General features: G+C 43.9%; 4 protein-coding genes across 9 annotated transcripts; 3 read left to right on the plus strand and 1 right to left on the minus strand.

Annotated features, from left to right (window-relative positions):
• The first annotated feature begins 750 nt into the window (after nucleotides 1-750).
• LOC111981762 (nuclear pore complex protein Nup98-Nup96) lies at nucleotides 751-23,455 on the plus strand. 6 transcript variants are annotated; one of them, XM_024013185.2, is made up of 33 exons: nucleotides 751-930; nucleotides 2,044-2,150; nucleotides 2,321-2,419; nucleotides 3,096-3,143; nucleotides 3,699-3,884; nucleotides 5,688-5,830; nucleotides 6,091-6,198; nucleotides 6,724-6,910; nucleotides 6,999-7,177; nucleotides 7,276-7,419; nucleotides 7,512-7,647; nucleotides 7,774-7,866; nucleotides 8,056-8,196; nucleotides 8,409-8,730; nucleotides 8,931-9,050; nucleotides 9,139-9,298; nucleotides 9,441-9,642; nucleotides 9,734-9,872; nucleotides 10,116-10,293; nucleotides 10,376-10,531; nucleotides 12,369-12,596; nucleotides 12,707-12,836; nucleotides 13,173-13,438; nucleotides 13,733-13,914; nucleotides 14,061-14,293; nucleotides 14,480-14,740; nucleotides 16,016-16,173; nucleotides 17,813-18,096; nucleotides 18,243-18,464; nucleotides 18,801-19,042; nucleotides 19,137-19,291; nucleotides 19,587-19,698; nucleotides 21,952-23,455. In XM_024013185.2, the coding sequence occupies exons 2-33, from the start codon at nucleotides 2,072-2,074 to the stop codon at nucleotides 22,137-22,139; spliced, it is 5,481 nt and encodes a 1,826-aa protein (XP_023868953.1). In that variant the 5' UTR covers nucleotides 751-930; nucleotides 2,044-2,071; the 3' UTR covers nucleotides 22,140-23,455. The 6 variants fall into 6 exon arrangements, with proteins under 6 accessions (XP_023868953.1, XP_023868957.1, XP_023868954.1 ...); XM_024013189.2 differs by having other exon boundaries at nucleotides 8,125-8,196; XM_024013186.2 differs by having other exon boundaries at nucleotides 7,515-7,647.
• A 7,559-nt stretch (nucleotides 23,456-31,014) lies between these two features.
• Nucleotides 31,015-38,071, plus strand: LOC111980407 (neuronal acetylcholine receptor subunit alpha-10). The gene is made up of 5 exons (XM_024011134.3): nucleotides 31,015-31,096; nucleotides 31,263-31,417; nucleotides 32,958-33,204; nucleotides 33,569-33,854; nucleotides 34,683-38,071. Exons 1-5 carry the CDS (start codon nucleotides 31,094-31,096, stop codon nucleotides 35,537-35,539), a joined length of 1,548 nt encoding a protein of 515 aa, XP_023866902.2. The 5' UTR covers nucleotides 31,015-31,093; the 3' UTR covers nucleotides 35,540-38,071.
• A 15,392-nt stretch (nucleotides 38,072-53,463) lies between these two features.
• LOC111979986 (olfactory receptor 13C5-like) lies at nucleotides 53,464-54,611 on the plus strand. The gene is given in 3 exon segments (XM_070449742.1): nucleotides 53,464-53,596; nucleotides 54,083-54,406; nucleotides 54,409-54,611. Coding segments are annotated over 3 exon segments (660 nt in total).
• Nucleotides 54,612-60,442: 5,831 nt separating this feature from the next.
• LOC111981591 (olfactory receptor 5B17-like) lies at nucleotides 60,443-61,563 on the minus strand. The gene has a single exon (XM_024012935.2). It carries the CDS (start codon nucleotides 61,561-61,563, stop codon nucleotides 60,625-60,627), a length of 939 nt encoding a protein of 312 aa, XP_023868703.1. The 3' UTR covers nucleotides 60,443-60,624.
• Nucleotides 61,564-72,089: the final 10,526 nt, after the last annotated feature.

Raw genomic sequence — 72,089 nt, forward strand, 5'->3', positions numbered from 1 at the left:
GGCATGCACAGAGCCCTGACCTAAACCACATCGAACTCCTTTGGGATGAATTGGAACGCTGACTGCGAGCCTTATCGCCCAACATCAGTGTCTGACCTCACTAATGCTCTTGTGGCTGAATGCAAGCAAGTCCCTGCAGCAATGTTCCAACATCTAGTGGAAAGCCTTCCCAGAAGAGTTGAGGCTGTTATAGCAGTAAAGGGGGGACAAACTCCATATTAATGCCCATGATTTTGGAATGAAATGTTCGACTGGCAGGTGTCCTCATACTTTTGATAATATCGTGTACATCAAGTGCCTTCGGAAAGTATTCATACCCCTGACTTATTACACATGTTGTTATGTTACAACCTGAATTCAAAATTTATTAAATAGATTTGTTTTCTCAGCCATCTACACATAATATCCCATAATGACAAAGTGAAAACATGTGTTTTTGGAAATGTTTGCAAATGTATTGGAAGTGAAATACAGAAATATCTCATTTACATAAGTATTCACACACGAGGCAATACATGTTAGAATCACCTTTGGCAACGATTAAATCTGTCAGTCTTTCTGGGTTAGTCTCTAAGAGCTTTGCACACCTAGATTGTACAATATTTGCCCATTATTATTTTCAAAATTATTCAAGCTCTGTCAAATTGGTTGTTGATCATTGCTAGACTATCGTTTTCAAGTCTTGCCATAGATTTTCTAGGACCGATAAAACGTTGGTGCGCGTCGACATATTCAGAACGTAGCCGCCGTGCGTCGTGACGCAATTTGGCCTCGTTACTGCAGTTTCCCTCCTCGTTGTGCAACGAAAAGCCGCAGTTTCGGAAAAAGAACATTACAATCTATTCCAGTTTAGAGACTTCGACCTTATTTACACTCATATTGTGACTGGATCACAAGACACGTATTGTATTGAACATAATCTTATTTACGGTGAGTTTTAACATTGTCCTTACATCCCTTTTTCAACTGGGTTACATATCAAGCTAGTTAGCACAACATCACAACTAGCTAGCTAACATTAGCTAGCAATGTGTTATTTAACAGCTAGCTAGCAACTTTGGTCGGTTAAAGTTGTCAATATATCTAACTATAGTGTAGACTTAAACGACCTAGATACATTTGTTGGATATCAAAGATTGTTATCATGCCAGAGAGAGTTGGCTAACAGGAGCTAGGTAATTAGTGAGCTAGCTAACTGTTAGCCACCGTTAACAGATTTGCGGTTCTGACTCACCAGCGACATTTGCGGATGTTTATAACTAACGTTAGCTAGCAGGTTAAACTGGTCATATCTGGTTTTATCTTGTGCGACATTGGTGTGATCATTTTCTTAATGTTTTGAGGTGGGAATTTAACTGGCTAAATACTGTTTTAATATCAGGCTGTGTAACTAGTTGCTAGCGCACTACTTAACTAACGATTTCTGCCAGGCCTTGGCTTAGCGTGTTGAGAGAACACATTCTGGCGCCTATCTGGCTTTCAAACGTAATCTTTAGTTAACAAGCCAACCGAGCGGTGAGCGCTATTTGTTAGCGAAATCTAGCTAAAGTAGTTCAACTGTTTCTACATGGACTCTTGGCCTTTGTTCTAAACAATATATATATATCAATGAACTGAGGGACTGGCAGGTAGTGAATGTGCGGACGGTGGTTAACTAATGTTACAGTAGCTGAGTAAGCTAGCTAACTAGGTAGGTTCTCATGACAGGAATTATATTGGAACTAACGTTAGTCCTGTCTTCTGGAACTTCGCACCACCAGAACTAATTTACTATACACTGCTTCTCTCAATTCCATTTCTCAACTAACGTCAATCCGTTTTTGTGTTGCTATGTGTGTTATTATAACTGCCATATAGGCCAGGTTACGGGAATACCTAAAACATATGTACTGTGTCTCATTAATTTGTCATACATAGATCTTGGTAACTTAGAACATTTACGTGATTACTGTAATTGTATTCAGTTACTGTCATGTATGTTTGTCAGTTATTTTTGTCTGCTGAAATAAGCTGAAGTTTGTCATTTTGTGAAATGCTGAGCAGACATATGCAGTCCTGCTAGCAGGAGAAGATGTTCAACAAGTCATTTGGTGCTCCTTTCGGGGGAGGGACCGGAGGATTTGGAACTTCATCCACGTTTGGACAACAAAGTAAGTAACAACAGTGGGCGCAAGTGTAATTTTAATGTATGCCCTGACAAGTTGAGTACCTTTATGGTTTCTTGCTTGTCTCATCAATGTCTTCGCCTCAGTATTCACTCTCAAGTAAAGTTAAATTGTTCCGGATTATAAAAGGTATGGTGTTGACCCTGTGTTTGCAGACACTGGCTTTGGGGCGACGACAGGTGGCTTCGGGGCCTCAGCATTTGGGGCGACCAACAACACTGGAGGACTCTTTGGGGCGACGCAAAATAAGCCAGGTTTGCCACATCTCCCTGATCCTGACTATAACACATGTTAATAACTCAGTACCTGCCTAATCCTGTCGAATATCAGATCTGTTCTTCTAATTAACATCCTGTAGTACAGGGGCCATAGCTGCTTTCCTGAATACTTTTTTCACTATAATTGGCTGAGGCCCTATAGCAGTATGGTTTCTGCAACTATCTTCTGGGTTTAGGACCAGGCCAGTGTTCTCCATTGCAGTGGTTTAGGGGTTAACTCTGCTGACCGTTCAGGACGACCGTGTTCTTCATTTGAATGAATAGCCACATAAGAAAGGTGTCTGTGGCATAAGGTCTTTTGTATAACTTTTGCATAACCTACAGATTACATTATGAAATTTCCCTCTGTCATTTTAACCACAAAGATTCAGGGGGATTTCCATGTGTCAATATGATAGCACTGATAAAGTACGACGTTGAACATGTTTAAGACTAGCTTTTGTACTGTGACGTCTGCCTGAACAGTGAACCTGCATGATCACACTGCCACTCGCAGTAGACAGAGAGCTGACTATGTGCTCTATACATTAATCTATTATGCAATATACAATGGTGAGTGTTTTTTTTGTGCCCACCATGATACTGCTACTGACATGTGGTGGTTGAATATGTGTGTCTAACCCCACCCTGTAATGCTTTACTCTCTCAAAAGTGGTGACAGCCAATCCTCAACAAATCCACACTGGTGCAGGTAGAGGAGGTAAGCATGGGTTGACGCGCGCGCACACACACGACCCGCTGTTAAACAGGCGGCTGTGCACACACAAAGTCTGCGCACCCACAGTCCCTGTTATACTCTTGGTTCCGTACATACAAAGTATATACAGTATGTAGTATTTGGTTTGGAGCAAAGCCACAGTCTGCATTCTGCTCTTAAAGGGAGTGTGATCATGTAGACAGGTGGCACTGTGTATGGCCCTATTGTCTGTAATATGTGAGAGTTTGTGGGTTATTTGTGCTGAGTGAGAGGAAAGAAAAAGGTGGGAGAAGGGGGATGAAGCGCTGCATGTTATGAGACCACCTCTCCTTGTGATGAGTGAAATGATTAGGGGCTCCCATAAACTAGTTCAGGTGGACCTAATCTGGCTGGCTTAGTCAGATCATGGATGCACAACTCCAGTTCTAGAGGATCCTCAGTGAACATGAAACCAAACCATTAGCCCGGGTCCTACAAGAATTTGAGTTGAGCACTCCTACAGCTGGCCATAGGGACCTGTGTGTGAGCTGGTTTGAGGTGGTGTGTGTCCCTCCCCAGGTGGCCTGTTTGGTTCCAGTACGTTCAGCCAGCCCGTAACGTCGTCCACCAGTAGCGGCTTTGGGTTTGGCACGGCCAGCGGCACATCCACTAGCCTGTTCGGCAGCACCAACACGGGCGGCGGCGGAGGACTCTTCTCCCAGCAGAGCAATGCTTTCGGAGCCGCCAAACCAGCCTCCTTTGGCAGTCAGTGTCTATTTTTACTGTCTAGCATTAAGGTTGTTCAAACAGGTTTACCATAGAATTAGTTGTACTATAATGCATTCCCATTCAAAGGAATGTTCCGTGACCAGTGGGACAGTAGTCATATTGGGTGTACTATGTAGTCCCAGTCGGTATTCATGTATTAATAAGGAATTCTCCTCGACCACACCCACGAATTGAGGGAAACCAACTTTCTTTCCTATTGAGCTTCATTGTAAAAGAGGGAAATGACAACGCTTCTGTCAGTGGTGGAAAAAGTACTCAATTGTCATACTTGAGTAAAAGTAAAGATACCTTTAAAAGAAAATTACTCAAGTAAAAGTGAGTCACTCAGTAAAATACTACTTGAGTAAAAATATTTGGTTTTAAATATACTTAAGTATCAAAAGTAAATGGAATTGCTAAAATGTACTTAAGTATCAAAAGTAAAAGTATAAACCATTTAAATTATTTCCTTATATTCTGCAAACCAGACGGCGCTATTTTCTTATTTACGGATAGCCAGGGGCATATTCCATCACTCAGACATAATTTACAAATGAAGCATTTGTGTTTAGTGAATCTGCCAGATCAGAGGCAGTAGGCATAACCAGGGATGGTCTCTTGATAAGTGTGTGAATTGGACCATTTTCCTGTCAAAATGTAACGAGTACTTATGGGTGTCAGGGAAAATGTATGGAGTAAAAAGTCAMTTTTCTTTGGGAATGTAGTGAAGTAAAAGTTGGCAAAGATATAAATAGTTAAGTACAGATTACCCCAAAAAATTACTTAAGTATTTTTACTTAAGTACTGTACACCACTGGCTACTGTGTTGTTCAATGTACATGTAGCCAGGCCAAAAATACAGACCTGTGGCTCGCAATGCTCCCACATAGGGAAATGGAGCCTGCAAGAAGAGCCCTGTGGCTTCAGGCTATTCGGTGTGGGAGAGTGGAAAATGTGGGGATGCTGTGTTCAAGTAGGCTACATGTAGAGCTATATGTGGAAAACATTTCTTTACATGTAAGATATTTAACTTGTTTAGTACAGTTCGATTTTAACTCCACTCACTACTTGTAGCTGTATAGTCCGTTTGTGTTGTTGGTTTTGGCAGGCTTCATGTTCCGGTCGGTAGCGAGCTAACGCTCACTCGCTCAAGTGGCTGCTAGCATCATCGTGAAAAGGGGCACGAGCGAAGCCCTAAAATATTATGGTTTTTTTAACACTAGGGACCAGGCAATGTTGAAAAGTAATTGACTAAAACAAGCAGACAACAATAAAATTGCGTTTGAAAAAGGTCACGTTTTTGCTGTGAGTCCATGGGGTAACCACAGGTGATTTTAACCCGCACGGCGGGCAGGGTCGTGACGTTCTATCTAATACCGACTGGGTCTATGGAGTGTAAGCTTAGAATTCTGTGCCTTTCTCAGAGTTCCATACATGCAACAATGGCAAATAGAACTKGTTTTGAAAATTGATTATTTTGTGGTGGCACTCTTATGGCCACTCCAGTGCCTTCTATTTAGCCTGTAAAATTGTAGTAGATAGAGGGCTCTGGTCCATTGTAGTAATTGTGTGACAGCTGGTGTTCAATGAAATACAATGAGATCATGATGTGTAATACCTTACATTTATTTTCTTTGAATATTTGTTTTTCTTTTGATTAGATGCATTTGATGTTGTATATTGCTCATATTTCAGATGTTTTTTAGATCACTCATGAGGGSCAGGAGTTATCTTGGTCAGGTCACATGGTCCTACATTATCGATGTCTGGCTAGATCGTTAAGATAATTTTTTTGTCTAGCGTTTGGCACGAGCACGGCCAGCACCGGGGGGCTGTTTGGGGCGACCAACTCCAACCCCTTCGGAGGGGCGTCTGCCTCCCTGTTCGGAGCTTCAGGGTTCACCCAGCAAGCCGCTCAGCCAGGCACCACTGTCAAGTTCAACGTGAGTTTGGCCTGACCTAGGCTAGGCCATTACACCTGGGCCAAACTACTGTACTAGGAGTCTGTCTAGTGTCGTGTATGGAATGTTATTTCATCTAAAAAAGGTCTTACTTACTGCTGTATGTCATGCTACTCTTTACTGTAATCCTCAAGAAATTCATAGGTCAGTTTTCTCTAATGTATACGAGTTATCAGTTTATCCTGCTACAATACAGTAAATGAGTTTGTATTCCAATGAATGTCCTCTTCTGTCCTCCTCAGCCTGCAACAGGAAGTGACACCATGGTGAAAGGGGGTGTGACCACGAGCATTAACACCAAGCACCAGTGCATCACGGCCATGAAGGAGTATGAGAACAAATCACTGGAGGTGGGTCATTATTATGCAGTTACTTTCAGCTGCCCTCTGTCTTTTAGATCAGTTCAAATGAAAGGGAAAGAGACAAGGAGAGGAATCCACTTGAAAGTATTGAATCAAAATCAAGTTGAATTTGTCACATGCGCAGAATACAACAGGTGTAGATTTGACTGAAATGCTTGCTTACAAGATCTTCCCAACAATGCAAAAAAAWATATATATATTGGTAACACGAGGAATAAAATACACAAGAATTAAGCTATATACAGGGGGTACAAGGTATTTCAGGTAGATATGAACATTAAGGCAGGGTAACGTGACTAGGCATCATGATAGAAAATAATAGGAGTCAAATATAGAACAGAGTAGTCGCAGCATACGAGTGTAAAAGTGTGTTTTTGTTGTCTGTATGCGTATGTGGTGAATTTATGGGTTTTGTGAGTGTCAGTGTAGGGTGTGTGTAGCCAGTGCAAGATGGGATCAGTGCAGCCCAGGCCTCACTCACCCTCTCTCCTGTGTGGTGTTTGCTATGTGTAGGAGCTGAGGTTGGAGGACTACCAGGCAGGAAGGAAGGGCCCCACTAACCCCATGGCTGCACCGACGGGGGGTCTCTTTGGGGCTGCGGCCGCAGCCACCCCCAGTACGGGGGCTGCAGGGCTGTTTGGCTCCTCGGCCACCAACACAGGCTTCTCCTTCGGCCAGGCCAAAACCAACTTCGGCACCAGTAAGTCACATAGGCCCATAGACAGAGCTCAATAGAAAATATAAATACAAATGTATTATATAGTACAGTTTTAACTCCCTGTCCCCAGGTACGGGTGGGTTTGGTGCAGCCACAGGCAGTCTGTTTGGCCAGCAGCAACAGCCCCAGCAGGCCCAGCAGGCAGCCAGTCTGTTCAAGCCCTTCGGTCAGGCCACAACCACACCCAACACAGGATTCTCCTTCGGCAACACCAGCACCATGGGCCAGCCCCAACAAACCAGCACCATGGTGAGAGCTCACACGTACATGTTAATACACTCACACGCCTAACATTAGCTCTGTCTGTGTTGTACCGTTCCACTAGAGTAACTCTCTCTCCATCCCAGGGGGGTCTGTTTGGGAGCACCGCGGCKTCCCAGGCAGGGGGGTTGTTTGGAAACACAGCTCAGACCACACCAGCCACTGGCTTTGGGACAGGCACCGGGCTCTTCGGACAAACCAACACCGCCTTCGGGAACGTCGGCACACAGGTATTAATAGACTCGACTGTGAAGGCTTTTACACAGTTGGTAGTTACAGGCATTGTGGGATGGGTGTGTATTAATCCGCTCTCTGTCCCTAGCAGAGCTTGTTTGGTAATAAGACGGCAGGGTTTGGCGCCACCACCACCAGCGCGTCGTCGTTTGGCACAGGCACCGGCCTCTTCGGCAACAAATCCGCCCTCACCCTCGGAACAGGCACCAACCCATCTAACTTCGGTGAGTTGATCATCTGTCCTTATTGGAGTGCACCTGTGTGATAAAGGCTAGTACTTGCAAATAAATCGTCTATAGATAATCGTATTGGCTATTTAAGTGATCGTGTTATCTCTGTGTTGTGTGAAGGTTTTGGACCCACTGCTGCTGGCGGAAGCCTCTTTGGGAACAAGGCGGCAGCAGGAGGACTGGGGACCGGACTGGGAGCTGGCTTTGGAGCAGGTATGAACAGAAAGAGCGCCATAGGCCTGGGATACAATAATAAAGAAACCAAAAATACATGAAATATCCATCATGTAAAGAAAAGCAAAAACAAACACCTGCCCGTTTGGGTGTTTTACCAGAGTCTGTATTGTCAGTCATTAGTAGTCCCCTGTGGATGTTTCGCTAAGTGTGTTCTGTGTTTGTTAGCGGTGGGCACTGGGCAGATGTCTCTGTTTGGGAATAACAAGACACTGGGTTCCACTCTGGGAACAATAGGAGCGTTCGGACCGCAGGGATTCAGCACAGGAACCAGCACTCTGGGCTTCGGAGCACAACAACAGCCTGTCGGTAAATACCACTTCCGTCTACCACCTCTATCTCCTCTGCCCAGTCTCAAGCTGATTGTGAAAGCACATTCTCTGGCACTTTCCTTTAGTACCTAGTCTTATTACTCTTTCAGTGTACTGAAGAAACTGGCTGGATAACATTACACTGTGGTGGAAACTTCCAGTAGCCCTTGAAGGCTAGGTGAAGCTATAATTGTCTCTCTCTCCTCCCAGCGCTGACGGACCCTAACGCGGCGGCGGCCCAGCAGGCAGTGCTGCAGCAGCAGATCAATGCTCTGGCCTACTCCCCCTTTGGTGACTCCCCCCTCTTCAGAAACCCCCTCTCTGACCCCAAGAAGAAGGAGGAGCGTCTAAAGCCCACCAATCCGGCGGCCCAGAAGGCGTTGACCACGCCCACTCACTACAAGCTGACACCGCGGCCTGCGACACGTGTGCGGCCCAAAGCTCTGACATCTTCGGGCTCCTCCAAGTCTCAGCTGTTTGACGGGCTGGATGACGACGAGCCTTCTCTCACCAATGGAGCCTTCATGCCCAGGTAGGTGGCCGTCTGGAAAGTTCACATGTTTCTGTTTCAACTGATTTACCAATTTTTAGTTTTCTGTTATGTTTTTCTTAGCGAATACTACAACTTGGTTTTCGGGTAGCTTTTTTGCTATTTGCTTCTGTCTGTCTTCTGACAGTGATGTTGGTGTATGGTATCTGATCTGTGTGTTTCTCTGTGGTGTTGTAACCCAGGAAGAGCATCAAGAAGCTGGTGCTGAAGAACCTGAATGGCAGCAGCCTGTACAGCAGCCCAATCAACAGAGACACAGATGACCTGGCCTCTCCACCGGAGTACCCCCTCAACGGACTCAGGTCAGACACGCGCCCACACACACACCGTCAGTGATATTGATCTGTGTGGTATTTGTTGCTGAACCATGTCTCCCCCACCCCCCTACAGTGCCAGTGTGGACGAGGATGATTATGTGAGGGAGGTGGTGGAGGGAGGGGCCGAGGATGACCTGGAGATCAACAAGTTCTACACCAAGCCCAGCCTGCAGGACACCATCTCAGAGCTCAACGCCCATAGGGTGGGGGCCAGGGGCAGGAATGGCCTGGAGGTGAGCTGATAGAACAGAGTAGACAGACAATGAATATGGTCGTCTCAAATTACACCCTATTCCCATTAAGGGCACTTCTTTTGGCCATGCTTCTCATATAGTGCTCTACTTTTGAGGTTTGACATGAGTGTTCTGATTCCAGGTGAGCAGCGAGGACATATCGCTGGGGGAGGACTCCATACAGGAGGAGCGAGAGGAGGAGGTGCAGGAGGTTCCCCCACATCCTGCAGGTATCGTTCTGTGCCGTGTGGGCTACTATACCATCCCCGCCATGGACGAGCTGTCCAAGATGGTGGACGAGAACGGCGTGTGTGTGGTGGAGAACTTCACCGTGGGCAGAAAAGGTAAACGATTCTCTTGACTGGTCGGGTGGAAACAGCTCTGGGGAAATAATTGGTCGGTAGCTCACTGCTCTGCTCTCTGATTGGCTCTCAGGTTACGGCTCAGTGTTTTTCCATGGCGAGGTGAATGTGACTGGGCTGAACCTGGATGAGATTGTTCACTTCAGACGCAAAGAGGTCATCGTCTACCCCGACGACAAGAACAAGCCTGCTGAGGGGGAGGGGCTCAACAGGTCAGTGACAGGATGGGACAGGGAAACTTACTACCCTTCACACTGGGGACAATGTCGTTATCAGTTTYCTTGTAATTTCATCACAGAAGTCATAAACTGATTCAACATATTCTGATAGTGATCACAGCTGAGACCTAACTCAAGTTGATATTCTCTTTTTCATCCTTCACCTCATCTCTTTACTACCCCATGTTATTTTATACCTCTTTCTCCCTCCCCTCCTTTCCCTCACTCCTCTGCCAGGCGAGCGGAGGTGACTCTGGATGGGGTGTGGCCTAATGATAAGACCACTTGTACTCAGATAAAGAACCCTGAGCGTCTGTCTGAGATGAACTACGAGGGCCGCCTGGAGAACGCCTCACGCAAACAGGGCGCCCGCTTCCTTGAGTACCGCCCCGAGACCGGCTCCTGGGTGTTTGAAGTAAGCATGCCTAGACACATACGAAAGGTGTCTCCATATCTCCCTTCCRATGTCTGTAACTCATCTCTCTCTGTGTCTGCAGGTGGCCCACTTCTCTAAGTACGGCCTGCAGGACTCTGACGAGGATGAGGAAGTGCCTCTCAAAGTGGACCCCAAGAAGCTGAAGACGGCCACAACACTTCCCCCGGGGCTGCAGCAGCTTCCTCCCTCCCAGCAGCAGGTGGCGCCACAGGCTCAGGTAGACGGAGCAGCACAGTGCGCCCACCCACACTGACAGTCACACCCACTGCTCTCTACGTCACCTGGAAGGCCTTAGTCAATATACAACCTAAATATACATGATCTGAATTGATGCCGTTTCCTTTCCACTACCATTTCAGCCACATGCAGTGTGTGGGGTCCTCTGCCTAGATCTCAGCTGTTTCACCACTACTGTTATGGGTTGTATTCAATAGGTTTCTATGGAAAGGTTTTAAGTTTGGTAGCCCTTGATGCAGATGGTCTTGGTGATCTCTGCAACCCAAATGAGGCTGCTAAACATTGATCTGACATCAGTTGGATGGGCTGTAGAGTATAGCGACTGATCAGATAGGACACCCCACATTATCTGTTTATCAGTGGCGGTGTGGGGAGGGCTGGGTTCTCTCCCAGGTTCACCTGAGGTGGTGGAGGCCACAACCCACCAATCACAGACAGGAGGTGGGCAGGGTAGTTTATCTGAAGTCTGTCAGTCCTGGTTAGTGGTTACGTTCTGCCCCTCACAACTGATTCAGGAACATCAACTTAATCTGTGCTCTAAATATAAACTGTCCTTAGCTAAACATCACCCTGGTTCAATAGCTATGGCATGAAGTCATCCGTGGATTGAAAATAAGGTGTTTTAAAGGGATACTTCTGGAATTTKWSWSYRCRCRMARASAYAWAAATTGTATCCACTAGTTCATCTGAATCTGGAGAAGTAGATAAAGAGCCTCATTGCCAAAATCCTGAAGTATCCCTTTAAAGGCTGTGTTAAATTGTTTTTTTAGATAAGAAAATCTAACTGGAAATCTGCAGTTCGAACAATAACAAGCGCCACCCCGCCACTGATTTGGTAAACAGCTACGGGATGGGGCGGGAGAAATGTAACCGCTCCCAAACACATGGGCAGCGCTATGGATACAGGGACTGACCATCCATGATATTGAAATTGTAGTTTTGAGGCGCTACAGTTTGTTTAAATTTACATTGTTTTCAAACAAAGGAGTAACACACTTATATTTTGGGTGGTGATGGTGCATGACAACTATGCTCATGAGGCATCTGTTATATTTTTCAAGAATCAATGGGGTATATCTCATTACTTTCAAAGTCTAAAAATGGATTTACCAACTGCAGATTTCCCCTTTTTAAGGAAATGTTTGAAGTGAAGTCTTAACTCAGAAGTAGAGTTTGTTTGTAAGATTTTAAGATGTCTTAAATTAAATCTGTATTATATTGTAAAATGTTTGTATTTTGMCAACTGTTCCTTCCATTGTTATAATTTGACTGGGTAATACTGATTATGTAACTTCAGAAAACCTCACATTATCATGGTTGTATCTCATGAGAATCTACACAATGTATTTTTGATTCTTTGTTATGAATATTAGTTTATCTCTTTGAAACAAGCTTTGAGAGGATGACCAAAGATATGAGTGATGTGCGATAACCTACAATTCTTCGGAACCTGCCAGTCCTGCAGAATATATTCAGGGTTAGGTCTTCTTTCTGATTGAGGGTTTAAGAAGCTACAACATCTACTCTTGGGGTATAATTGAATCAAGCTATGAATTATTTTATTATGTAAAACATGCTCCTATATACATCTGTGATATCTTGTATTTGATCTGATAAAGTTAAGAAATAAACGGATTAAAGATCACACTTTGCTGGTCTGTCTGACTTGTGTATGCTGACCATTTTCATTTATTTACACTAAACTGATTTTGTCTGTGTGTGTCTCTCTTCTTGGTGTATGTCACCTTACTGTGTATGTTTTGTTGCACTTTCTCTGCTGTGTGTGTATCCTGTGTCCATTCGCTCTGTGGGTCCAGTCCAAGGCTGTGCTGGAGCTGCTGAGTCGCATGTCTGAGGTGGACAGTGACATGGCCGACATTACCCAGGATGCCCCAGGGGAGAGCATGTTGGAAGAGGAGGGGGAGAGCGGCATGGGGGAGGAGAAGGGCAGTCGGCTGGGGACTGTGACCCCCACAGAACACAACCCTGTCTCTGCATCCAGTCAGATCGCCTCCTCGCTGGGAATCAACCCTCACACTCTCCAGGTAAGATACTACTGTACACCCTCACATTCTACCTGTTTGTTGAGGCTAATGGAGTCCTCAATCACATCATGAAGACAATGTGTTCGTTATGTGTGTTTCTCTTCTCTCAGATCATGAAGGCATCTCTGTTTGCTGAGGATGATGATGGTGACATGTTCCTGGAGCAGGGAGGAATGAAGAGCTCTCTAGACAGGGCCTCCCCTCGCATCCTCCTGCCTGGCACCCAGGGCAGGCCCTCCAGTAAGTGTGTCACACACAGCCCTAACATTGATTTCTACCCTCACACACAGTCACCCATCCTTCACTCATACCCTAACATGTCTTAAATGCTATTATAAACTGGCTGGTTCGAGCCCTGAATCCTGATTGGCTGACAGCCATGGTATATCAGACCGTATACCACGGGTATGATAAAAACATATATTTTTACTGCTCTAATTACGTTGGTAACCCATTTATAATAGCAATAAGGCACCTCAGGGGTTTGTGGTATATGGCCAATATACCACAAACCCCCGAGGTGCCTTATTGCTATTATAAATGCTCATTGATCTCTCTTGCTCTTTCCCTCTCCAGTCGGTGGTCTCCTGCAGACTCGTTTCAGCGGGGCAGGTCTCTTCCCTCAGCTCCCTGACGTGCCCTTTGGAGGGGGCCTTCCCGGGAGGCTGTCCATGTCTCGGCCGTCCGCGGTGGTTCCTGAGCCCTCGCGGCTCTCCCCCTGGCCCTCGCTGGGGCCCTCATTCCTGCTGCCGGCCCCAGCGGCAGAGGCCACTGTACGGACGGTGGGGGCTCGACGCCTGGGGGGCCCTGTGGCCCCAGAGAACTCAGTCACACTGGGGAAGGTAATGATAACTATACTACTAGTAGTATTTAATTTGTCTTTTTCAGGTGTCTTTCTAGATACTTCATCCTACATCATGATACATTTATGATAGTTAAGAGTTTAAATATCTGATAGTACAGTAGACTGAACACACAGGGATACATACAGTACAGAGGTACATGGAGAGAACATGGACATTTGTTGGATCATTTCAATGAATCCACTGTGGTTTTCGTATGTGTGAACATAGCTGTACAGTATGGGCAGTTTTAAATCATCTAGTCAACGTAATCAACACATTCCCTCCACCCAGGGCCGTCTGCTGATGGATGCAGCTCTGTTCACGGGCCGGTCGTTCCGGGTTGGCTGGGGTCCAGGCTGGACTCTGGTCCACTGTGGAGACAGGCTGAGTGGGTCTGGGGACAAGGAGCAGGACCAGGGAGACACAGGAGCTGGAGGTTTTGGATTTCTGCCTAAACATGCCAAGAGCAAACAGTGAGTAATAGACAAACACCAGACCACTGTCATCTACACAATGTTGTAGGAGTGTCAGAATAGGATCCAGACTTACTGTATCAGAGCAGTGCTTGTGGGTGGTAGAAACTGAACCCTAAGCTCCCTTCTTTCCCCTCCCCCTACAGACTCTCAGACAGTCCGTTCAAGGTGGTGATCGAGCAGGTGGTTGGTCTGGAGCCGCGGGACAGTGAGGAGAGCCAGGCGGTGTACCAGCGGCCCCTGGAGATCGGCCTGAAGCACAGCACCATCAGTACAGAGGGGGCCTGCCCCTTCATCCAGCCCCAGAGTGGGGTGGCCGCCTTGCACGAGTACGTGGAGTGGATCACTGACCTCAACCAGGAGGCTGGTGCCGGAGACAGTAAGCGATGCAACACAATCATACACACACCCAATGGTAGATGGCTCACACTTTATTGGTCCAATTCCAAAACTTCCCTATGATTCTAACATCACCCCTGCTACCTCTGTTTTAATTATCTCTCCCATTGCTGTCTCAATGAGTTCAGATATAACTATATGCTATCCTATATCTCTCTCCCTGTAGGGGTCCTGGCTCACTGGGCTCTGGTGTGGACTCTGTGTGAGGCCTTGTGGGGTCGGCTGGGTACGACAGAGCCTGGTACCAGCGGCTACCTGCAGCAGCTGGAGAGGAGGAGGAGCTTCTCAGCCTGGCTGTCCCACAGCGCAACCCAGAGGATCGAGCAAGAGGTGGGCCTGAGCCAGGGGGGAGGACATGTGGAGGCCATCTTCAGCTACCTCACTGGACATCGCATCAGTGACGCCTGCAGGCTGGCTCAGAAGAGTGGTGAGGAGAGGGGGGATTGGAGGGGGGAGATCGGAGTTTGAGGGGATTGGTAAGAGAGGAAGGGAACAGAGATCAGGAAGAAAGAGGATGGATGGATGAGGGGTGGGAAGGTAAAGCCTGCTGCAGACCTGGGGCCTCATTTACAAATGTTGCCTACACACAGAATATGCCCCAAACTGGCGCACGCATGTTTTTCACAAAAATTGCATTTATAATAACTGAACTAGATGTGAGAATGTTATCCTTCCGCACACTGTAGACCATGCGTACACCGTTTCTAGTGGTTGCAGAATCTATTTATTTTCTTTGGATTTTTAAATAATTTGAAATCTATTTCCGATTTCTTTCATTTCCATGATCATTGCAGAATAAATTCCTCAGCTTTTCGGACTGTGATGGTTTCATACTCGCGAAATAGCCTATAGGCATCCAACAAGTTAAAATAGGCTACTATTTGTCCCATCTCTCATTTAATTCCACCCACTTCATAGTAGTAAATAGATAAGCTACCACCATTTCAAGTATTTTGCTCTATGTGGTCCGATCTGAAGAGCAGTTTAACGGTAGAACAGACGGTTCACCTTTTCCAATGACATTTGTAGGCTACGTCTGAATTTTGTAATGTCAAATTTCTCCAGTAAACAAGACATATCATAACCATTTCCGCCCTTTTCTGGCCATGATGAGCTCATTCCCGAAGAAGCCATACAACAAATGACCATGAGCATCTCTTGTTTAATTGGACCTATTAGCTAGGCTATTATAATTTCAAGTTTTTGCTCTATGCATCCTAAAAGGAGTGTGGTTTATAACATACAGGTGTACAGACAGTTGATCTTTTGCATTGAAGTGTGTAGACAACCACTGGAAGTGGTACTCTATTTAAAAAAAATATATATATATATTTTTAAGTATAGTTATTCAGATTTTGCGTGCAGTGCAGCATGTTTAGGTTCGGGAGAAAGTAAATACAAAACATTGTATTTACATCTGTTTACAGGTCCACAAAAATGTGCAGTTTTTGTGTTTCAGAAACTCAGATACAGCCAATGTTAATGGGGGGGAAACAAGACATTTGATCAAGTTTGCCATTGATATTTCCTTTATTTATATATATATTTATATTATATATATATATATTTGTGAGTGTGCGTTCTCTTTTATTTAGTGTGAAATTTACGCAACGGTTATATATAAGGCCCCAGGGGGCGTCTCACAAATTAGTTGGGCCAGGCTGTAGGATCTCATTAAGATGTCTTTAACCTGTGTGTGTAGGGGACCACCGCCTCTCCCTGCTGCTGTCCCAGGCGGTGGGCTCTCAGTACGGCCGGGAGCTGCTGGCGCTGCAGCTTGGAGACTGGAACAGAATGCAAACGGACTCATTCCTGCAGGAGGAGAGGCTACGCATCTTCGCCCTGCTCGCCGGGAAACCTGTAAGTAACCGCGCATGCAGCTGTTGCYGTTGTGTTCAGACCGCCATTAACTGGGTTATCCTTTGTGCTATGTTGATGTGTGTAGGTTTTGCAATCCACATATTTGTTGTAATATACAGTACCAGTCAAAGGTTTGGACACACCTACTCATTCAAGGGTTTTTCTTTATTTCTACTATTTTCTACATTGTATAATAATAGTGAAGGCATCAAAACTATGAAATAACACATGGAATCATGTAGTAACCAAAAAAGTGTTAAATAAATCAAAATATATTTGAGATTCTTCAAATAGCCAACCTTTGCCTTGATGACAGCTTTGTACACTCTTGGCATTTTCTTTACCAGCTTCACCTGGAATTCTTTTCTAACAGTCTTKAAGGATTTCCCACATATGCTGAGCACTTGTTGGCTGCTTTTCCTTCACTCTGCGGTCCAACTCATCCCAAACCATCTCAATTGGGTTGAGGCCAGGTAATCTGATGCAGCACTCTATCACTCTCCTTCTTGGTCAAATAGCCCTTAMACAGCCTGCAGGTGTGTTGGGTMATTGTCCTGTTGAAAAACAAATGACATTCCCACTAAGCGCAAACCAGATGGGATGGTGTATCGCTGCAGAATGCTCTGGTAGCCATGCTGGTTAAGTGTGCCTTGAATTTTAAATKAATCACAAACAGTGTCACCAGCGAAGCATCCCCCTCACCATCACACCTCCTCCATGCTTCATGGTGGGAACCACACATGCCGAGATCCTCCGTTCACCTACTCTGCGTCTCACAAAGACACGGCGGTTGGAACCAAAAATCTCAAATTTGAACTCATCAGACCAAATGACAGCTTTCCACCAGTCTAATGTCCATTGCTCGTGTTTCTTGGCCCGAGCAAGCCTCTTCTTATTGGTGTCCTTTAGTAGTGGTTTCTTTGCAGCAATTCGACAATGAAGGCCTGGTTCACGCTATCTCTGAACAGTTGATGTAGAGATGTGTCTGTTACTTGAACACTGAAACATTTATTTGGGCTGCAATCTGAGGTGCAGTTAACTCTAATGAACTTATCCTCTGTAGCAGAGGTAACTYTGGGTCTTCCTTTCCTGTGACGGTCCTCATGAGAGCCAGTTTCATCTTAGCGCTTGATGGATTGATTGACCTTCATGTCTTAGTAATGATGCTGTCGTTTCTCTTTGGTTATTTGAGCTGTTCTTGCCATATTTTGGACTTAGCCCTATTTGGTAAAAGACAACCTTCTGTATACCACGCCTACATTGTCACAACACAACTGATTGGCTCAAATGCATTAGGAAGGAAATAAATTCTGCTAATTAATTTAACAAGGCACACCTGTTAATTGAAATGCATTCCAGGTGACTACCTCATGAAGCTGGTTGAGAGAATGCCAGGAGAGTGCAAAGCTGTCATCAAGGCAAAGAGTGGCTACTTTGAAGAATCTCAAATATAAAATATATATTTGGTTACTACATGATTCCATATGTGTTATTTCATAGTTTTGATSCCTTCGCTATTAATTTACAATGKAGATAATAGTAAAAAATAAAAACCCTTGAGTGATTAGGTGTCTAAACTTTTGACTAGTACTGTACATTAGTGCTAAATGTTTTCTGAGCTGTATGTACTTGTCTCTAGGTGTGGCAGTCTACAGACTGTGTGGTGAACGTGTGTTCAGAGCTGGACTGGAAGCGTTGTGTGGCGGTCCACCTGTGGTACATGCTGCCTCCCACCGCCTCCATCGCTGATGCCCTGGCCAAGTACGAAGCCGCCTTCCAGGGCTCTGCAGAGGGTCAGAAGTACGCCTGCGCCCCCCTGCCACCCTACCTCGACCAATCAGACCCGCTGGACATGGAGGAAGAAGAGTCTAAACGGCCACTCTACGACATCTGTTTCCACCTGCTCAAACTATACAGTGACAGGTACTACATTTCCCACAACACACTGCATAGGTTTCTCAAAATAGATTAGAATTAATCCTACATTTCCATTCTCAAGCAGATTTAACAGAATAAAAGTGAAGTACTGCTAAAGTGGTGTTTAAATAAGTGACACCTCTCCCTCCCAGACACTACAGCCTGCAGGAGTTGTTGGACCCGCTGACGGTGACGTGGGAGCGTCTGGACTACCGTCTGAGCTGGCACCTGTGGTCGGTCCTGCAGGCGCTGCACTACACACACCTGAGCCCCGCCCGACAGGGCCTCATACACACCAGCTACGCTGCCCAGCTGGAGAGCGCTGGCCTCTGGGACATGGCAATCTATGTACTGCTGCACATATCTGAGGAYATGTACGTACTGCAACACACACCTTACAACATGCACACAGGAAGAGACTTCAGACTCTCAACTTTAACATGAATCATGACGAAGTTTAAATTGATTAGTCGCAGGAGGATTTGAGGGTCAGTGCCCTCAGCAGATGCCCAGGATGGACCGATAAGCTGAACACGGTTTATCATAATCTCACACAAGTGCTACTGTGTCCAGCTGGGTTCCAATTCCAACTGTGAATCGTCTGTAATGTGTTATCCCTCTGTGCTCGGGGAGCTAACGGACGTAATAATCTCAGGCAAGCTTACACATTACGTTAATTTAAACCTGCTAACATGTCCTCCTCTCTTCAGGCTCCGTGAGCGTGCGGTGAGGGAGATGCTCCAGCTCCACTGCCCTCTGCTGGAGACGGAGGAGTCTGCCCAGAAAGAGCGCTTCCTCACAGAAAGACTACTGATCCCAGAACAGTGGCTCCACTTGGCCAAAGCTACTAGAGCCAGAAGAGAGACAGACAGACACAGAGAGGCCCTGCACCTGTACAGAGCAGGCCACTGGAACCTCTGCCACAGGCTGGTCATACAACACCTAGCCTCAGGTGTGTATACGCACACACACACACACACACACACACACACACACACACACACACACCTCTAACCCTATTCAACCTGTATGTGTTTCCCCTGTAGACTGTATCATTAATGATAACCATGAGTACCTGTTGGAGTTCTTGGAGGGGCTGGCTGTTCCAGAGCGCAGTGCTGTGATCCAGGACTGGGACACGGCAGGCAGAGTCTACCTGGACTACATCAGAGTCATACAGACCTTACACGCCATACAACAGGTACGTCTGTCTGGCATTATGTTGACTCCATTACAGTTGATAATGTTAGCCAATTAGCTATGCTGCTAATCTCCTGATTATCTGTCATATACCATGGACAATGGTGGCTATGGTCTGGAACACTTTGAGGCTGTATGGGGTTTTTTTTATGGAAGGATGTGAGTTTGTGGGTGGGAAGGTGCGTGTGTTGGCGCTGCATGGATAGAAAGTGCTGGAATGCTTCATATTGATGCATGATGTTTGTATGTAATGGGTCTCTGTTGTTCTCGGTCTCTCTCTCTCCGTGTGTGTTCAGATGGACAGTGCTGGTTATAAGCTGGAACGTCTACACACCGAGGTGACATCACTCTGCAGCAGGATAGAGCTCCTCCCCTGCTCCACCGCCAAGGACCGTCTCGCCCAATCAGGTGAGGAGATGGAGCCGTCTGCTCTAGAGGTCGACCGATTTTATGATTTTTCAATGTCGATGCCGATTTATTGGAGGGCAAAAAAAGCCGATACCGATTAATCAGCCGATTTTATAAAAAGATTGTTTTATATATATCATACACACACACATTTTTGTAATAATGAGAATTGCAACAATACTCAATGAACAATGAACACTTTTATTTTAACTTACTTTAATACATAAATACACACACACACACAGCTCTGAAGTGACAATGATACTGAAGAGTCTGCTTAGGAGACAAATACTCTCAACTGTTTGAATAAAAATAGAGTTTAAGTTACCTGTGATGAATGTTGAAAACAAAAACTGTCATTTCTATATGCAGGAAATCCTATTTTAATAATGGGCATGGTAAGAATTGACGACCAAAGTGCGAGTCATAATTCCCATGACACCTAGCAAAATCTGAAAAGCGGTTCCTTCATTTATTCCATAGGAWTTTTTTTAGATTAACTTAAAATAAGGTCTGTGTTTCGTGTAGGCTTACACCACCTTGCCAATTTTATAACTGTGTAGATATCCATAGGACAAGGTAACTCTGATCAATATTGGCTAAATATATGCGAAGATAAAAAAAAATTGTAGAGTGGATTTATGAAAATATGTTGACAAACGTTACCTTATCCTAGTGAGATTTACACGGGTATCAAAACGTTGAGGCGGTTTAAGCCTGCACGAAACAGACCTTATTTGAAGTAGATCAAGACATTCTCTATAGAAGACATGAACGGTAAAATAACGAAGGAACCCCTTTCAAATTCATCCGCAAGTTATTACAGGAATTATAACGCGTCGACTATTTCTCTCTAAACCATATACCTTTGACTAATCCGGAAACTATCACCTCGAAAACAAAACGTTTATTCCGTTCCGTATTTTATCTAACGGGTGGCATCCWTGAGTCTAAATATTCCTGTTACATTGCACAACCTTCAATGTTATGTCATAATTACGTACAATTCTGGCAAATTAGTTCGCAAAGAGCCAGGCGGCCCAAACTGTTGCATATACCCTGACTCTGCGTGCAATGAACGCAAGAGAAATGACACAATTTCACCTGGTTAATATTGCCTGCTAACCTGGATTTCTTTTAGCTAAATATGCAGGTTTAAAAATATATACTTSTGTATTGATTTTAAGAAAGGCMTTGATGTTTATGGTTAAGTACACATTGGAGCAATGACAGTCATTGATTGATTGTTTTTTATAAGATAAGTTTAATGCTAGCTAGAAATTTACCTTAGCTTACTGCATTCGCGTAACAGGCAGGCTCCTCACGGAGTGCAATGTAATCAGGTGTTAGAGCATTGGACTAGTTAACTGTAAGGTTGCAAGATTGGGTCCCCCGAGCTGACAAGGTTAAAAATCTGTCGTTCTGCCCCTGAACGAGGCAGAACGTTCCTAGGTCGTCATTGAAAATAAGAATGTGTTCTTAACTGACTTGCCTAGTTAAATAAAGATTAAATAAAGGTGTAAAAAATAAAATAAAAAATCGGCAAATTGGCGTCCAAAAATACCGATTTCCGATTGTTATGAAAACTTGAAGTCGGCCCCGATTAATCGGCCGACCTCTAGTCTGCTCCAATCAGAGGGTAGCTGATCTTTCCTAGGACAGATCTATATACGTAACGTTAATTTTAATTTTCTACGTTGTCCTGTCTGACCTAGCCCAGTTTCTAGACCTGAATGGAACTCTGGTCTAGTCTTATAACATATAACTTACGAGTTATTTGTCGGCCTGCACCTGTTTGTTGTCACTTTTCCCACATCTGCTATCAGTAGACAGTTCTGATTAGGAAGTAATTGTTTGCGGTGCCCAAGAATGAATTAAATACAAATCAAAACCAAACATGGATTCCATGTTGTGTTCTAGCTTTGGGCACACACCTGTCTGTTTTACACCTGTTTGTCCTAGCTAATCAGCTTCGTAATATGGGCACCATGCTGCCACAGACAGGAAGTAGAATGGAGCGTGTGGGCGCAGACATTGACATTCTTTCCAGGGCACCGCTCGGTGGCGCAAACGATGCATTATTTATCCGAACAGTCCACCAATCGCGGATATACCCCCTAGTGGAAAAGTGTCGGAAAATAAGTTGAACGTGGGCTACTGCTAGACTGAGATACAATCTTGGTCTAGAGAAGCTGGACTACAGGTCTGTGTGTTCCGAGACCTACCTAAACCTCTTCTCTCTCCTGTCTCCAGAGATGGCCAAGCGCGTGGCTAACATCCTGCGTGTGGTGTTGAGTCTGCAGCAGGGTGGTGAGGGTGGCGAGATCCCCTTGTCCCAGCTAGCGCCCCACATCGGCCGTCTGCCCATGCCTGAGGACTATGCCCTCGAGGAGCTCCGCAGCCTCACCCAATCATACCTGAGACAGCTCATCGTCAGCTAATGATCTGAACCTTCAGCCCCCCGCCCAATAGGAACTGAGGTAGTTTGTTGGGAGCCAATGAGAACAGTGGGGGTAGGAGGGGACTATCTGCCACTGTTTAGTAGGACTACTGGGGTTGATTGAGATAGGAGGGTAAGTTTGGTTGAGAAGGCAGCGATGGACTTGCAGTGTATCCCATGCTCCTTTGGGGCTTTGGTTTCTCCTGAAGAAAATGGCACAAGATAATTGGATGAAGCATTCCTCCGTGTGTGTTTGGAAATGAATGACTTGCAAGTTGTTTTCTTTCATTATTATGTTTTTGTTAAGCTTTTTTGTACTTAGGAGGCCTGAGATGTGTGTTTGTGTATGATGTGCATTTAAATATTGAACTGCTGAACCATCCTGATAAGAGCTCTCTTCTCCCAACCTTTGACCCTGTTTAAAGGGACACTCACTCACTGGCTGGTGTGTTAACGCTGTCATCCTGCAATTCATGTTTCCAGTATAAATACTGTATGCAAACTACATGTTTGTTTGACTCCTACATCCCCATGGAAATGGAAAGTTTAATATAGTAAAGATTGTTTACCAGGATTTTGTTAGTGAGCGGAATCGCACTCACCTGATGAACTCTCAATATGTGTATACATAGGGAAGATCTAGCTTAAAATGGAGACTCATTTTAGTGATGTAATCTTGTACAAACAGTCTGCTTGAAGTGAACAACTCTTGTTTTTGCATACCAAAAGAGAGAATGTAAAATGAGATTGGATAAACTTCTATTTTTGTATTTTATTTTTGGGGGCTGAAAACCAGAGTGTGAGTCTATTGGAATGGAGATAGAGAATGGAATCTAACTATCTCAAATATATGGTTTCATATTTCTATTGTATGGGGGATTACCAGAGCTATGTTTGTTCCTTGGTGTTGCTAGTTTTTATTTTATTTTTTGTAATCAGCCAGTTTTTTTTTTTTTTTTATGAGTGGGACAGTTTCTCTGTGGTCCTTGCAAGGAGTTTGATTAAAAATATAATTTTAAATATAATTTACAATTCCTTGGGGTCCTTGGTCTCACCTTCACTCACACACCCTCCATTTTCTCAACCTCCATTCCCCACCCCCGGGTTTTCTGATGTTTCAAGTGAAACTGATGTATGTAGTTATTGTTTGTTGTGTGCTGCCGCAGTATGTTTGTTTGGCGGGATACCGCTCCCCTCGCGCACAGTGCCTTTCACGAGGAGGGTCTCCGGACTTCTGTTGCTGCCGTTACTGTGCATGATTGTGATGACGGTGATAACTTTTTTATTAGTCTGAATAAAATGTTTGTCCTGAATAAATGCATCCGTTCTCATTTAGGCTATAATACAGTATGTCATGTCTATTATTCTGCATAAGGCAGCATCAGCATTTTTGTTTTTAAATAGGTTTAATGCATTTTTATAATGCTTGATTTTCTGAAGATGTTACTTGCATACGTTATAACAATGAACTGGGCTGCTGAGTGAACCATGCGTGTTAATAGACTGAATCAGATGTGTTAATTAGGCTACTTGCTGCGTGTACACAGTACAAGCAACTTTTGGCTACCATTACATTGAAATCTGACAAGTGGCTCACCTTCGGTTCAATTATTCACATCACCTGCCCTTCCTCACTGATGTATTAAAAAAAAAAAAAAAAAAACTTGTGTTACCATTTGCCAACGCCTCAAGGTAGGCTACGCACCATCACTTTGCTCGTCAGAGTTGCTTCAAATGAATGGGCAATGGCCACTTTCCTTGATGTTACAGGAGTCACGGAGTCAGTGCCGGTCAGATATGATGAATCAATTAAATGTATTTATTTAGCACTTTTTACATCAGCTGATGTCACAAAGTGCTTATACAGAAACCCAGTCTAAAGCCCCTAAGAGCAAGCAATGCAGATGTAGAAGCACGGTGGCCAGGAAAAACTCCATAGAAAGGAGGAACCAGGCTCTGAGGGGTGGCCAGTCCTCTTCTGACTGCGTCAGCTTACATGGCCATTAAGGCTAGATCGTTCTCCAAGATGTTGAAACGTTCATAGATAACCAGCAGGGTCAAATAATAATCACAGTGATTATAAAGGGTGCAACAGTCTGCACCTCAAGAGGTTTCAAACCTATTTATAGTATCGCATGTACTTCTAAGTGTGCACATTATATACAAGCATGTGTTCTGTTGCAACATGTTTGTCGCTCACCACAGCTCGGGAGAAAAAAAMCCCGATGCAACTGGACACAGCAGCAGCCCATCCATAATCAGGTCTGTGTGCGCAGCTGTCTCTTCGCGGCGCGTTTCAGTAGTGCGCTAAAATCGATAGATACGGCAAATAATCTTTCAATCGCTTTGGGACGATATCGCAGATGTAGGTGACTATTTTGCTCCTCTTCTGCCTGCTGGATCAAACATATAGCGGCACATTGTGCCAGTTCAAAACCATGCATCTATGGAGCTTATTTCCTATGTTGCTGTTCTTCCTCGGTGTAAGTTTTCTTCCAGGTACGTGCTCTTTGTTGCTTAACTAACTGACAACATGAATTGCATTACAGAGAAGGTTCTGATTGCTTATCCATGGCTTAATTCAGTTTCAAATACTGAATAGACTTTGAGGGCAAATTTCCTCACTAGTCAGTCGGTAGACTAACTTACAGTAAGTAGGCTATTTCATGTTTTCCCAGTGTTATGAAATGCCACCTACAGTATAGTGACCTAACTGACCTCACATTGAAAATGTGGCAGACTAGCTATGTTCACATTGGATGATGAATTAATGTATAAGCTATCCCTCACAGATTTATTTAGAGGCAAAGGTGGACAGGATATAATGGCATGCATGGACTACACAGTCTGGGTTGGTGATTTCAGGATGAGAATTTAGGTGTTTTATCCCACTGGAATGGAAATAAGGAATTAACCTGATATTACTTGATGGGCTACCATGTCATAGTGCCTGACMCTATTGGTGTTATTGCTGGTTTCACTCGTCACAAAGCTGTGGAGATTATGGTGTGTTTATTAATTAATACCTGATTGCTGTACTCGTGGCAAGCTGTTCCTCTCATCATTAATTTATCTATCACTCTCTCTCTTTTCCATATCATCCCTTGTTAATCCTAACCATCTGGTGCTTAAACCTGCAGTGAGAGTGTGTTCTGACATGACCACTGGGCTGAAAGAGAAGACACACACATAAAGAGATTAGATCAGATGAGAGAATTACACTGTTGTCTGGACACGTGATATCTGCCACTATCAACAGGTTAATGCTATCATCCCTGTGACCTCTGACCCAGACTCATGCCTGGTCATGCACATACTGACAGGAGACAGAAGAGAGGATATGAATGAAGGGGAAAAAAGAGAGGAAGAGGAGAACTGAGAAGATGACAGGGTCTGGACTCTATGGTCAAAGACTTCCGTATCAATACATTGCCCATAAGAAATTAAAACCAATAGTCTCAAGGACTTTGATAGTTGCTCTTCCTGTTTAAAAAAAATGTTTTTGGGGTTTAATTGGTAGCCTCAATTTGTAAGAATCAATATCACTAATGTTGCTTTCCAGGAAAGAAGAGGGAGTGGACAAAGGGAGGTAAAACGAAAGAAGAGGAGAGAGGGAGGGGACAAGGAGTGGTAAAGGGAGAGGAGAAGGGAGAGAGGAAGGGGACAAGGAGTGGTAAAGGGAGAGGAGAGGGAGAGAGGAGGGGACAAGGGTGTAAAGGGAGAGGAGAGGGAGAGAGGAAGGGATCAAGGAGTGGTAAAGGGAGAGGAGAGGGAGAGAGGAAGGGGAACAAGGAGTGGTAAAGGGAGAGGAGAGGGGGAAAGAGGGAGGGGAAAGGAGTGGTAAAGGGAGAGGAGAGGGAAAGAGGGAGGGGACAAGGAGTGGTGAAGGGAGGGGACAAGGAGTGGTAAAGGGAAAGGAGAGGAGAGAGGGAGGGGACAAGGAGTGGTAAAGGGAGAGGAGAGGGAGAGAGTCGAAGAGGACGAGGTAGATGTAGAGGGGGAGAGGAGAGAGAGAGAAAAATAGTGTTGTGTTTACGTGAGAGACCTTTCCTCTGACCTTCTTGTGTGTAAATAATGAGTGTTTACTATTCCCTACAGCGTACACCCAGAGAGAGGCTACAGGGACTTCCTTCACCCTTGTTCATTAATAATGAATCATCAGGACATCCCTGGGCTCGCGCACACACACCCACAGTATGGATCCTAAATTGTTGGCATCTTGTTCTGATTATGTTGTACATTTTCAATCTCTTCACACAGAGGATAGAATAGAGATATTAGGGTCGGGGTCAAATTCAGTAAAAGGTTAAACAAAATAAAATGTAAAAATTGGCAGTATCACTTTAAATGATAAGCGTGTATGTGACCTAGGATTAAGGTTAGGTTTAAAATTAGGGTTAGTGATTAAATTTTTTATTTGTGGTTAGAAAGCGTTTAAATTCTATGACCAGATGGTGATGACCCAGAGTTAGTGTAGATGAGGTCCGTGCTTCTGAAACTACCGTTAGAGTTGATGCCAGAGTGCTCTCTGCCTTCAAGGAGTGGCTGGTGGGTGTGCGTGTCAGTGTGTGTGTGTGTGTGTCCAGATGCTAGAGGAGAGAGGGTACAGTGAAGGGCATGAGCGGGATTATAGCAAATAATCCCACAATGCCTCTGGCAGGGTAGGAGTACATGCTTTGACGCTTCACTGCCTCATGGCATGATGGGACAGATAATCAAACCTGGCCCTGTCAGTCTAACAATACACACTCAGATAGTTCTTCTTATTCCAGGACTAGTCTTTATCTATATCTGGGAAACGAGCCAATACAGTGTAATTTCTACTCTTATGTATGTTTTGTTATGCTCTACAGTAGGCCTACATGTGTTTGTGCATGTGTGTGCTAGTTGGTACATACATTTGGGTTTCTCCATGTGTATGTTCCCTCTCATGTCCTTGTGTTGTGTGCACTTTGGGCAATACAGTAGGTAGTTAGACAAGTGTCTGCCAGTTGGCATGTGATGGTCCGTTAGCACCAGGGCACTTAGATTAATGCTGGAGAAAAACGCTGACTAAACTCACACCTCATGAACCCACCAAACAACTGAACCTGCTTTTCTAGAGATAGAGAGAGAGAAGGATGGAGGGAGAGAGATAGAGGTGGAGAGTGCGTAACTGAGAGAAAGAGCGAAGGAGAGAATGAGACGGAAAGGTGAGTACAGTGGCAGAGAGAGAGAACACATGAGAGGGATAGAAACAATTGGCACAGAGTGAAAGAAGAGAGTGAGGAGACAATGAGGAGAACGAGGAACTAAAGAACAGATTAGTAAACCTGCTGTTCCACTAGGAGCTGAGAGAGAGAGAGAGAGAGAGAGCGCGCTGTGGCCCAGTGAATGTAGTAGTGGGACAGCAGCCCTCTGCAGTGTGGCTGCAGCACTTTATACTGGCACAGAGATGGATGGATGGATGGATGGATGCTGAGCTGGACAGAGAGAATGGGGCTATGACAGCCAGTGAGCTGCTGATGGGGTGCTGACTGAACTCAGAAGCAGATAAACATGTAAATGGACCACTCTGTGTGCCGTACACATTATTACACAGAACAAAAATAGGACAGCACTTATTTGTATTGTCGCCAAACATTTAGGGTATAAGACCTTCTTCAGTGTGCATAGGAGGCAACGGCAACAATACAGGACACACGCAGTTGTACAGACAAAAGGTTGTAGTTCAACCCCAATAACGCTGCAATTAGATTGGTCTCATCGTTCCCATTCATTTGGATTTGAGGTATAGAGATTTTCCTGAATGTGTGATTTACACAGAAGATGGTATGGAATAATGAGTGGACTTTAGATCACTTTTGAAGTATGACAACATCTGACAAAGATTGATTTAGTGGTGAACTATCTCTTTAACTTAAGGCAAACAGACGCATCTGGTCAGCTTACATGCAACGTAGCTCTACCCAGAGCCAACCTTCAATCCTTAACACTGCTGCTTATTTACTGTGTGACGTGACCAGGGAAAACTGTGGAACCTAGTCATAATGGGCTACAACTAGGACACAGAGTTGTTGTCTAGTTATGGGCTCGGGGATAGGGGTTGAGGTTATGGGATGAATGCCTGGTTCACAGATGTGGTTGGTGCTGTAACCAAGTCCTCTTGTTGGTTGACATGCAATACATGGTGTATGTACAGGATATTACTGAAGCTCTATGAGAGTCATTCACACATGTACAGTACTGCAGATGGGTAATCAAGACCACACCAAGTCTGTTATTCTAACTAAATTTTCTTTAAATTTCTCTCTCTCTCGCTCTCGCTCTGCGCTCTTCTCCTTCTCGCTCTCGCTCTCGCTCTCCTCTCGCTCCGCTCTCGCTCTCGCTCTCGCTCTCGCTCTCGCTCTGCTCTCCTCTCTCTCTCTCTCTCTCTCTCTCTCGCTCCTCTCTCTCTCTCTCTCTCTCTCTCTCTCTCTCTCTCTCTCTCTCTCTCTCTCTCTCTCTCTCTCTCTCTCTCTCTCTCTCTCTCTCGCTCTCTCTCTCTCTCTCTCTCTTCTTCATTCAATGGGCTTTATTGGCATGGGAAACATATGTTTACATTGCCAGAGCAAATTAAATAGATAATAAACAAAAGTGAAATGAACAGTAAACATTACACTCACAAAAGTTCCAAAGGATAGAGACATGTAAAATGTCATATTATGGCTATATACAGTGTAGTAACAATGTGCAAATAGTTGAAGGACAAAAGGGGAAATAAACATAAATATAGGATGTATTTACAAAGATTTTCTTCACTGTTTGCCCTTTTCTGTGGCAACAGTCACAATATTACTGTTGCGATGGCACACTGTGGTATTTCACCCAATAGATATGGGAGTTTATCAAAATTGGATTTGTTTTCTAATTCTTTGTGGGTCTGTGTAATCTGAGGGGAAATATGTGTCTTCTAATGTGGGAGGAGATTAGGAAGTGCAGTTTAGTTTAACCTGTCTTCTCTTGAGATCCAGTCTGCCTATGCGGCCTCTCAATAGCAAGGCTTTGGTCACCGAAGTTCTGTACATAGTCAAAGCTTCCTAATTTTGGGCAGTACAGTGGGCAGGTATTTCTGCCACTGTGTAATCTCTGTAAGGGCCAAAATAGCATTCTAGTTTGCTCTGTATTTTTGTTAAGCTTCTTCCAATGTGTCAAGAATCTATATCTTAGTTTTCTTCATGATTTGGTTGAGCCTAATTTGTGTTACTTCCTGGGACTCTGTTTGTGCTTGTGAACAGAGCCCCAGGACCAGCTTGCTTAGATGACTCTTCTCCAGGTTAATCTCTCTGTAGGTGATGCTTTGTTAGGAATTGGAATCACTTCCTTTAGGTGGTTGTTGAATTTAATCGATTTGTATAATTAGGGATATCGGCCTAATTCTGCTCCGCATGCATTATTTGGTGTTTTACGTTCTACATGGAGATATTCTTGCAGAATTCTGCTTGCAGAGTCTCAAGTTGGTGTTTTTCCCATCTCTCTCTCCCGCTATCACACACACACACACACACACACACACACACACACACACAACAACACACACACACACACACACACACACACACACACACACACACACACACACACACACACACACACACACCCACACACACTGCTTTGTTACATGTACAGACAACACCACACACAATGCATTTTGAGATTGAGTGTCTATAATGTTTGGCAGTAGTAAGTGTAGAGGCACTGAGTGTGTTTAACTTTCTGCAGTAGTAGTGGCACACGGGGCGTGCCTGTGCTGCGCTGTGCTGTCTGCAGTAGGAAGTGAATGGACAGGGATTTAGCAGTTCTAGATGGACACACTATCTCATTTACTGTTTGTAATTAACTTTCCGCTTATCTGCCTCTGTCCCCCTCTCCTTCTCCTCTCCCCCTCTCTTTCCTTCTCTCTCATATATCCAGCGTTTCTCTCCAGTGCGTTGAGTAATTAACTCCTTCCCTCCATTGCTTCAACCCTTTCTCTCTTTCCTCCCCTCACGCTAAAGTCACCCCTAATCTTTTTGTCCTTTTCACCTCTGTTTACTTCTCCCTGTTAATCTCTCTAACATTYCCCCTTTCTCTGTCTCCATCTCCCTTGTCACTTTCTCTCTCACCCTCAGTCTGTCTGTCAAATTTAATTTCTAAATAATAAATAATTAACATAAGGTTTATAAACATGAGTGTTGCCATTGTTTGTGTGTTTCTTGCCAAACCAAATTCCAAACATTAAGGGCCCTCAAGAAGCTGGCCCAAACCCCTACAGGAACTCTTTCAAGAAAGGCTTGAGAGACTGCAGGACTATCCCACCAGTTCCATCAATGCAGCGATTAGGGGAAAACATCTGGAGCAGGGATTCTGCCAGTGACCCTGCAGTTAAAGGGCAACCGCACAAAAGGGCAATACCTTAAATGTGCCTACATATAGGAAGAAGCCTAACCAAAAGTTACTTTAACATTATCAAATGTAATGACTGTAGTGAGTCATGCATAAGGGACCAGACAGACACGTAGAGCTAGCTTTGTGATCAGCTTATCAAATTACGACATCATTAAGTGGTTTCCAAGGTCGCTCTTAGGTTAATCGAGCTGGGATACTGCAGAGCCAATTTTTCCCATTCCTTTGAGAAACTGAGACTTGGATTTGAATATTGAATAATATAATCTCTCTCTCTCTCTCTCTCTCTCTCTCTACGCTCTCTCTCTCTCTCTCTCTCTCTCTCTCTCTCTCTCTCTCTCTCTCTCTGTCTCTGTCTCTGTCTCTGTCTCTGTCTCTGTCTCTGTCTCTGTCTCTGTGTGTGTGGCAGTGAGTCTTGGTGCTCATGGGAGGTATGCTCAGAAGTTGCTGACTGATTTGTTCGCTAACTACACCAACGCTCTGAGACCAGTGGAGGACACGGACCACATCATCAATGTCACACTGCAGATCACCCTCTCACAGATAATCGACATGGTAAACACACAAACACATGCACAAGGTCACCATGATGACCCCACATCACATGCACACCTCAGCCTCCTCTGATACTACCATTTCTGTATGTTTTCATTACCTGTAATCATTGGACCTGTGTGTTTCAGTACTTGTTGTCTCTTTACCTGTGTGTGTTTTTCTGTAGGATGAGCGTAACCAGATCCTGACCACGTAYCTGTGGATCCGGCAGGTGTGGACGGACGCCTACCTCACTTGGAAGAAGGAGGACTACGATGGTCTCGATACCATCCGTATACCTAGTAGTTATGTATGGAGGCCTGATATTGTCCTATATAACAAGTAGGCCTGGCTGGTATTGAGACACATCGGTTCTCCCTGCACGGGTTTGTTGTCCTCTTCCTCATACTCCTCTTCTTCACCCTCATCGTCAAATATCTGTTGTGTTGCCATGGACACAAGCTGGACACCCTAAAAGCCGTTACTCACGGGGTGTCCAGGCAACCAGTCTACTTCTGATGCTCATCACAGTGTATTGGAGCAGGACTTTCTTGTTGTTGCACCATGACTAGTGCCAGGGTTTGTCTTGGTTAGGCTACGTGGTCAGAAAAATCTCTTGCCACTTGTTATGATTTATGGCTACATACAGCCTTTCAAGTTTTTCGTTGCTGCAATGTGCCAATTCAACATTGACAGTGTTTCTAGCCAGAATCAAGTCTTAATCAATAACGCAGTAGATACCAGCCCTGTCCCACCAATGGACCCTGGCCCACAGTTGGGAAACACTCTCCAAAAACAACTGTAAAACTGCACACTAGAAAATAGGGACAACTGACCTTGACATCTATTTATTTTTCATTTTTTAACCTGAAATGAAAAATAAATAGAACTAAAGACAAGGTTGGTCGCCTGTCTTTTCTAGTATGCGGTTTTTAAACTTGTTTTTGGATGCTAGTTGTTCCTACCTAATCCAGCACCCGGACCTAGATGCACAGGATTGTCTCATATATATATTTTTTGCACCGGGAAACACTGTATTAGCGGAATAATCTAGCTCTTCATTCTTTCACAGTCTTGTTATGTTTTAATCTCCCTTTGTTGTTATTACAACTGAATCAGTAATCCTTTTACAACAGGCTAGACTAGGAGCATTTCTACATCCTTTTTCCTGGAAATATCTGGACAGGTCTGAGGGTTGTGTGTTACATGAGACTCACAATAATCCCATACCTAAACTAACACTTTATATGCTTAATTACCAAATCCCTGTTGGAGGACGATTGATAGTAGGGGGATGCCACAGAATGCAGATTCAGTTCCTAAGCTTTGGTTTCTGAGAAGTTTCAAACTTTTAGGGTCATGACTATTAAAGTTCTAAGCTCAGTCCAGTCCCTGTGATGAAGGTCAGAAGTGTAGTGAGATTTCTGAGTGTAGAAGTGGGCTCTGAGAGGAGGGCTCCACCCCTGCTCTCCCCACTCTCCTTGCGCACCGGCAATCATCTTTCAATCATCCTGCCTGACCGTCATCACATCCTTTGTCTCTCTGTGAGACACTCCATGCCCATCTTCCTTCCCTCCATTTCTGCCCTCTGTCCTTTCCCAGTCACTCCTCTAAAGAGTCTTTAGTGACTTGACGGTATCTATTGTAGATAAGAACAAATTTTCTATGCTTTTAATTGCCTTCTTTGTTCATCAATTAATTCCTCACACACTCTGCCTCTTCTCCCTCTCTTCCTTCCTCCCTCCGTCTCTCCTCCTCCCACCATCACTGTCCTCCTTCTCCCCCCTCTATCCTCCCTCCCTACATACTCCTCCTTTTCCCTTCAATCTCCCCTCTCACTCATACACTTTCCCTTCCTCTCGCCTTGCTCTCCTCCTCTCAGTGCTGATGACCAGTTCGCCAGCTCCATGGAGACCAATGTGGTGATCCGTAACGATGGACAGATCATGTGGGACCAGCCGGCCATCACTAAGAGCTCGTGCTCAGTGGATGTGTCCTTCTTCCCGTTTGATGCCCAGCAGTGTCGCCTAACCTTCGGCTCCTGGACACACAACGGCAACCAGATGGACCTGGTCAACGCCCTGGACAGTGCTGACCTGGCCGACTTCGTGGCCAATGTAGAGTGGGAGGTCAGATTTATTAGTTAATTTAGACATTTTTTTAATCCTTTATCTATAGCAGTGCTTTTGCTGATATTTGTATGGGCAAAGCCTGATATGTATTCCCTATTTGCACTTTATTGATTGAAAACACTTTTGCATTTATAAGACTCTCTTATCTAGTTGTTTCCATAGTTTCTATTCAACGATGCACAATGCATGTATTTTATTTGTTCATTGGATAGGATAGAGAGAGATAGGAGGAGTGTGCTGAAAGAGCATTGGATTGGATTTGAACCCATGCTGGCAGAGGTTCAAAGTATCAGTGTTCTTAGACCGCTAGATCACCGCAGGCCATTCATTTCTATTCTATTCCATGCTATCCTAACTATAGGTACTGGGCATGCCAGCCAAGAAGAACGTGATCCTGTACGGCTGCTGCTCGGACCCCTATCCAGACATCACCTACACCCTGCACCTGAAACGCAGGGCATCCTTCTACATCTTTAACCTGCTCATCCCTTGTATGATGATCTCCTTCCTGGCCCCGCTGGGCTTCTACCTGCCAGCTGACTCTGGGGAGAAAGTGTCCCTGGGGGTCACCGTGCTGCTGGCCCTGACCGTGTTTCAGCTGCTAGTGGCAGAGAGCATGCCACCCTCGGAGAACGTACCACTCATAGGTGTGAGAAGGGGGTGAGAGAAGGGGGTGGGGGTGTTACAGTGAGAGATGAGTAGAGAGAGAGTGCCATGAGTACAGCAATCAGAGAATATATACTCTCCTCTGGGCTTTTGAGGCCATTTTATCTCCTTCTCCGACACTAACTGAGACTGACCAGCTCTCCTCAGAGACTTTTGTAGGTCTTCTCCCATAAACTCACAGGCAGAGATGCTTAGTAAATATTTAATGGGTCTTACTCAGCACAACATCCTCTCTGCTGCTAAATTGAATTGCCTGTCTACTGTATAGATGAGATGTGATACAGAGCAGGGAGACCTTGTGAATACTGAAGAAGCATATTTTGTATGTTTATTCAGTATATTATTCCATATTTTATTGTGAAATAGTATAGGGACAAGCAAAAAGTGCTTATGCATTTTGAATCAACATTGGGATGCAGGCAGAGTAAAACAAAAGTGAAGTAGGAATTTTTGCAATAGTATTTCAATACATTTGTTTTTTACATTTTCAACAAAGAAGGTATCAGCAAAGTAATAAATTGTGTTGGTGTTTGTGGGATAATGTCGATGTAATGGTACAGAGGCCAGTCGATAGTGGCTGTCCAGATAATTTAATGTGCCGCAATCACAATTCGATAACCTATACTCTGTCTTCCCTCTGTGGAGCAATTATGCTTGTCTGTCTATTTAACACTGTCTAGAATCCTGAAGGAAGTGATATTATGTAAGTCAATGTACACCATTACATTGAATAATGATGATTATGTTTGAATGTGTGAGAGTTGTTATACATGGAATTGACTGTATTGCTGATCACTACTTCCCCACAGGCAAGTACTACATTGCTACCATGACGATGATCACTGCGTCGACCGCCCTGACCATCTTCATCATGAACATCCATCACTGTGGTCCGGAGGCGCGTCCCGTCCCTGAGTGGGCCCGCCGCTTCATCCTGCACTACCTGGCGCGGATCTGCTTTGTCTATGAGGTGGGAGAGAACTGCTTCACCGGCACCCCCAAGAAAAAGGCCCCGCCCGAGCTCCCACCTGACCACAATATCAACCCCCAAACCAGAAGTACGAACTGGGATGTGAATGGGGAGTCCTTGGGAGGCATGGGAGGGATGGGTGGAGAGGAAGGGGTTGGCGTGGGCGTAAAAACACAGAAAGAGGAGGGGGATAGACTGGATGTGAAAAGAGGCTCATACCAAACCTTTGAGCCCAGTTGGTGGAAAGACGACCTGTTTGTGAGTATAGATGCTGGAGAGGAGGAGGAGGGAGCAGCAGGAGGTGAGAAAGAAGGAGGAGGAGAGGCAGAAAGAGAGAAGGGTTTCAGAGGAGAAAGTGGGTACATGGGAGGAGCAGTGGCGGCAGAAAGAGGCAAAGGTGGAGGAGGAGAGAGAGGCTGTGTGGGAGGAGGTGGAGAAAGAAGGAAAGGATCATTAGGAGGCGCAGAGGCTAGGGTTAGGAGGGAGGTGGTGGTGAGGGCCCAGTGTGTGTGTCAGCACCAAGCGCTATGCAGGAACATCGAGTACATCGCCAGCTGCTACCACGACCAGCGCTCCACCCAGAGACGTACGGGTGAGTGGAGGAAGGTGGCCAAGGTTATGGACCGACTCTTCATGTGGCTCTTCTTCATCATGGTCTTCCTCATGAGCCTCCTCATCATGGGCAAGGCTGTCTGAGCACGTGCAGAGAGAAGAGGGAGAAGGCTCCGGGTACAAGTTACCCTTAGGCACAGATCTAGGATCAGATCATACCCTTCCCAAATACTGACCCTAACCATTAAGGGGGATCCCAAACAGACCTTAGCTCAGTTTCTAATGGCAACTTTATCCTACTCCGAGGGGTAGTAGCGGCCAACTAAACCATTCACAGAGTTTACCACAGGAGATACTGTGTATGTGGAAATGTGTTTTTGTACCTAGTGTACTAGCTGTTTATGTTCCAAGGCTGTGATGAAGAGGATTAATTGGAGGATAATCTCTTGATACAGAGGTGGGCAACTTGGCAGTTCCTCTGTATCATCACCATACATATGTTTTCTACGTGGATCTAAAGTATTTGTAGAGGAGACAGGAACACACTTAATCTGTGGAATGGAGCCAAAGCATATCTTCTGCCACTCTGAGACTATTATCAACACACACATGCAAACAATCAATCAACTAAATGTATATATAAAGCCCTGTTTACATCAGCATTTGTCACAAAGTGGTCATACAGAAACCCGGCCTAAGACCCAAAAGAGCAAGCAATGCAGATATAGAATCACGGTGTCTAGGTAAAACTACCTAGAAAGGCAGAACCTAGGAAGAAACCGAGAGAGGTACAGTCCTCTTCTTCACGCACGCACGCGCACACACACAAGCACGCGCACACACGCACACGCACACACACACACACACACACACACACACACACACACACACACACACACACACACACACACACACACACACACACACACACACACACACACACACACACACACACACACACACACACACAGTCTTGTACAGCTAGTCTTGTAGGGACACACAATTCAGTCCCATTTTAAATCCTATTTTCCCTAAACCTTAACCTAACCCTAACCCAAAATCCTAACCTTTACACTAGCCCTAAACCTAACCCTAAAACTAACCCTAGCTCCTAACCTTAACACTAATTCTAACCTTAACCCTAAACCCCCTAGAAATAGCATTTGACCTCGTGGGGACTAACTAAATGTCCCTAATTGGTCAAATTTTGGTTAGTTTACTATTCTTCTTTAACAAGAATAGTTAAACACGTCCCCACACACACACACACACGCTCTTCTTTTTGTATTAATATAATTTTACCTTTCTCTGTCCTTTTACTGTATGTGAAGAATCCAGTACACTCCATATGGACTGTGTCATTGGACAATTGTGTTTTAAGTGTACTTCTCAGGCCTGCCAGTCACTGCATGGGAATCACAGCACTTTATAAGTGCACACTTTCTTTTAGTGCTCACTTGACACTTTTGAAGACTTGATGTGTAGATATAGTATGACAATGTTAAAATAATAGGTATGGGCCATGCTTAAGAACAATGTATCTGATGTTTATCACTTGTCTTGTACCATAAAGAAGTATCCAAAATTCATAGCAGCAAATGTGCAACCACGCCATTAAATGTATTGAATATTTCATACTTTTCAAAACCCTCTGACTTTTCCCACTTTGTAAGCCCAGGTAAACATTTCAGTGAGCCATGAATGGGAAAGGAATACTGTTATACACTCATACATTCCAGTTGTGAGGAATAGGACAGGATACATGGAAGAGAACCAGCGTGAAGCTAAATTAGGACATGTAGTAGTGTAATCCAATAACCCTTTAACATCATTAGAGCTTTGTGAATTAATTGGAAAAAGCAATTTAATCTTAACTTTAAAACCATTCGGAGAGTTCTGGGTAATCTCCCTTAGACACTAATCCTGTTTACGATGACAACCGTTCACATACACTCCCAAACTACACACACTGTTGAAAACAGGGTTTTCATAGAATTAATTCAGATGACGACTCTTTGAACCGGACCGCTTAAAATAGTAGTCTATTGACGCACCTGTGCATCAATCTAATGAAAATAATACAAAAATCCCCATCAGATCCGTCAGATTAAGATAGGGATATCAGTTTTTTGAATGGGTTGCGTCTCAATCCACCACATCTGCCTTTGTTGCCCTTCTGCATCAGGGCAACAGTGGCAGATCTACAGCGCTGTTTGTCAGACCAGGAGATGAAAATCGATCTTCTCACAAAATGTCTGTAGTGTCCGAACAGTGGCCTACTAATTAATATGACCCCTCAATGGAAAGAACACGATGGTGTTCTCTGTTTTGCTCTATGACCCCCACAAGTGTCACGGGACTCGTCTGARGGTAACCCATACAAATGAATGAAAGTATGGAGGTAGTTTTGTACCAATAAAAATAAGGGGTTAAAAACAGTACCTTCAGAAAGTATTGACACCCTTTGACTTTTTCCACATTTTGTTGTGTTACAGCCTGAATTTAAAATGGATTCAATTAAAAATKTTCTCATTGGCCTACTCATAATACACCATAATGTCAAAGTGGAATCATGATTTTTGAAATGTTTACAAATTCATTAAAAATGAAAAGCTGAAATGTCTTGAGTCAATAAGTATTCAACCCCTTTGTCATGGCAAGCCTTAATAAGTTAAGAAGTAAAACATTTCTTAACAAGTCACATAATAAGTTGCATGTACTCACTGTGCAATAATAGTGTTTAACATGATTTTTGAATGACTACCTCATCTTTATACCCCACACATACAAAATACCAGGGAGGTTTTCCAATGTCTCGCAAAGGGCACCTATTGGTAGATGCGTAAAAATAAAAAAGCAGACATTGAATATCACTTTGAGTATGGGGAAGTTATTAATTACACGTTGTATGGTGTATTAATTCACCTAGTCACTACAAAGATACAGGCATCCTTCCTAACTCACTTGCCCGGAGAGGAAGGAACCCACTCAACATTGTAGTCACTCCAAAATACTAACCTAGTTAACAGAGTGAAAAGAAGGAAGCCTGTAACGAATACAAACAATTCCMAAACATGCATCCTGTTTGCAACAAGGCACTAAAGTAATTCTGCAAAAAAAATTGGCAAAGCAATTAACTTTTTGTCCTGAATACAAAGTGTGTTCGGTGCAAATCCAATACAACACATTACTGAGTACCATTCTCCATATTTTTAAGCATAGTGATGGCTGCTTCATGTTATGAATATGCTTGTAATCATTAAGGACTGGGGAGTTTTTCAGGATAAAGAAGAAACGGAATGGAGCTAAGCACAGGTAAAATCCTAGAGGAAAACCTGGTTCAGTCTGCTTTCCACCAGATACTGGGTGATGATTTCACCTTTCAGCAGGACAATAACCTAAAACACATGGCTAAWTCTACACTGTAGTTGCTTACCAAGAAGACAGTGAATGTTCCTGAGTGACCGAGTTACAGTTTTGACTTAAATCTGATTGAAAATCTATGGCAAGACTTGAAAATGGCTGTCAAGCAATGATCAACAACCAATTTGACAGAGCTTGAATAATTAAAATTCTAACATGTATTGACTCTGGGGTGTGAATACTTATGTAAATGAGATCTCTGTATTTAATTTTCAATACATTTGCAAAAACAAAAATGTGTTTTCAATTTGTCATTATGGGGTGTTGTGTCTATATTTAATACATGTTGAATTCAGGCTGTAACATAACAAAATGTGGAATAAGTCAAGGGATATGAATACTTTATGTGGCCAAAACAACAAGAACAATTACTGAGCTTTCTTATAGCTACTAGATATAGGACAGACACTTCAAAATCTTATTCCATATGATTTATTTTTTGACTGTCTTTTTTTGCCATTTACTAATGTGTTATTCAATGTTATTCATGTTCCTGCACAGCGTCTCGGAGGTGGTTAAGGATGAGCTTGCTGCTCGGGAGTTAACCACCGATCTTGACTCCCTCATCGCTTTGACCATCTGCATCGATGGGCGACTGCGGGAATGACGGATGGAGAGGAAATTCGATTTCGCTCTGTTACGTTCCCCAGTTTCTGTGTTGTTATGGGTTTGTATGTGTGTCTATTTCAGGAAATGGCTTCCTGGATTCCTAAAGCAGCTGATTGGTCGGCCAATGGTCGGCCAATCGCTGATCGGAGCTCTGACCTCTCCCTCTCGTCAGGGGATACAGCTGTTTCTTCAATTACCAACTCCTTCTCCAGCTTGATAAAAGCCAGTGTTCCTTCGTCAGAGAGGAGAGCTTCATTTTATGTCCTATGTGGCTTGTTGTGGTGGTCAGTGAAAGTTTTTTTAATATTATTTTGTAGCAGCTCCTTCAGAGGTATGTGTATGACAATAGGACTTAGTGTTTGTGGTTATTGAAATTTCACACTTAGAGTATTGGTAAATTATTCTGTGTTTCATTTGTTCCCAGGGTGGGAAGGGGAACGCACCTTGGGTATGTTTAGGCAAGAGGCCTGAGGGCATATATAACCCGTAGTATTTAATCTGTCTATGCACACTATGTAAGACCTGGGAGGACCACCCCCTGTATTTTGGTTGGCGCACCAGGTGGTGCTAAAGGTTAGGTTAGAAGTGGGAAGGCAGGTAAGGTAGRAGAGCGGGGGCTCTTTAACTTTAACTTTCTTTGCTTTGGTTCCGTCCAGCCCCTTTTCCTCAAATTACTGTGTGAAGGAAGAATAAATTCCCTGTAAACGGTAATATTCTTTGCCTTTGTCATCCTTACCCGCACCTGCAATCACATACAGTGGGGAGAACAAGTATTTGATACACTGMCGATTTTGCAGGTTTTCCTACTTACAAAGCATGTAGAGGTCTGTAATTTTTATCATAGGTACACTTCAACTGTGAGAGACGGAATCTAAAACAAAAATCCAGAAAATCAAATTGTAAGATTTTTTAAGTAATTCATTTGCATTTTATTGCATGACATAAGTATTTGATCACCTACCAACCAGTAAGAATTCTGGTTCTCACAGACCTGTTCGTTTTTCTTTAAGAAGCCCTCCTGTTCTCCACTCATTACCTGTATTAACTGCCCCTGTTTGAACTCGTTACCTGTATAAAAGACACCTGTCCACACACTCAATCAAACAGACTCCAACCTCTCCACAATGGCCAAGACCAGAGAGCTGTGTAAGGACATCAGGGATAAAATTGTAGACCTGAACAAGGCTGGCATGGGCTACAGGACAATAGGCAAGCAGCTTGGTGAGAAGGCAACAACTGTTGGCGCAAAACCTGAAGTATCGGCCGCAAAACCTGAACCTATAGGGGAGGGTCTGGGTGGGCATCTATCCGCGGTGGCGGCTCAGGTGCGGGACGCAGACCCCGCTCCATCACTGGCTCACCCCACTTTGGCGGCACCTCTGGTGCGGGGACCCTCGTCGCCGACCCCGGACTGGGCACCCTCGTTGCAGGCCCCGGACTGGGCACCCTCGTTGCGGGCCCCGGACTGGGCACCCTCGTTGCGGGCCCCGGACTGGAGACCGTCGCTGGAGGCTCCGGACTGGGGACCGTCGCTGGAGGCTCCGGACTGGGGACCGTCGCTGAAGGCTTCGTGCCATAACTCCTCACTGAAGGCTTCGTGCCATGGATCATCACTGGAGGCTTCTTGCCATGACTCCTCACTGGAGGCTTCGTGCCATGGATCATCACTGGAGGCTTCGTGCCATGGATCATCACTGGAGGCTTCTTGCCAATGGATCATCACTGGAGGCTTCTTGCCATGGATCATCACTGGAGGCTTTGTGCCATGGATCATCATTGGAGGCTTCTTGCCATGGATCATCACTGGAGGCTTCGTGCCATGGATCATCACTGGAGTGAGGAGACTTATGGGCAGTCTGGTWCTTGGAGCTGCCACAGGGCTCACCAGGCTGGGGAGACATACAGGAGGATTAGTTCTGGGCGCAGGCACAGGACTCACCAGGCTGGAGAGACATACAGGAGGCCTTGTCCTTGGCAGAGGCACCGGATACACTGGGCCGTGGAGGCGCACTGGAGGTCTCGAGCTTAGAGCCTGCACAACCCGTCCTGGCTGGGTGGTTATCTTCACCCTGCAAATGCGTGGCGCTGGCACAGGACGCACTGGGCTGTGCAGACGTACCGGAGACACAGTGGACAGAGCCGGCGCAGGATATACTGGGCCGAGGAGGCGCACTAGAGTTCTGGAGAGCAGTGCTGGCAGAACCCGTCCTGGCTGGATGCTCACTCTAGCCCGACAGATGCGGGGAGCTGGAATGTAGCGCACCGGGCTAAGAACGCGTACTGGAGACACCGTGCGGTGTGCGGACACCGGCTGTCTCTCGGGCTTCCTTGCTAGCCGTGTTCCCTCGTAACGCTGCCGCTCTGCTTTCACTGCCTCCAGTTCCTCCCGTGGACGGCGATACTCCCCAGCCTGCCTCCAGGGTCCCTTACCGTCCAGGATTTCCTCCCAAGTCCATGAATCCTGAACACGCTGCTCCTCCTTACCATGCTGCTTGGTCCGTTGGTGGTGGGAAGTTCTGTCACGGCCGTCAAAAGAAGTAGACCAAGGCGCAGCGTGGTGAGCGTACATTTTATTTTTATTTGAAAAGACGCCAAACAAAACAAAAAAACACTACAAAACAAACCGTGAAGCTAAAGGCTATATGCCATAAACAAAGTCAACTTCCCACAAAGACAGGTGGGAAAAAGGGCTACCTAAGTATGGTTCTCAATCAGAGACARCGATAGACAGCTGTCCCTGATTGAGAACCCTACCCGGCCAAAACATAGAAATACAAATAATAGAACATAGAATACCCACCCCAACTCACACCCTGACCAAACCAAAATAGAGACATAAAAAGGATCTCTTTTTAGGTCAGGGCGTGACATTAGTTAATGGCTGTGTTTTTCTGTTATTTTGCGGTGACCTAACATAATCGTTTGTGGTGCTTTCGCTGTAAAGCCTAATTGAAATCGGACACTTTGGTGGGATTAACAACAAGATTACCTTTAAAATGGTATAAGATACATGTATGTTTGAGGAATTTTTATTATGAGATTTCTGTTGTTTGAATTTGGCGCCCTGCACTTTCACTGGCTGTTGTCATATCGATCCCGTTAACGGGATTGCAGCCATAAGAAGTTTTAAGGTGGAAAAGTGCGAGTTCCATCGCTCCACCATTCCCTTTCTGGGCTACATCATCTCTGCTGAGAGTGTCCCGGGATCCCGATAAGGTGAGAGCGGTGGTGAATTGGCCTCAGCCTACGTCCAGGGTGCAGCTGTAATGCTTCCTGGGGTTCGCCAACTTTAATCACCGCTTTATCCAGAGTTACAGCACCCTGGCCGCCCTGGTCTGCACTCAACTCTACCAAAGTTCCGTTCACGTGGTCATCTGCCGCTGACCGGAAATTCCAGGACCTTAAATACCTCTTCACCACTGCTCCTATCCTGGTTCATCCTGACCCCTCCCGTCAGTTCCTGGTGGTCTCCTATGCTTCAGATGTCGGAGTGGGGGCTGTCCTGTCCCAACGTTATGCCCTGGACCTTAAGCTGCATCACTGCGCCTTCTTCTCCCACCGCCTCAATGCCATGGAGAGGAACTACGATGTGGGGAATCGGGAGCTTCTCGTGGTGAAGATGGCGTTGGAGGAATGGAGGCACTGGCTAGAAGGGGTGGACATCCATTCATTGTGTGGACCGACCACCTCCAGGCTTGCCTGTCACTCGGGCTCTCGTCGGACTCTGGCCTTCATGCGACACCGCTTTTGGTGGCCTACTATGGTTCCAGAAGTTGCCGTGTTTGTCGCCGCCTGCATGGTCTGCGCACAGAACAAGACACCTCGGCAAGCTCCGGCTGGTCTTCTCCAACCGCTGCCTGTCCCTCACCGTCCCTGGTCCCATATATCCCTGGATTTCATCACGGGTCTCCCCCGTCTGAGGGCAACACTACCATCCTGACTGTGGTCGACCGATTTTCCAAAGCCGCCCACCTCATCCCTCTCCCCAAACTACCCCCGGTCAAGGAGACGGCCCAGCTTATGGTGCAGAACGTCTTCCAGTTCCACTGACTCCCAGTGGACATGGTCTCCGAACCAGGGTAAGCAGTTCTCATCCCGGTTCTGGAAGGCGTTCTGCACGCCCATTGGGTCATCGGCCAGCCTGTCCTCCGGATTCCACCCCGAGTCCAACGGCTATTCGGAGCGAGCCAACCAGGACTTAGAGACGACTCTTCGCTGCCTAGTCTCTGTCAACCCTACCACCTGGAGTCAGCAACTGGTATGGGTTGAGTACGCTCGCAACAYCCTTCCTTGCTCTGCCACGTGTCTCTCGCCCTTCGAGTGTTCCTTGGGTTATCAGCCTCCGCTCTTCCCTGAGCGGAGGAAGTCAGCAATCCCTCTGCCCAGATGTTCATCTGCCGCTGTCGCCGTACCTGGAAGAGAGCCCGGGCCACTCTGTTGAAGACCACCTTCAGGTATAGGCGACAAGCGGATCACCACCGAACCCCTGCTCCACGCTATCGGTTCGGGCAGAGGGTATGGCTCTCCCGTAAACTTTCCCCCCATTTCATCGGCCTGTTCCCCATCTCTAGAGTCTCTAGAGCCCCCCCTGCTGTTCGTCTTTTGTTACCCCGTACCCTCCTTATTCACCCTACTTTCCATGTGCCTAGGATTAAGCTTGTGTCTCACAGCCCTTTGTCTTCTGTTTCCAGGCCCACCCCTCCTCCCCATGTAATTGATGGCYATCCAGCGTACACGGTGAGATGCCTCCTGAGTGTTCAACCACGGGGCAGGGGTTTTCAGTACCTGGTTAACTGGGAGGGTTATGGCCCGGAGGAGAGGTGCTTGGTCCCTGCTAGAGACATCCTGGACCCAGCCTTCATCGCCGACTTTCACTACCGTTACCCTGGTCAACCAGGTATGCGACCAGGCAGGACGCCAGGTGGCGCCAGGTACTGTCACACACTGATCTGTTTCACCTGTCTTTGTGATTGTCTCCACCCCACTCCAGGTGTTGCCCATCTTGCCCATTATCCCCTGTGTATTTATACCTGTGTTCTCTGTTTGTCTGTTGCCAGTTCGTCTTGTTTGTCAAGTCAACCAGTGTTTTTGTGTCTCAGCTCCTGCTTTTCCCAGTCTCTCTTTTTCTCGCCCTCCTGGTTTTGACCCTGCCTGTCCTGTCAATGTGTTTGGTTTTCGACAAATATCAATATTGAAAACTGGGGCTTATTCAGGATGCAGCCTTGCAGAATGATCAGACAGAAATGTGTTCTGTAGAACAGTGCCGACCAAAATGTGGCYCTCCAGAAGGATCCAGATTTCTGTCTGATCGTTCTGCAGGGCTGCATCCTCCAAAATAAGCACCAGTTTTCACCATCAATATATGTCGGAAACCCCAAAAATTGAGAAGCGGTCTGTAATAATGCCTCTAAAAATGGTATAGCGGTCTAAGGCACTGCATCTCAGTGCTAGAGGCGTCACTACAGACCCTGGTTCGATTCTAGGCTGTATCACAACCGGCCGTGATTGGGAGTCCCATAGGGCAGCGCACAATTGGCCCAGCGTCGTTAGGGTTTGGCCTGGGTAGGCCATCATTGTAAATAAGAATTTGTTCTTAACTGACTTGCCTCGTTAAATTAAGGTAAAAAATTTAATAAAATAAATAAATACAAATAAAAATGCCCCGCTTAGTTCATAGAACCATGTTTACTTGAGTAACCTCTGATATCCGCTAAATGTGGTTGGAACAAACAGAGCGGTTTGGAGCTGTTACCTATTAAAACCAGGACAACATCCACCAGCAGCACAGGAGACGTTAGAAGCGACAGTGACAAAACCGCAATTGAAAGCAATGCACAACCTTTTTTTACAGACACAATTATTACCTGATAAGCTTTCCTGGTGTTTTCCTGAACTTTCCAATACCTTTCTGATGCATTTCACTCACTTATTGACGCAAATGAAAAATTGTTACACCTTTCCAATATTCAAGTTATTAGCCTTATGAACATAGAAACTTTGTTGCACACATATTGACATCACACACTGCATGCTGCCACAGGTAATGGGGTTATGGCAAATCGCTTTCTCGCTCTCGTCAGGCTACAGACTGATTAAAACACGACTTGTGTGCAGGGAACTCTATTGAGTGGTCCCTATTCTGTGGTTGTGTGTGGCCCTCCTCATGGCAGACACAATATTCTGCAGAGAGCTACAGTTTCCTACAAGTGAACTACCCTTCAGATTAATTCCCCCCACCACATCCAAATAAAGGTACACAGGTTTTAAGATTCACTAAGCATTCCCAAAACTAGACCTACCCTTCTAAATCATTCTGTCATATAGCTTAGATACAGGTCACCACCTCAATAAGTTCTTTAAATCTCCACCTCTCTAATGAAGATCCATGTTAAATCAGGATGTCATGGTGTTGAGAGAGGGTCAGTGCTCCTGTAATTTGTCTAACTCTCTGCAATTCTATTGAATGGGTGTTTTAAATCATCCTGCCACTCTGTGAGAGGGATTTCGACCTTGAGGTGGTTCTCGGCGTTTCTTGCTTACTCCTTAACTCTGATTCAGTCTTAGAGGGTGCCAAAGGAGGAAAGAACAGCCACGCTGCACTTCTGCCCTGATTACCACCACAGCCTGATTCGCTGACTCAGAAACCTGCTCCCTCTCTCGTTCCTTCCTTCCCCCTCTGGTTGTCTGTCTGTTTTTTTCTACCTCTTTATATATACTTTGCCTTACGTTCTCGCTTTCTTCCAAAACAGACTCTTTCTCCGAATGTAATTATAGCTATATAATTTTTTTGCATGTGTAATATACACTACCGTTCAAAAGTTTGGGGTCACATAGAAATTTCCTTGTTTTTGATAGAAAAGCWAATTTTTTGTCCATTAAAATGTCATCAAATGATCAGAAATACGGTGTAGACATTGTTAATGTTGTAAATGACTATTGTAGCTGGAAATGGCTGATTTGTAATGGAATATCTACAGTACATAGGCGTACAGAGGCCCATTATCAGCAACCATCACTCCTGTGTTCCAATGGCACATTGTGTTAGCTTATCCAAATTTATCATTTTAAAAGGCTAATTGATCAGCTGAAAAAATAACTGTTGTCTGATTAATGAAGCAATCAAACTGGCCTTCTTTAGACTAGCTGAGTATCTGGAGCATCAGCATTTGTGGGTTCGATTACAGGCTCAAAATAGCCAGAAACAAAGACCTTTCTTCTGAAACTCGTCAGTCTATTCTTGTTCTGAGAAAATAAGGCTATTCCATGCGAGAAATTGCCAAGAAACTGAAGATCTCGTACAACGCTGTGTACTACTCCCTTCACAGAACAGCGCAAACTGGTTCTAACCAGAATAGAAAGTGTGGGAAGCTCCGGTCCACAATTGAGCAAGAGGATAAGTACATTAGAGTGTCTAATTTTAGAATCAGATGCCTCACAAGTCCTCAACTGGCAGCTTCATTAAATAGTACCCGCAAAACACCAGTCTCAACGTCAACAGTGAAGTGGCGACTACGGGATGCTGGCCTTCTAGGCAGAGTTCCTCTGTCCAGTTCTTTTGCACATCTTAATCTTTTATTTTTATTGGCCAGTCTGAGATATGGCTTTTTCTTTGTAAATCTGCCTAGAAGGCCAGCATCCCGGACTCGCTTCTTCACTGTTGATGTTGAGACTGGTGTTTTGCGGGCACTTGTGAGGCGTTTCTCAAACTAGACATTCTAATGTACTTTTCTTTTTGTGCACTGGGGCCTCCCACTCTTTCTATTCTGATTAGAGCCAGGTAGCGCTGTTCTGTGAACRGAGTAGTCAATTTCTTGGCAATTTCTCACATGGAATAGCCTTAATTTCTCAAAAACAAGGACATTTCTAAGGGACCCCAAACTTTTGAATGGAAGTGTATTTTTTATTTACCCCCTTTTTCTCCACAATTTCATGATATCCAATTACGATCTTGTCTCATTGCTGCAATTCCCCAACGGGCTCGGGAGAGGCGAAGGTCAAGTCATGCGTCCCTCAAAACATGACCTGCCAAGCCGCGCTTAACACCCGCTCGCTTAACCAGGAATGTGTCAGAGGAAACACTGTTCAACTGACGACCGTAGTCAGCCTGCAGACGCTCAGCCCACCACAAGGAGTTGCCCCAGGGGTACGTGCAGTGCCATCAGGGGTACGCCAAATAAAAATGTGATTCACATTTTTTCTTCATATTTTCAAACAGTCCGTTTATATTTTCCAACGGGGCTATACTGTCACGACTTCCGCCAAAGTTGGTCCCTCTCCTTGTTCGGGCAGCGTTCGGCGGTCGAAGTCACCGACTTTCTAGCCATCGCTGATCCACTTTTCATTTTCCATTGGTTTTGTCTTGTCTTCCATCACACCTGGTTCAARTTCCATCAATTACATGTTGTGTATTTAACCCTTTGTTCCCCCCCATGTCCTTGTCGGTAATTGTTTCTTGTAGTGCTGGTATTTACCGGGTTTTGTTTGACCCATTTATTGTATTCTGTTGACGGTGGTTTATGGATATTAAACGACACCGTTGTAAATCAGTTTTCGCTCTCCTGCGCCTGACTTCTCTACCGCCAGTACGCACCTCACTACATATACATATGGGTGAGGTGTTTTTCCTCGCCTGAGTTTAGTCGTTTCACTGCCAAAGATAAAATTTAACTATTTAGTGTTCAGCGAAATAACAAGACAATGTCTAATACAGGTAGCCTAGTCAAATAATTAACAACCAATAACATTAACCGTTACTCTCTCGCAGGAATTCCACTAACGGTCCGTATGTAGCCAAACGTAGCTACTGCTCATTCCGTTTGCTTGAAAATTGATAAATGGTTTAAAAAAGTAAGGCCATAGAGACGCATACCAGCTCTACTGGTAGTACTGCTACTACCAGCAGTAWTACACCTGCACCTGTCGACGACACAAGTTGTTCTGCTTCCACGAGCACATCCAATGCTAGCATCAGTAATTCTACATTTGTTGTTAGCCCAGCTAGCATGGACACTGACTGTTGTGAATCTGATGCAGCCGAAGAGCTACTGCCCCCTTACCCGGGAAAGCACCGAACAACAGAAGGGACATTGGACCATCGAAGAGGCAAAAATATGAGAACTACATTGATTTGGGGTTCCCTTATATTGGGAGTAGTGCCTTTTCTTATATGTGCAAAAGTACTATCTCACAACTTGATGAAACCTTCACTCTTGCGCAGACATCTTGTCACGAATCCCGCTTCCTGAGTCTGTTTTTGCCTGTGTTCTGTCCTGGAGTGTTTTTTCCGGTGTCCTGGAACGCACCAGGTCTGGTTGCCGGGCGACGTAGCTAGTTGGAGGATCTCTGAGTACCCGCACCTGTATCCCATCAGCTATCTGCACACCTGGTCCTGATCATCACCCCTCCACTTCATAAGCGCTGACCTGACATCCATTCCCTGCCGGATCGTTAGCCATGAACAGTATGTTGTGCCAGCGTATCAGCCTCCAGTTTGATAGAGTTTGTTTTGTTGTTTTGTACGTCTTGCTTGCCTTGAACTTACCTCCATTTTTTCTGTCTACAGTCATTCACCCGGAACACTCATCCCATCTCTACCTGGTCGTCGGTGACTTCAGTTACTTCCTTGGATCTGCTTACTCAATTCCATCAACTCAGTCTTATATGGTGAGCTACCGAGTGGCTAGGACAGGCAAGCCACATTCTATTGTGGAGGACTTAATTCTTCCTGCTGCCGTGGATATGGCTGGGACAAAAGGCCAAAAATAACAATACAGACAATGTCTTCATCAAACAACACTGTTTCACGACGCATTAGTGACATGGCAGGAGATGCTTTGCATACAAGCCAGTGAATTCTATGCGTAACAGCTGGATGAGATGTGGCGGGCCTGGTACAGCTCCTGGTATATGTCCGTTACGTTTATGGGTGGTCAATTAAGGAAGACATCCTCTACTGCAAACCACTGGAAACCAGGACAACAGGAGAGGATATTTTTAAAGTACTGGACAGCTTTGAGACCTCACATGGACTTTGGTGGTCAAGATGGGTTGGTATCTGTACTGATTGCTCAAAAACCATATCAGGGAGACATAGTGGAGTGGTAATGCGTGTGCAAGCAGTTGCTCCTGACGCCACTTGGGTACACTGCAGCATCCACTGAGAGGCACTTGCTGCCAAGAGAATGCCTGACAGCTTGAAAGACGTTTTGGACACAACAGTGAACATGGTTCACTTTGTTAAAGCAAGGCCCCTGAACTCTTGTGTATTTTCTGCACTATGCAATGATATGGGCAGCGACCATGTAATGCTTTTACAACATACAGAAGCGTGCTGGTTATCAAGTGGGAAAGTATTGACAATTTTTTTTWATTATTATTGAGAAACGAGCTTAAAGTTTTCTTTACTGACCATCATTTTCACTTGTCTGACCTCTTGTCTGATGACGAGTTTCTCACACGACTGGCCTATCTGGGTGATGTTTTTTCTTGCCTGAATGATCTGAATCTAGGATTACAGGCACTCTCCCCAACAATATTCAATGTGCGGGACAAAATTGAGGCTTTGATTAAAAAGTTGGAGCTCTTCTCTGACTGCATTAACAAGGACAACACGCAGGTCTTTACATCATTGTATGATTTTTTGTGTGCAAATGAACTCAAGCTTAGAGACAATGTCAAATGTGATATAGTGAAGCACCTGAGTGAGTTGGGTGTGCAATTACGCAGGTATTTTCCCGAAACGGATGACACAAACAACTGGATTTGTTATCCCTTTCGTGCCCTGCCTCTAGTCCACTTATCGATATCTGAACAAGAGAGCCTCATCGAAATTGCAACAAGTGATTCTGTGATTTTTTTTTTTTAAACAGAAGCCACTGACAGATTTCTGGATTGGGCTGCGCTCAGAGTATCCTGCCTTGGCAAATTGTGCTGTTAAGACACTGCTGCCCTTTGCAACCACGTACCTATGTGAGAGTGGATTCTCAGGCATCACTAGCATGAAAACTAAATACAGGCACAGACTGTGTGTGGAAAATGATTTAAGACTGAGACTCTCTCCAATACGACCCAATGTTGCAGAGTTATGTGCATCCTTTCAAGCATACGCTTCTCATTAACCTGTGGTGTGTTATTCACAATTTTTGATGAACAAATAAGGTTTTATATGTAAGATGGTTAAATAAATAGCAAAATTATTGATTATTATTATTTGTGCCCTGGTCCTATAAGAGCTCTTTGTCACTTCCCACGAGCCGGGTTGTGACAAAAAACTAACAAATTCTTATGTTTAATAAATTTATTGTATAGTGTGTGTGTGTGTGTGGCAGGCTTACAATGATGGCAAAAAACAACATTTGAGAGTGCGCTGACCCTGGTGCTAGAGTTGGTACGCAGCTGGAGGTTGAATATTTGAAGGGATACGGGAGAATAAAAAGTTTGGGAACCACTGCTGTAAAATCCAAGAGGATCCTCAAGAGTACCCTTGATGTCATTACAGCACTACAAGTATTCCAATCCAGCCTGGTCTCATATACTACACGTAACATAGTAAACAAACTTTTAAAACTTTGAAACTACATACTATTTTTTAGCTACTTTGCATGTTAGCTTGCCCTGACCATAACCATAACCCTTTACAAACTAATAATTTCTATCCTTAGAAATATTTTGGGAAAACAACACAAATTACACTGTTGAAGTGATTTATATAGGCCTAACTCAAGTTTGTGTCATTTTACCTGCATTCTCCCTCTTCAGATCATCTACCTGGCTCTCACTTGCGCTCAGTCTGACCTCTAAGGCTGCAATGGAGAGAAACATGGATAACCTTAAACAAAATATAATAAACATCTAAAACAAAATATAATAAACATCTTAAACAAAATATAATAAACTCAGCAAAAAAAGAACCGTCTGTCACGTTCTGACCTTAGTGCCTTTTTTATGTCTTTATTTTAGTTTGGTCAGGGCGTGAGTTGGGGTGGGCATTCTATGTTTTTCTATGTTTTGTTCTAGTCGTTATATTTCTATGTGTTTGGCCTAGTATGGTTCTCAATCAGAGGCAGGTGTCGATCGTTGTCTCTGATTGAGAATCATACTTAGGTAGCCTGTTTTCCCACTATGGGTTGTGGGTAGTTCTTTTCTGTTTAGTGTTTTTGTTTGCACCTTACAGAACTGTTCGTTTGTCAGTTTGTTGTTTTTGTTCAGTATTCATTCTTTATTAAATTATTATGAATACGTACCACGCTGCACTTTGGTCCTCTTCTCCTTCCACCAACGACAACCGTTACAACGTCCTCTCACTGTCAACTGCATTAATTTTCAGCAAACCTAAAATGTGTAAATATTTGTATCAACATAACAAAATTCAACAACTGAGACATAAACTGAACAAGTTCCACAGACATGTGACTAACAGAAATGGAATAATGTGTCCCTGAACAAAGGGGGGGTCAAAATCAAAAGTAACAGTCAGTATCGGGCGTGGCCACCAGCTGTATTAAGTACTGCAGTGCATTAGAAAAATAATCTAAAACAATTGCTATGTGTATACAATCCCCTACTCCAAATGGATGACTAATTTTCCTATCTTTTATCAATAACTCTTATCAGTTTATAAATTACAGTGCATGGAGAATGCTGTTATTGTTATCGGAAAAAATTAAGTAGAATAGTAGATGCTTTTCCCACTTGGAAGGTTCGCTCAACCTTAATCATTTTCTGACACGTAAAGGTGGTAGAATTATGATGGAATTAAATCACAGTCAGAATACGGATTATCTGTATACACACTCGCACCACACCTTAATTTCTTAGATCTCCACCCACGAACAAACAGCGGGTGAATAGCATGCTTTCTCCAGCTTATTAAGGTAAAGGTCAAAATATATTTTGAGAGAAAATTGCATAAATGGGGAATTATGTTCCATTTACGCCTGCTTAACTCAGGTCGGAATCAGCCGCTAAGTGAATATGTATAGAGAGCTTAGAGAACTGTTTTATAAATTAGCGTTAAGTGTAATAGTGTGTTTTATTTGCAAACTTATGTTATAATAATCAGATTTCAACATATTACYACATTTTGAATTCAGTGTTCAAGCTTATGGCTGGAATTGTTAACTAAACATAATCGACTACCACTTACTATAAATGATTGTAAGTTATTGTTATCATATCACATTGCATTTAGATTTCCCCATTCTGATACGACCATAGGAAGGCCAAACAATTTTAATAATACGATTTTATTTTGTATTTTTTTCTGCTGTGGGAAACACTTTTCATTACAATTATTCTTACACCATGTATTAATGTAACTACTTTAGTAACCAAAATATAACTGTACTAAACCATGTTCGTTCAGAATGTGCTTCTTCTATGTGTACTTAAGTAAAAATACTTTAAAATACTACTTAAGTAGTTGTTTTGAGTATCTGTGCTTTACTTTACTATTTATATTTTTGACAACTTTTACTTTTACTTCAATACATTCCTAAAGAAAATCATGCACTTTTTAGTCCATACATTTTCCCTGACACCCAAAGAATGCTTAGCAGCGTAGGGAAATGGTCCAATTCACAGACTTATCAAGAGAACATCCCTGGTCATCCCCACTGCCTCTGATCTGGCGGACTCACTAAAGACAAATGCTTTATTTGTAAATTATGTCTGAGTGTTGGAGTGTGCCCTTGGCTAAACATACATTTAAAATTCAAGAAAATTGTGCCGTCTGGTTTGCTTAATAGAAGGAATAAGAAATAATTTCTACTTTTACTTTTGATAATTAAGTATAATTTAGCAATGTACTTTTGATACTTAAGTATATTTAAAATCAAATACTTTTAGACTTTTACTCAAGTAGTATTTTACTGAGTGACTTTCACTTTTACTTTAGTCATTTTCTATTAAGGTATCTTTACTTTTACTCAAGTATGGCAACTGGGTACTTTTTTCACCACTGTGTACACGGTATCAATGTCTTTCTCTGTCGGCACTCGGTTTGTATAAGTTCCTATCAGGCTCACTGGCCCAGCGGTATGAACAGCACCCGGCCCAGCCCTGTCACATTCTTCATCATCCAGGGCCTGGTGGAAAACAGAATGGTTCTGTTTGTCATCTTCTTGCTGGCCTATTCCATCATCCTAGGAGGAAACAGCATGATCATCTGGTATTGTACACTGTACACGCACACCCCTGCACATCGACTCGGTACTGGTACCCCATGTATATTGCCAAGTTATCATTACTCATTGTGTATTTATTCCTTGTGTTGTTATTTTTTTTATTCCTTGTGTTTTTTTTTGTTTTTTTTAATCTATTATTTCTATGTTTTCTACTATTTCTATTTTTCTCTCTGCATTGTTGGGAAGGGCCTGTAAGTAAGCATTTCACTCTTAGTCTACACCTGTTGTTTACAAAGCATGTGAGAAAAAAACATGATGTTATAAAAGAGAACGGGTGTTGTAGTAAGTGTAAGTGATCAACAGGTTTCCTTCAGGTCCACTCACTGAGGGCCTGTAGAATACACTATACTCCTCAGGAGTCAGGACTCTTGAACCCAGATTCTTCCCTGGACGAGTCACATTGTCGGTAAAAACTCCCTGCTGGGCCTATCTATTACATCACTGTCTAATCCCTCTCTTTATCTCACCCTACAGCTGCRGRCTGACCCGAAGCTGGGCTCCCCCATGTACTTCTTCCTACACAACCTGTCCTTCATGGAAATGGTCTACACCACAGTCACTGTCCCCAACATGTTGTCAGGCTTCCTGACTGAGGTCAAGACTGTTTCCGTTCCCGGCTGCTTCCTCCAGATGTACTGCTTCATCCAGATGGCCGTCAACAACCACGCCCTGCTGACCGTCATGGCCTACGATTGCTATGTGGCCATCTGTAATTCTCTCCTCTACACCGCTGTGATGACCCAACCCGTCCACCTGCCCCTCATCATCGGGGCGTGGACCTTAGACGCCATCTGCACCTCTCGGCCACTGCCATGGCAACGCGGCTTTTGTTTTGCAAACCCAACGTGGTGCGCCACTGCTTGTCCGACCCATCCTCGGCTGGTGGACAGTATAATGTCGCGTTTTTTTGCCCTTGTAGCGCTGCTCATCACGGCGTGCTCATATTTACTTCCTACATCCTCATCGGTGTGGCGATAGCTAAAATGGGCGCTGCCCAGTGACTCCTACCTTGTGGGAAACTTCTCTCCAGAGGTGACCCTCCTCTTCATTTCCCCCCTCTCTTCCGATGTCTGTTTAACTCTGCCATCAGACATCCTTCAGTCAACACTGTGAATTCCACAATCACCAGCTGAAGAGTGTGTCTGATATTTGTGCCATTACTCTGGTTACCCATGTCCTCTGATTTGTGTCCTTTCACTGTTAATGTCTATCAGTATCCAAAATGAGTTCTCACCAGGAGATGGTAGTGTTGTATTAATTGTGTGTCGCATATTGTACTGATGCTCTTCAGTCGTTGTTGGTTGAGAGAGGTTTGTGTCATGGTGGCATGATAATCCTAATAACAGGGTTGGGGTCAATTTCATTTAAATTCCAGTCAATTCAGGAATTTATTCATCCAAATTCCAATGGTTTTTTTCCTTTTTGAAAAGCATGGGCAAGAATTGGAATTTCAGAGTACTTCCTGAATTGACTGAAATTTAAATGGAATTGACCCCAACCCTTCCTAATAATGCTGTGTAGATGTTAATGGGTAAATATGATCCAGGTCGTGCTGTTAATATTGTTGTGATAAGGTTGGATAACATTGTGTTGATGTTGTAGGTGCGTATCATTGTTGTATAATAATGTGTAACTTTGCATTTATTGTATTTTTTAGGGGTGGGGAGGTATCATTGTCACATTGCGGTTGTCTTAATGTTGTATTAATGTTGTGTTAATGTTGTAGGTGTGTATCATCGTGTCAGTGCTGTACTCAGCTCTGACTCCTTTCATGAACCCGATTATCTACAGCCTGAGGAACAAGGAGCTGAGAAAGACTATCACAGAGCCATCTCACTGCAGGGCCGCAGAAAACTCAACACGCTGTCCTGGCCACAAAATAGTACGCAAATTCTCCTGACCTCAAAACACTCAATACAGTCTACTTTTAAAATACTAAATGAAAAAAAGATGTTGATGCTGGAATGTAAACAATGCCAGAAAAGAAACTTCCAGAAGTAATCAAGGCACTATCATTTAATGTATAAATTCAAAAGCCTTTATTGTTTTACGGATTATGCATGGAAAAACCACAGACGCGTAGCGGCTACAACAGCCTTCATCAGGGTGATAAAGAGTATTGGTGGAGAAACAGGTGTATATGCCAACTCTCACAGGAAGTGACTCAATTCATTACCATATGTAATAGAATTGGGAAAAAACACATTCAAGATACAGAGATACAGAAAACAAAAAAATTGAGAACAAAAAATAAACCACATATCTCTTACAGGATGGGAGAATAACTTCAAATCAACGTTTATTTGTCACGTGCCGAATACAACAGGTGTAGTAGACCTTACAGTGAAATGCTTACTTACAGGCTCTAACCAATAGTGCGAAAAATGTATGTGTGTGTGTGTGTGTGTGTGTGTAGCTAAGTAAAGAAATAAAACAACAGTAAAAAGACATTTGAAAATAACAGTAGCAAGGCTATAAACAGACACCGGTTAGTCAGGCTTATTGAGGTAGTATGTACATGTAGGAATGGTTAAAGTGACTATGCATAATTGATGAACATAGAGTAGCAGTAGCGTAAAAAGAGGGGTTGGCGGGTGGTGGGTGGGACACAATGCAGGTAGCCCGATTAGCCAATGTGTGGGAGCACTGGTTGGTCGGGCCAATTGAGGTAGTATGTACATGAATGTATAGTTAACGTGACTATGCATTTAAGATAAACAGAGAGTAGCAGCAGCGTAAAAGAGGGGTTGGGGGGCCCACAATGCAAATAGTCCGGGTAACCATTTGGTTACCTGTTCAGGAGTCTTATGGCTTGGGGGTAAAAACTGTTGAGAAGCCTTTTTGTCCTAGACTTGGCACTCCGGTACCGCTTGCCATGCGGCAGTAGAGAGAACRGTCTGTGGCTGGGGTCTTTGACAATTTTTAGGGCCTTCCTCTGACACCGCCTGGTGTAGAGGTCCTGGATGGCAGGCAGCGTTGCCCCAGTGATGTACTGGGCCGTACGCACTACCCTCTGAAGTGCCTTGCTGTCGGAGGCCGAGCAGTTGCCGTACCAGGCAGTGATGCAACCGGTCAGGATGCTCTCGATGTTGCAGCTGTAGAACCTTTTGAGGATCTCAGGACCCATGAAAAGTATTTTTAGTTTCCTAAGGGGAAATAGGCTTTGTCGTGCCCTCTTCACGACTGTCTTGGTGTGTTTGGACCATTCTAGTTTGTTGTTGATGTGGACACCAAGGAASTTGAAGCTCTCAACCTGCTCCACTACAACCCCGTCGATGAGAATGGGGGCGTGCTCGGTGATCCTTTTCCTGTAGTTCACAATCATCTCCTTAGTCTTGGTTACGTTGAGGGATAGGTTGTTATTCTGGCACCACCCAGCCAGGTCTCTGACCTCCTCACTATAGGCTGTCTCGTCGTTGATCAGGCCTACCACTGTTGTGTCGTCTGCAAACTTAATGATGGTGTTGGAGTCGTACCTGGCCATGCAGTCGTGGGTGAACAGTGAGTACAGGAGGGGACTGAGCACGCACCCCTGGGGAGCTCCAGTGTTGAGGATCAGCGTGACAGATGTGTTGCTACCTACCCTCACCACCTGGGGGCAGCTCATCAGGAAGTCCAGGATCCAGTTGCAGAGGGAGGTCAGTTGCAGAGGGAGGTGTTTAGTCCCAGGTTCCTTAGCTTAGTGATGAGCTTTGAGGGTACTATGGTGTTGAACGCTGAGCTGTAGTCAATGAATAGCATTCTCATATAAGTGTTCCTTTTGTCCAGGTGGGAAAGGGCAGTGTGGAGTGCAATAGAGATTGCGTCATCTGTGGATCTGTTTGGGCGGTATGCAAATTGGAGTGGGTCTAGGGTTTCTGGGATAATGGTGTTGATGTGAGCCATTGCCAGTCTTTCAAAGCACTTCATGGCTATGGACGTGAGTGCTGTAGTCATTTAGGCAGGTTGCCTTTGTGTTCTTGGGCACAGGGACTATGGTGATCTGCTTGAAACATGTTGGTATTACAGACTCAATCAGGGACATGTTGAAAATGTCAGTGAAKACACCTGCCAGTTGGTCAGCACATGCCCRGAGCACACGTCCTGGTAWTCCGTCTGGCCCCKCAGCCTKGTGTATGTTGRCCTGTTTAWAGSTCTTACTCACGTCGGCTACGGAGAGCGTGATCACACAGTCGTCCGGAACAGCTGATGCTCTCATGCATGCCTCAGTGTTGCTTGCCTCGAAGCAAGCATAGAAGTGATTTAGCTCGTCTGGTAGGCTCGTGTCACTGGGCAGCTCGCGGCTGTGCCTCACTTTGTAGTCTGTAATAGTTTGCAAGCCCTGCCACATCCGACGAGCGTCGGAGCCGGTGTAGTATGATGGTTCGTCACAGGGCWTAGCGGGATTTCTTGTAAGCTTCTGGGTTAGAGTCCCGCACCTTGAAAGCGGCAGCTCTACCCTTTAGCTCAGTGCGAGTGTTGCCCGTAATCCATGGCTTCTGGTTGGGGTATGTACGTACAGTCACTGTGGGGATGACGTCCTCGATGCACTTATTGATAAAGCCGGTGACTGATGTGGTGTATTCCTCAATGTCATCGGAAGAATCCCGGAACATGTTCAGTCTGTGATAGCAAAACAGTCCTGTAGTTTAGCATCTGCTTCATCTGACCACTTTGTTATAGACCGAGTCACTGGTGCTTCCTGCTTTAATTTTTGCTTGTAAGCAGGAATCAGGAGGATAGAGTTGTGGTCGGATTTACCAAATGGAGGGCGAGGGAGAGCTTTGTAAGCGTCTCTGTGTGTGGAGTACAGGTGATCTAGAATTTYTTTCCCTCTGGTTGCACATTTAACATGTTGATAGAGATTTGGTAGAACTGATTTAAGTTTCCCTGCATTAAAGTCTCTGGCCACTAGGAGCGCCGCCTCTGGGTGAGTGGTTTCCTGTTTGCTTATTTCCGTATACAGCTGACTGAGTGCGGTCTTAGTGCCAGCATCTGTTTGTGGTGGTAAATAAACAGCCAGGAAAAGTATAGCTGATAACTCTCTAGGCAAGTAGTGTGGCCTGCAATTTACCACAATATACTCTACTTCAGGCGAGCAAAATCTAGAGACTTCCTTAGATTTCATGCACCAGCTGTTTATTACAAATATGCACAGACCGTGTGGTAACTGCAATCACTGCCATCATATCGTAAAAACAAATACCAAGTGCAATCGTTTGTCAACTGCAACACTACCTACTGTATATGGTGTACAGGCTGGAGTGCCCATGTGGGTTCTTTTACATAGTACGTCCTAAGAGAAGGCTCAAGGACAGGGTGTCTGAACATGCTTATGCTAGAAGAACTGCTAACAATATGTTTCCGATTGCTAAACATTACAGACATGCTGGCCATGGCAGCCAAAACTCTCTGAAAGCAATGGCCATCTCAAACGCCTCCTACAACGTGAAACGTTCTGGATCTTTAAATTAAATCAACTGTATTGCAGGGTCTAAATTAGGAAACGTTTTATTCTCCCTTCCTGTAAGATATATGTGATTTACTTTTTGTTCTAMATTTTTTAGTTTTTTGATCTCCATTCTTATTTAAGTTTGGTAACATGAACTCATGTGTATGTATTTTTCTTTTATGATTTAGCATTTCTTTTGAGGTGTTGCATTCTCGTTATGCAATGTTTGTTTTGTTTATCTCTGTATTTTTAATGTGTTTTCTCCCCMAAAGTTTTTTTTGCCTTTACATTTTAAGTGTAGGCCGTCATTGTAAATAAGAATTTTTTCTTAACTGACTTGCCTAGTAAAATAAAGGTTAAATAAAATAATATATATACATATATTAAATATGGTACTGAATTGAACCACTTCCTGTAAAAGTTGGGATATACACCTGTTTGTCCAACAATATTCTTTGTCACCAGGATGAAGGCTGTTGTAGCCGCTACGCAGGTTTTTTATTCTTGCCATACATAAGCCTTAAAACAACAAAGGCTTTTACATTTTTTACACTAAATGAGAGTGTCTTGATTCATTCTTGAAGTTTGTTTGCGCAACGGCTTTCCTGGCATTGTTTACAATCCAGCACCAACTTTTTTTATATATAGTATCCCTTGATCAAAGAGGACCTCATTGATTAACTATAAACCAAAGAAGTGCTCCTCTCTTGTGCCTCTACTTTTAAAATAGTTTAGTATGGGGCTAAAAAGAGTAATCATTTTCAGATTCCAAAATAATACCAAGTCACTACTTCCAATTATTGATTGTTTTTCGGAAGGCAGAAAAACTAAATGTTTAACACTCTTAGAAACTAAACCGAACAACATTATTGTTCACCATTTGGTTCATTATGTATATTGCACAACTGTATACATTTGATTTAATAGTTTATTGATAAGGAACACAAAAATAATAACAACTGTACATTCCTGTTAACTTGCATTGTACATACTACCAGATACAGTACTATATGTTTTGTAATTATACATGTTTTTAATTCATCTAAAAGAAACCAAAGAGTAATCATTAGGTGATTTCTTGTGTACCTACTATCTGATAATGTTCTTTCTAAATATCAGGGAAATAGCACACTGTAAAATAAAGTATCCACACATTTCATTTTTGTGCCTCTGCCTTTTCTGTAAGCGTCACAAATTAAAATAAAACTTTGCACAATAAAAAAGACCTCTTGATGGAATAATGTATGGTTTGCATGTGGACATTCAATCTATAAATGATTCATGGAACCCTCCCCAAAAACCTTGCACCAGATAAAAATAAATGTCAATTTGAAAACCACATAGAGATTTTTTCAGTAGTACTAACACATACAAGGGTGGCTGTATGTTATACATTTTAAAACATATTTTTAATGTGGAATATCACCGTAGAAATCATGGTTTTCAATTAATTTTAGCATCCAATTCAAGAGAACTGGTCCCTCAGGTGGTGGCTGAGAAGACACCCCACCCTTGTTTCATGAATGCCACACACAGTTCTCATCATATGATATATCATATATTTTCCTGTCTGATTTAACACATCATGTGGACACCTTGGCTCTGTGAAACACTCTAAAGATCCTCTGTTTAATCTCTTTAGTCTGTAAACCATATATTATGGGGTTGAGACAAGTAGGGACCACACTACCCAGAACACTGCTCACTTTACGCAGGTCTGCAAAGGCTGGGAAGCGGTGGAGGACGATAATGGTAAACCCACATCCCAGCACGATGAGGTAGACCAGTAAGTGTGTGCTGCAGGTTGTCAGGGCCTTGCTGTTTAAAGAGCTGTTTTTACTGCTCAGACACACAATGGCGATCTTGAGATAGGTGAGACTGATGCTGCCTATGGACGAGACAAACAGCACAACAGTAAAGATTAAGCCATATATGTTATTTATAAGCACGCTCTCACAGGAGAGCTTGAATAAGGAGGCGTTGTCACAGTAAGGGTTAAATATGTTAGACCTGCAGCGTGACAGGCGGATGGTGAGGCCCAGCAGAATCCCCACTAAGACTATGGCCACCCCCCAGGCAGACACAGACAGCCTGATAACCATTTTGTTTGTCATGATGGTAGCGTACCGCAGGGGGTTGCAGATGGCCACATACCTGTCAAAGGCCATGATCATGAGAACGGTGTGTGATGTCGTAGCATAAACATGAGTATAGAAAGCCTGAATGACACACTCTATGTAAGTGATATATCGCTCAGGAGCTGTGGTCAAAATGTCCCATAACAGACGAGGTATCAACGCTGTAGCCCCGACTATGTCATTAAGAGGCAGGTTGCAGAGGAGAATGTACATGGGCTGGTGCAGGCTCCTCTCCATGGAGATCAATACTATGAGTCCGATGTTGGCCACCATTGTGAAGATGTAGATAATGAGGAAGAGGATGAAGGCAGGGTACGAGGACTGTTGTGTGACCTTTAACCCCTCCAGGAGGAGAACGTGGTTAGGGTACGTGTGGTTCTCCATTTGTCAGTCAAGGAGTAGCTCAGAATCTTGAGAGGAGAATTTGAAAAGATTAGTCGTACAACTTGGGGAATCAGTTTCTATCCAGCTCCAGCTCCAGCTGGTAGCTGTATAGCTATCATCAGTCAGACGAGATGTAGCTAGCTAGCAAAGAAAGCTATACATTGTTATGGAAGGTTTACATGACACAAGTGATCTCAGCTATTTAGCTGAAAAGCTATATTCTGCAAACAGCTGACCTAAGTAAGTTAATGTCCTTACTTGATAGCCAGATAACTAGACAACATTACCCAAATAAGATTGTATGTATGGACATTTCATACACCAAAACACATTAAATTATATRTATGAATCACTCGATTCCACACTAGATAGCAAAATAATAACTGTCCTTGACATGAAGAGTTGAAGTTAAGCACTAACATAAGCAAGTAGGTCTTCTACAGCTTTCTTCAGTGTTCCAAGTTGATTCCTGTGTTCTATCCCACCCCTTCAGACTTACTACAGAAACAACATCAAAGCCTTTTATTTACAACAAAACCCACAATGTGATGACGAATATGTCAGTCAAGATGTAAACATGTACGTCATGACTCCATTGACAACAATTCCCAGTAGAAGCTAATGAGGAAAGTAACAAACATGGCTTGTGGGGTGTTGTCCACTTGGGCTTTGCAAATTTACAAAATATTACAAGGTAATTTGTCTTCAAGAGATTAAAGGGGAAGTTCAGTAGTTTACAACTTGATGTTAGATGGTTTGTCACCCTGACCAGGAGGAACTGTAATTCATGGTTTGGTTTTCTTTAAACAGCAAATGTCAGCTAGCTTTAGCCACCAACAATCAATCAAAGTAATAGGAGCATGTGTGCATTCTTTTTATTTTTTAAGGTCCATTATGTAGCTTTGTGGGTGACCTCACCAAATTCACATAGAAGTGTGAGTTATAGATCTGTCATTCTTATTGGTAGCAAGTCTGATAAGTGGTAGATCCGTTCTATGCCCCAGCAAACAGGGGACGTCTAAGGACATCAGGCAACGTTCCCTTTGGGTCCCTTTAAAAACCTCTTATGGCTGCAGTCCCGATATCGGGACCAATATGACAACAGCCAGTCCAAGTGCAGGGCGCCAAATTCAAAAACCAGAAATCTCATAATTAAAATTCCTCAAACATACATGTGTCTTATATCATTTTAAAGGTAATCTTGTTGTTAATCCCACCAAAGTGTCCGATTTCAAAAAGGCTTTTCAGCGAAATGACTACAAACGATTATGTTAGGTCACCACAAAACCAAAAATAATCACAGCCATTTTTCCCAGCTAAATATAGCTTCACAAAAACCAGAATAGAGATAAAATGAATCACTAACCTTCGATTATTTTCATCAGATGACACTCATAGGACTTCATGTTACACAATACATGCATGTTTTGTTTGATTAAATTCATATTTATATAAAAAAAATCTGAGTTTACATTGAGGCTACAAGATTCACTAAATGCAAAAACATCAAGTGACTTTGCATAGCCCATCGTTTCAATATGAATACTCATCATAAATATAGATGATAATACAAGTTATACACATTGAATTATAGATATACCTCTCCTTAATGCAACCGCTATGTCAGATTTAAAAAAAACTTTACGGAAAAATAATTGCACGCTATAATCTGAGACGGCGCTCAAAGTAGCATACCACAGCTGCAAAGATAGCGTCACTATAAACAATAAAATACATGATAAATATTCCATGACCTTTGTTGATTAGGATCAGAAAGCACACCAGGAATCCCAGGTCCACAATAAATGTTTGTTTTGTTCGAAAAAATCCGTTATTTATGTCCAAATACCTTCTTTTGTTAGCACGTCTGGTTTACATATCCAAACGCTAATTCTGGTCAGCGTTATATCGGACAAAAACTTCAAAATGTGATATTACCGGTCGAAGAAACATTTCAAACTAAGTACTGAATAAATCATTAGGATGTTTTTAACATATAGCTTCAATAAAGTTCCAACCGGAGTATTCCTTCTTGTCTGCGTGAGCAATGGAACGTCAGTGCCTTGCATGAGGAAAAGGCATGATCAGCGCATGGCTGCTTGATGGACACCTGACTGATTCTGCTCTCATTCTCTCCCACAACATCATAGAAGTCTCATTGGAATTTCTATTGATTGCTGACATCTAGTGGAACCCCTAGGCAGTGCAACATCTGTCATAACTCAATTGGATTTCTTAAAGGACTCTGGTGAATAGAGACAAGCTCAGATTTCTGACTTCCTGTTTTGATTTCAACTCAGGATTTTGCCTGCCAATATGAGTTCTGTTAATCTCACAGACATAATTCATGACACAATGTTCCGAGAATGTCTTAAAAACATCATTGGGGATGTCGCTGGAACAAACCGGGAACTAGAAAAAACCTCCAGGGGACCATGGCACAACGTCCTGACCACTTTAGGAAACCATTTCGTGAAATTCCCGGGGACGTTCTAACGTTAAATTTTGGTTTGCAGGGGTGCTATTTCTATGCTTCTCCTTCTTAAGTCTCGCTTTTGTCTCATTTTACTTTTGTTTGTTTCACCAGCAAGTATTGGATACAGCCTATTTTTTGATACTATGTTGAAATTGTTTCATACATAATGTGATGTGATTTTACATATTGCACTCTACACAGTGTTGCTTTTTGTACTGATGTACAGTGCCAGTCAAAAGTTTGGACGCACCTGCTCATTCCAGGTTTTTCTTTATTTTTACTATTTTCTACATTGTATAATAATAGTGAAGACATCAAAACTATGAAATAACACATATGGAATGTACTAACCAAAAAGGGTTAAACAAATCAAAATATATTTTATATTTGACATTCTTTAAAGTAGCCACCCTTTGCCTTGATGACAGCTTGCACACTCTTGGCATTCTCTCAACCAGCTTCATGAGGTAGTCACCTGGAATGCATTTCAATTAACAGGTGTGCCTTGTTAAAAGTACATTTGTGGAATTTCTTTCTTTCTGAGTGCAATCAGTTGTGTTGGCACAAGATAGGGGTGGTATACAGAAGATAACCCTTTTTGGTAAAAGACCAAGTCCATATTATGGCAAGAACAGATCAAATAAGCAAAGAGAAACGACAGTCCATCATTACTTTAAGACATGAAGGTCAGTCAATCCCGGAACATTTCAAGAACTTTKAAAGTTTCCTCAAGTGCAGTTGCAAACTGCACTTGAGGAAACTTTCAAAGTGAGGACCGCCACAGGAAAGGAAGACCCAGAGTTACCTCTGCTGCAGAGGATACGTTCATTAGAGTTACGAGACTCAGAAATTGCAGCCCAAATAAATGCTTCACACAGTTCAAGTAACAGACACATCTCAAGATCAACTGTTCAGAGGAGACTGTGTGAATCAAGCCTTCATGGTCAAATTGTTGCAAAGAAACCACTACTAAAGGACACCAATTAGAAGAAGAGACTTCCTTGGGCCAAGAAACACGAGCAATGGACATTTGACTGGTGGAAATCTGTAATTTTGGTCTGATGAGTCCAAATTTTAGATTTTTGGTTCCAACTGCCATGTCTTTGTGAGACTCAGAGAGGTGAACAGATGATCTCTGCATGTGTGATTCCCACCATGAAGCATGGAGGAGGAGGTGTGATGGTGTGGGGGTGCTTTGCTGGTGACACTGTCAGTGATTTATTTAGAATTTAAGGCACACTTTTAACCAGCATGGATACCACAGCATTCTGCAGCGATACACAATCCCATCTGGTTTGCGCTTAGTCCCACTATCATTTGTTTTTCAACAGGACAATGACCCAACACACCTCCAGGCTGTGTAAGGGCTATTTGACCAAGAATGAGAGTGATGGAGTGCTGCATCAGATGACCTGGCCTCCACAATAACTGACACACTGTGTACCGACACACACATGCAACATGGCACCAACAGAGATGGTCGCCTTGATTCGCGTTCTTAGGAAACTATTGTCGTGTCTTTGGCTATGCTGGATTAAGTGATATGACATGCTATTCTATAAAATAATTTCTCTGTAAATAATATTACCTGATTAAGCTAATCAGGTAAATGTAATTAACTAGAAAGTCGGGGAACCACGAAATAATGTTTATAGAGCTGTTATCTTCTGAATAAACTCTTAAAAACCTTGTAATCTTTTACCTCAATAGCAGTCAATATTTAATCGTCACCTTATTTAGTCTCATCTGAAAGTTGTAAATTCTTGGTTATCTTCACGAACCCTGGCTAACAAGTTGAATCAGCAATACAAAATTTGGATTAATTATTTATTTACTAAATACCTAAATAATCAAACAGAATTACATCTACACAGAATGGATCATACATTGATTACAAATGATGTCATAAAGGAAAACGTCCCTAGCGGATGGAACAGATATGACGGCTGGTTACACAAAGAAAGGGAGTTGGATTTTGAATGAAAGAGCGGGAAGGAACAAGGGAACAAAGGAAGATTTTGTGTCTCTATCGGGCCGTAGGCAGCTACTCTATCGTAAATACAGAATCTTATGCATTCTAAATAACCACCCATTTGGAAAAGAAAAATGCAATACATTTTTACTGATGGAAGGCTGGGTTGTCCTTTGAAGAATGTATGGTGTTAAAACGAATACTTGGTAGTACCGTCGTCGTGTGGTAGACCAGGTACTTTGTCCGTCCTTTCCTAGCCCACGTTTACAGCTGCTGTTGCTGACGCAACAGCTAGGAGGTCTCACTTCTTTAGTGAATAAGAGGTCAAAGTTCATACCAAGTTGCCATGCTATATGCTCATGCTATATTCTGGCTGGTATAGTCGAAATTCATCCTTCCGGCGTGTAGGTCGTCACCTTCACGTTGAGATTCGATACTAATTTCGTTAGGTTCCTGTCGTTCACCAGAGCTCACGCTGAGGTTGGCTTAGTTCTGTAGGTGGCCTTGTCCTTCTAACGCAGGGACCGCAAGTCCTCACGTCCTTGGAAAAGGTAGTTGAATTTTCGTCAATGGGTTTATATAGTGGTGAAAGAAGGGCGTGTTTCATAGTTTACAACCAAAGTCTGTTCACTTGGGCGGGGCCTCTGAGTGAGCAGAGTTTCTCTATGACAAACCGTTCTCTCATTTAAGAAGCAAAAATGACATTTCATCTTTTCACAAATAGTTTCATATTTAAATATTTTAATTGCACAATAATTCCATGTCAATCTGATAACTAGAATGTGTTGACTTTCCAAGATACAGTTTATGTCATCTTGTCATTAGTAGTAATGTCTTAGACAACAACTGATCTGAGACCATATTCATTAAGTACCTATGCATATTTTCAACTGGTTGGATTACCGAAATATGGTTCCGTTTCCCATCTTTCGATGTTACCAGACTCTCTATGTTACAAAGGCTTTACAAGAGTCAACTCTATAGAGTAGAGAGAGAGAAAAGGGGAAAGGTATTTATGGGGGTCATAAACCTCCCCCAACTGATCAACGTCATGACACTATGCAGTATTTTGTATTATTTTGTATTATTTCTTACAATGTTACCCCAGGAAATCTTAAGTCTTATTACATACAGCTGGGAAGAACTATTGGATATAAGAGCAACATCAACTTACCAACATTACGACCAGGAATACGACTTTCCCTAAGCGGATCCTCTGTTTGGACCACCACCCAGGGCAATGGATCGGATCCCAGTAGGCAACCCAAAACAACGGCACCGCAGAAGGGGCAGACGGAGCAGTCTTCTGGTCAGGCTCCGTAGACGGGCACATTGCTCACCGCTCCCGAGTATACTACTCGCCAATGTCCAGTCTCTTGACAAAAAGGTAGACGAAATTCGAGCAATGGTTGCCTTCCAGAGAGACATCAAAGATTGTAACATTCTCTGTTTCACGGAAACATGGCTCACTCGGGATACCTTACCTGAGTCGGGTATAGCCACCCGGTTTCTTCACTCATCGCGCCGACAGAAACAAACATCTCTCTGGTAAGAAGAAGGGCGGGGTGTATGCCTTATGATTAACGAGTCGTGGTGTGATCATAACATCATACAGGAACTCAAGTCCTTTTGTTCACCTGACCTAGAATTCCTTACAATTAAACGTCGACCGCATTGTCTACCAAGAGAATTGTCTTTGATTATAATCAAAGCCATGTATATCCCCCCCCAAGGAGAAACCTCGACGGCCCTGAAAGAACTTCATTGGACTCTATGTAAACTGGAAAACACATAACCTGAGGCTGCATTTATTGTAGCTCGGGATTTTAACAAAGCTAATCTGAAAACAAGGCTCCCTATATTATATCAGCATATCAAATGCGCAACCCGGGCTGGAAGCATTCTGAATCATTGCTACTCTAACTTCCGCGACGCATACAAAGCCCTCCCTCGCCCTCCTTTCGACAAATCTGACCACGACTCCATTTTGTTGCTCTCAGCCTATAGACAGAAACTTAAACAGGAAACGCCCTTGCTCAGGTCTGTTCAACGCTGGTCCGACCAATCTGATTTCATGCTTCAAGAATGCTTCGATCATGTGGACTGGAATATGTTCCGGATAGCCTCAGACAATAACATTGATTATACGCTGATTCAGTGAGCAAGTTTATTAGCAAGTACATCGGTGATGTTGTACCCAGAGTGACTATTAAAACCTTCTCCAACCAGAAACTGTGGATTGATGGCAGCATTCGCGCAAAACTGAAAGCGCAAACCATTGCTTTTAATCATTGCAAGGCGAACGGAAACATGACTGAATACAAACAGTGTAGTTATTCCCTCCGAAAGGCAATCAAACAAGCTAAGCGTCAGTATAGAAACAAAGTAGAGTCACAATTCAACGGCTCAGACACGAGACATATGTGTCAGGGTCTACAGTCAATCATGGATTACAAAAAAATAACCAGCCCCATCGCGGACACCGACGTCTTGCTCCCAGACAAACTAAACAACTTCAAACTAATACAGTGCCACTGACATGGCCAGCTACCAAAACCTGTGGGCTCTCCTTCACCGCAGCCAACGTGAGTAAAACATTTAAACGTGTTAACCCCCGCAAGGCTGCCGGCCCAGATGGCATTCCTAGCCGCGTCCTCAGAGCATGCGCAGACCAGCTGGCTGGTGTGTTTACGGACATATTCAATCAATCCCTATCCTAGTCTGCTGTTCCCATATGCTTCAAGAGGGCCACCATTGTTCCTGTTCCCAAGAAAGCGAAGGTAACTGAACTAAACGACTATCTCCCCGTAGCACTCACTTCCATCATCATGAAGTGCTTTGAGAGACTAGTCAAGGATCATATCACCTCCACCCTACCTGACACCCTAGACCCACTCCAAATTTCTTACCGCCCCAATAGGTCCATAGACAACGCAATCGCAATCACTCTGCACACTGCCCTAACCCATCTGGACGAGGAATACCTATATAAGAATGCTGTTCATCGATTACAGCTCAGCATTTAACACCATAGTACCCTCCAAACTCGTTATTAAGCTCGAGACCCTGGGTCTCGACCCCGCCCTGTGCAACTGGGTCCTGAACTTTCTGACGGGCCGCCCCCAGGTGGTGAGGGTAGAAAACAACATCTCCACCCCACTGATCCTCAACACTGGGGCCCCACAAGGGTACGTTCTAAGCCCTCTCCTGTACTCCCTGTTCACCTATGACTGCGTGGCCATGCACACCTCCAACTCAATCATCAAATTTGCAGACGACATTACAGTGGTAGGCTTGATTACCAAAAACGACGAGACGGTCTACAGCACATGTGTCAAACTCAAGGCCCACATCTGGCGGGCCAGATGTGGCCCGCCAGGTCATTTTATGTGGCCCGCGAGAGCTTAAAAGTTTTGAGTGTCTAAAAATAAATACCAAAAAATAAATTAAGAGCATGCTTTGACCAAAAACTACATTCCCACAATGCCTTTCGACTACGCTAGCCACGGCAGTGTCCATGCCAACGAGTGGAATTGAGATATAAATAATGATCCCAAAATGTCCAGAAAGAGAAAAGTTGATGCAGACGGAAGACTGTTTCAAGAAAGATGGGAAGGCGAATACTTGTTTGTGCTTCAAGTCGGGGAGGAAAAAAAGGAGACCGCGTATGTCTTTTGTGTACGAGGCGGTGTCGGTTGTCAAAGAGTACAATCTGCGTCGACATTTTGACACCAAACACGGAGCTAAGTACGCTAAAGCTAGCCTTCAAGAAAAGCAACAAATTGCCCAAGAATAAAAGGCAAACTGCGGTCGCAGCAGAGTTGTTCATGAAATCCACAGCCAAAAACGAGCCGCGGTGAAAGTAGCTTCATTGTGGCTGAAGAAATCGCCCACGCTTCCAAGTCTTTTTCAGAGGGAGCGTTTTTGCAGTGCATGCATGCTGAAGGTCTGTGAGCAGGTGTGTCCCGACCAGTTACAGACTTTTAAAATGTCAGTTTATCAAGAAACACCATCGTCGACCGAGTGAAGGAACTAGCAGAAAATCTTACAACACAGCTGGCCGAGGAGACACGCAGCTACACAGCTTTTCATTAGCTGTTTGATGAAAGCACAAGATAACACGGACACAGCGCAGTTATCAATTTTTATTAGAGGCGTAAAGTCGGACCTCTCTATCACTGAGGAGCTGTTGGATGTGGCTGCAATGCATGGGACCACGACGGGACAGAACATTTTTGATGCGGTAGAGAAGTCCGTAAGTAAAAATGCATTGCAGTGGGAAAACTTGGTAGGATTAACTACAGACGGTGCCACGGCAATGTGTGGAGGAAAAGTGGGCTTGGTTGGACTAATGAAGGGGAAAATGCAAAAAATGAACTGTCACACGCCTTTGATAACGTATCATTGCATTATCCATCAAGAAACTTTGTTGGGAAGGTGCTGGGGATGGAGGACATTGTGACCACAGTCATGAAAACAGTGAACTTCATTCGGGCGCGTGGCCTGAATCACCGTCAGTTCCAGCAGTTTTTGCTGGAGATGGGCTCGGAACACGGGGATGTGCTGTACCATACAGAAGTGCGGTGGCTGAGTAGGAGCAAAGTCCTCAAGCGATTTTTCGAGCTCAGGAAAGACATTGCTCTTTTTATGCAGAGTAAAGGAAAACTCATGTCTGAACTATCAGATCCAAAGTGGATGTGTGACTTTGCTGTGTTGTGTGACATAACCGACCATCTCGTCAGCTGAATCAGAAGCTGCAGGGACGCAAACAAGTCATCACGCAGATGTCCGACACGATCACGGCTTTCCAGCGTAAATTGGACTTATGGATGTGGCAAGTGAAACAGGACAATCTTGTTCACTTTCCTGTTTGTCAGAGCATGTCAGCCTCATTTCCCGAGACTTTTTCATGTGCTCAGTTGGCTACCAAACTGAGCTGGTTAAAGACTGAGTTTGATCGGCGCTTCTCTGACTTCAGAGCACAACAGTCTGGCTTTGACATCTTTGCCAATCCTTTCACCACCGATGTCTGCACTGCACCCCAACACCTTCAGATGGAGCTAATTGAGCTTCAAAGCGACAGTGGCCTGAGAGCAAAGTTTCAGGATGCTACAATCCAGGACTTTTACCGTCTGCTGCCTCCTGRTTTGATGCCACAGCTTCGACTTCATGCTGCCCGTGTTCTGTCCATGTTTGGGAGCACCTATCTGTGCRAACAGTTTTTTTCCATAATGAATCTGAACAGGGTCTTACTGAATGGGCTCGGGCGCTATACTGTATATACCCTGTGCGAACAGTTTTTTTCCATAATGAATCTGAACAAAAACAAGCACAGATCACGCCTCACGGATGACAACCTCCATGCTGTTCTACGCATTGCCTCAGCACAGGACCTAAAACCAGACATTGACACACTGGTAACGGGAAAACGGTGTCAGACATCTGGTCAGAAAACACACAGGCAAGCATTTTTTTWAAAACTTAATTAAAATATAATAAAATGTAATTCAACCAAGRAGAAGAACAGTTAAACTGTGTGCAATTTAATGATTGTGCTTGCATTTTGTTTTGTGTTTATCATTTTCAGAACATGATCAATCGATAGTAGAGAGAGAATCCACTTGGTGTGTTCAAGGACAGGCAGCATCTCCTCATCAAAGACTAACCGAAAAACTTGACCAATATAGTTGTGAACTGAGTCAACCTTTATTTTGGTATTTTTTTTTGATTACATATTATTTATGTGTAGCTGCTGTAGTAATTATTTAATGTTTGCAGGTTTATGTGTGTATGCAGACAAATTGTTGTCATCAAACCATCAGTTGGGTGCAAGGCTGTGTGCAGCCTTTTTTTGTAAAATTCTTTGCAGCTCAGTTTTATGTTATTTTTCTTTATTCACTTGGACAGTTTGATCCTTCATTAATGGAGTTATGTGGGTTTTCATAAGCTGACAAAATTTAAAAGGATTTATGTTAGAGCTACAAGCAAACATATATTTTCTATGCAACTGTAATTGTCACTTGAATAAGTTATAATAAATAATGAGTTATTTAACATTAAGGAGGAGTTACATTTATT

The sequence above is a fragment of the Salvelinus sp. IW2-2015 genome, linkage group LG20 (assembly GCF_002910315.2).
Source record: "Salvelinus sp. IW2-2015 linkage group LG20, ASM291031v2, whole genome shotgun sequence".
Classification (NCBI taxonomy): domain Eukaryota; kingdom Metazoa; phylum Chordata; class Actinopteri; order Salmoniformes; family Salmonidae; genus Salvelinus; species Salvelinus sp. IW2-2015.

Coding starts and splice junctions, on each gene's coding strand:
- LOC111981591 (XM_024012935.2), bottom strand. CDS start 61,563: ATGGAGAACCACACGTACCCTAACCACGTTCTCCTCCTGGAGGGGTTA.